Source organism: Rattus norvegicus, chromosome 7 (genome assembly GCF_021556685.1).
Source record: "Rattus norvegicus strain SHRSP/BbbUtx chromosome 7, alternate assembly SHRSP_T2T, whole genome shotgun sequence".
NCBI lineage: Eukaryota > Metazoa > Chordata > Mammalia > Rodentia > Muridae > Rattus > Rattus norvegicus.
The window spans coordinates 140,254,730-140,307,181 of NC_141540.1; the positions used below are offsets into that span (position 1 = coordinate 140,254,730).

Sequence of the window (52,452 nt, forward strand, 5' to 3'; positions counted from 1 at the left end):
TATCCAGCACACAATGGGAAATCTGTTGACATAATCATTAACTGGTTTGCCTTCTGATCCCACTCCATCAGTAATTGACCACTGAAAACTTTGGCTTCTAAGCTTCCTCCTATGTAAAAGAGTGGGGAGTAGATCCCTCCCCCTCTCCTCCTCCCTCCTCTCAAAGGGTGCTTTTGCCCGTGTGCTGTAAGTTCTGTGGCTCTGGGATGCAGGAGATGGCCCCTCAAAGCTCTAACTTTATAGGTTCAAAGCTGCTGCTTTGGGGTGTGTCCACCCTCTCCGCTTTAAGGAAACACTTTTGCTGAAAGTAAAGACTCTTCTAGCATTAGGGCCCGGAAAAGTGCAGGCTCCGATGGACCAACAAGTTTGGGTCAGTCTGCATGCAGATGGGGATTTCAAGTGGCTTCTGCAGGAAAGCCACCCCGTGGCTCAGTGACATTTCACGCACTCCACAGAGCCAGCTGAGGCCTCAAGCAAACAGTTTGTGTCTTAGTGATTGCTTTTATTTTTTTATTTTTTATTTTTTTTTTTTGGTTCTTTTTTTTCAGAGCTGGGGACCGAACCCAGGGCCTTGTGCTTCCTAGGCAAGCCCTCTACCACTGAGCTAAATCCCCAACCCTGATTGCTTTTATTCTTATTTCCGGTCAGTCACAGATCTTGGACAGGCAAAGCCAGAGATGGGCACTCGGGAGAGACTAACAGGGAACTCGAGGAGTTGCTGACAAAAGGGCAGCCCCATCTGAGTGTGTGGCAGGTGAGTCCTTTTGTGTCTCGTGCTAGATCCCCGCCCTGAGGCACTCAGGAAAAACTTAGGGCAGGGGACTGAGTAGAGATGGGTTTTGGCAGGCAGGTCAATTGTGTCTTGAGAGATGTGACAATCAATGCACAAAAAGATGTCTGTTGGGAAGACAGGTCTAAGAGAAGCAGAGTCCTGCCCCACGTCACTGTGCCCCCGGGGACGGGGACGGATTCTCCTCCTGCAAAACCAGACTCCGCTTTTCCTCTAATAGCCGAAAGGGGGCAGCAGAGTCCGTGTGTAAAATTCCCAACTTGCCCCCCCTCGGCCTTTTGGAATAAGGGTGCTTGAGGGATCCTGCAGGGCTCACACAGAAGAAAGGGCATGGAATGGAAGAACCACACCATACCCGAGGAAGTCTTGTGGTTTCCTCGGGCTATACCGAAAGAGCTGTGCACGGACCCAGGAATTGGTGTGGGGAGTGAGGGACTTAATGTCTCTACTTCGTCCTATCTTGAGCTTCGGAGGGGAACCTCCTGGTCTGTCACGATTCTTCAGAGGGCTTTTAGCCTCACATCACAGATTCTAGAGCTCCCTCAAGCCTTATGAAATCCAACCAACCCTGTCATAGGTCCGTTCCCACCCAAGCCAAAAATGCGAGGGACCGAAGGAGTCCTTCCTCCTTCACAGTTTGCCGCACCTGCCCAGCTTCGGTTTCTCATAATCCCGCATTCCCCATAATCCTCCATTCTTGTTTCCCCGCCCTTCCTCCTGCCAAGACCCACCCAGGTATGCCCGGGACTCCTTACTGCCCCACCAGGGGTCGACATCAAGGCTTTTTCCAACCCTGGAGTCCGTTTAGCGGTGGGCTAGGTAGCTGACAGGAGAAAACCCCGCTGGGCCTCTTCACCCTCACCAGCCATCTTTAAGATCACTGTGACTTGTGCCCCGGTCACATTATTTATGGCTGAGGGCTTGCCCCCCCCCCCCCCCCCCAGTTCTTTTGGAACTTAGCCTTGGAAAATTTTCTCAATCCTCCGTCTCTGCATAAATTGTCTCAGAAGAGGACTTGGACAAGTGGATTCTGGGAAACCGGCCAGAGTGAGGGCGACATGTCGGTGGGGGAGGGGCTTTAAACCTTTCTAGAACTGAAGCTAGAGATTAGGAGAGGCACTCAAAAGGGGAGCAACTAGATGAGGAAGTCAGCCAAGTGTCTTGGTGCCTCTCCCTGCCCCACACTGGCACTCGTTGGGGACTTCCAGCTTGCAGATAGGAAAACAGCCACAGACAGAAAGCTGCCCTCGCTTAGGAATTAAGTCTGTTGGCAGTGAGGCCAGAACTAGAAGCCAGGAATCCTGCCTCCCAGCTGACTTCCAGGGAGGGAAAACCTAAGAGTTTGGCGTCTCCGGATGCCAGGTTGGGTGATAGGGGCAGGTGGGGGTGTCACAAATCCCCAGAGATGTCAGTGCCTGTCCACCCACACATCTACGGGCTACACGGACGAGTCTCAGTGCAGCCCAGACTCAGACTGGAGGAAATAGCTGGCTGTCCTTCGGGTTTACTAGGGTTTGTCCAAGACTTTCTCAGCCACTCAGCTTTACCTCTGCCATGGGGATGTGTCGATAACCCTGGACTGCAGCAGTGGGTTCATTTACACCATCACCCACCCCAACCGCCCCTCCATACCACCCTCCCTCCTCAAATAGCCGAGATCGAACAAAACTTCAAATGCTTCTGTAATATTTCTTGAAGGCTAGAGAGTAGGCAGAGTGGGGAGAGGCAGGGGCTGGGGTGGGAATGGATAGGCTACCTAGTTCCCTTTCCTGGGGTAAACAGGGTCCTCTACATCCACTCAGAACCTTCTCGCCTTCACCCAGTAACTTTCCACTGGCCTAGAGCTGGCCGTGTGCATGTGCAGCCTGCATGCTGCCCCAGGTGTGGGTCCCTGGTCCCCACTGCAGCAGGCACTCAGCCAGGGCAGGATGGTTGACGCACAATTCTGCCTGAGATCCCAGCAGCCTGGAAGTTGATAAGGAAGGAGCTCTGGCCTCATCACCCGGGACAGGCTCAGGGGACTGGCCCTTGCTGTGACCATTAGCTGGACAGCTTCCAAATTACAGAGATGTGGAGATAAGGGGGCAAGGGCCCAGGAACTCTGGGCTGAGTGGCCAGGGAAGCTGGGGGAGGGATAAAGATGGATACCTCTGCTCTTAGGGCCGCAGGAGGCCTGCTGGAGATAAGACAGAATGCTGCAGAAGATAGGGGAAGACCTAGGAAATCGGTGTGGAGGGAACTGAAGGGCAGCCCCCGGTAAGGGCTAGTCCAGACGACAGAACTGCTTCCACCAGACCTCCTACCCCACTTTCCCCTCAGGCCTGTGGTAACAGCACAGAGTGGGGAAACAGAGATGGGCTTTAGTCCTGCAGTCATATGAGCCTTTCCAATGGATGGGATTTGATTGACAGCCCCAGTTCACCCTCCCAGCTTCTCCTTGCCTTCCCCTGCCTGGGAGCTCAGGACAGACTTAGCATATCCCCCTGTTCTATGACCCGGATGACCCAGAAGGGCAAACTGAGGCAAGTAATGAAAGCAGCAGCTTCCTTTTATATTGTTCAGATCCCTAGAACAAGCAACTGGCCTACAGCTGAGAGAGTGACAGCGGCGGGGAAAAGCTTTGCCCTGTACCACAGAGCCCATTCTCAAGTTCCAGCCATGTCCCCTCAGTCTTTTTTCTTTTTTTCTTACAAAGCTTGGTTCCTTGAACTGAAAGAGAAAATGGAGCCCTACAAGACTTGGTGGTGGGGAGTCACAGTCTCAGCCAGGCTTCCTGGGGGCTCCTTCCCACCTCTGGGCTCCTCCCACTCATTTCTGGGGTCTCTGCAAACCCAGAGATGCCCTCAGCCATGACTGTGCCACTTGGAAGATGCAATCGGGTGCTGGGGGCACCACAGGGGATGGTGTGGCCTCAGATCTGCGGGGCTCCAAGGATGGCATATGTACAAGCTGCAGAGGGCTCGAGGTGAGGGCTGGCTGCAGGAGGGAGCGGCTGCACACAAGCTGGCTGCAGCAAGTTTATGTCTGGTCTTGCAGGAGCTCTGAGAGGGTCACAGGACAGGGGAGGGGCATTCTCTGGAGGAGGGCGGGGGTGGGGGGAGGGCTCCTCATTCCCGGTTGGTGCCAAAAAGCTGCAGGAAGAAGGTGAAGATATAGATAATGTCTAGGTAGATGTTGAGGGCTCCAAAAATATACTCCTCAGGACTCAGCGAGTGTCGACGGTTACCCATCAGCAGCTGGGTATCAAATGCCAGGAACTAGAAGAGAGGGAAGGATAAGAGTCACATATTCAGTCTGCGACCCTGAGGGGCTGAGCTGCTGGCTTATTACCTGGGTGTTCAGTGACCCGGCTGCAACAGCCAGAACTTTCCCAACACCTTCCTCCCTGATTACGTCCACCCCCTGCCCCTGCCCCCGTTTACTGGGCACTTATTTTGTTCCAGGCAGAAATACAGCAAAGGGGTAGGATCTCTGCCCGCTGAGGGAATTCGGGGCAGGGGGGAGGAAGAGGTGTTAGTGAGAGGAGAGTGACCCCAGAGTATTACAAAGTGCTCCCCGCTACCCCTTGCAGTGCTGAGGGCTAAGAGGGAGCTGCCCTGTGTGGGTGTGGCTGCAGCTAGAGAGGGCTTCCTGAGGCAGGGGGCTTTCTCTGTCAAACAGACTTCGTGCTGGTTTTCTAGGCACTGCTACATATTTTTTTAGGGGGGGAGGAATGCACGTTCCCGGTAACCTGGGGTGTGAGTGGTTAATGTTATACACTTTCCAGACACAAGCTCCTTGGAATAGAATTGTCATTACTAGAGGAAACCGAGGCCAGAGATGTTAAATATTTATCTAAGTTCACCCATGTGGGGAAATGGCAAATCCAGGCTTTGAGCAGGCTAGCTGCAGCGTCTGCTCCACCCTGCCACCCTTTGTAGCACCCAGGGTCACCAGTGAGTTTTCTGCTCTCCCAGGGGAACCTTCCGGGCCTAACAGATTCCCTTAGCCACAGCTCCTCTCTGTCCCCAGCCCTTCCCTCTGACCACAGACACCCTCCCCCTCCCCATGGTTTTACTCTAGGTTCAGTCTTGGCTGCAGAAACCCCTTGCGTGCCACACATAAAATCAGGCAGGCAGGGACATCTTTCAGAGGACCGAGGCCCCAGAGTCTCCCGGGGTCTAAAAGGGGAAGCAGCATCAATCGGCACCGGTAAGATTTCTTTAGATTCACTCAGGTTCTGTGCCTAGCTCCTCCACCACACGTATTCGTATTCAGAAGGCCCACACAGTCACACAAATGCTGCCCGCCAGGAACTGAGTCGGAACCGACAGAGGACATGTCTGTGAGTTAGGCTAGGCCCACTGCCTAATGTTGGAAGGGAGAACTACGAGATGATTGTGTGGAACCCGGGTCTATGCTATAATTAGGGCTGTGGAGGGGGAGCTCTTGATCATTCAGGGGGAAGGTGTCCTAGAAGGGGTGACATTTCCCCTCAGCTGTAAAGGAGGCGTGGGCCTGGGATAGACCCCTGGAAAGCCCTGGGGACCTGCTGGACCATTGTGAACAGTGAAGAATTAAGTGCTTGGGAGGTAGGGAGCATTGTAGGTGACAAGGGGCTGTTACCAGACCTTGAAGCCTGTGTTTGGCTGGAGTGAGGCTGAAGGACGTCCTAAGCCCTTTCTCTCACTCCCTCCTTAACCCAGGACCTAGACTCCTTGGAGTTGTGTTATATGTAGCCCATAGAGCACCCCAGGGGGGGTCCCTGCTCTCTATGCCAACATCACAAAACACAGGGACCAGAGACTCCATCAAAGAGCGAGTCCAGCATGTGCTGTATGTGGAGGGTGATTCTGAGCTCAGACTGTGCCGCCTCACTTGGAGACTATGTCCTGCCGCCGCCACCCACCCAGCTGGGAGAATGAACAACCCTCAGACTCTCTTCTTGGCCTGTGACTCCCTAGCGCTGAACAGAGATGAGGGTGCTTGTCTCCCGAGGCTGTTCCGAGACCGTGATAACCATACTGTGCGCAGGACACCTGGCACACAGCCGACACCTAATGAATGGTGGCTGTTATTGGGGTTTTACTGAGGCATCTGTGGAAGCGGTACCCTCCCAGGAATAGGCAGATGCTGCTAATGAGACTCAGGTGGCTTCCACATCATGTCGGAGAGGCAGAGAGATTCTGAGGGGAATCTGCATGGCCTTAACAGGAGGAAAACGAGCTGTGGTAAGGGTTGAGGGGGCCTTGTTTGCATGGATTGGGCTTCTGAGCTCAGCAGCATTAAGGGCTGGACCCCCTTGGACACAGACTGAGTCTGGAAGGCTGAGGGTCCAGTCAACTTCATCATGTGACCTCAGAGCCCTCGCTTCACAGAGCAGGAGAGCAACGACGGTCACACAATCCCTGACTCTCATTACTTTAAACTATCATTTTACGCCACCGTTGGTCGCACTCAGCAAAGAGATCCGGCTTTTCTAAGTGAAATTTCCTCTGGAAAGAGAGCAAGCAGGCAGAGGGGCCAGCTCAAATGCTGCGAGCTATTTAACAGGCACAGCTGCCAAGCATAAGTTAATAAATTGCTGAGCTGGCTTATCAATCAGCAGCGCTTGGTTGCTTTCCCAGAGCCTGGTCACCCCTGGGTGAGCTCATGAAACCGAATCTTTCAACCTAGAAGGCTTGGACCTGATCAGGTCTGGGGGTGCCCCTCCAAGGAGCACCCACCCAGTGGCCTCCCAGAAGCTGGCTGCAAACAAAAGCGGACCCACTGCTGCCTGATCCCTTGGCTCCTGGCCCTGGATTCTCCTCCACATGACACTAGCTGGGGAGGCCCATCCCAAAGGGGCTACCACTCACACTGTGCCTCACTCCTGAGAGCCAACTGGGAGCTTTCTACTTATTTGCACACACTCATATTTAATGAGCACCTACTGTGTTCCAGGGAACTTGCCCTCACAGAACTGAGGACCTACTGTGTTCCAGGGAACTTGACTTTGAAGAAACAGTTTAATGAGGGCCACAAACATCATCAGATCCATCATAAGGTCCAGAGAGACAGCTCAGCAGATAAAGGTACTTGCCAGCAAGCCTGATGGCCTGAATCTGATCGCCAGAACCCACACGTTAGAGACAGCTGACTTCTAGAAGTTGCCCTCTGATCTCCACGCACACGCTGCGGCATGTGCACACACAAGCACACTACAGTTAAATGTAAAATAATTTTTAAAAAAAGTCCCACCGGGGCTGGGGATTTAGCTCAGTGGTAGAGCGCTTACCTAGGAAGCGCAAGGCCCGGGGTTCGGTCCCCAGCTCCGAAAAAAAAGAACCAAAAAAAAAAAAAAAAAAAAAGTCCCACCATAAGCACAAGGGAGAAATAACTGGCTAGCATCTCCCCAGGCAATGGGGAGTATTGTCAACATCCTGAGCTGACAGCAGGTTACCCCATTCACAGTTAACACACTAGCTGCAGACTATTTGACACCCGGAAGGGTGACCCTTGGTTGAGTTGGAGGCCAGCTGGACACAGGACTCTGCATGAGTGTGTGGGATGAGGAGGCAGTGCAGGACCAGGAGTAATATATGTCAAATGTATAAACAGTCCCTGTGTGCCCTGGTAGGTGGGCATGGCACTGTTTGGCCTATAATGTCAGGGGTCTTAGAGACGAAATGGCTGGCTGATAGTATCTTGTCTGGTGACGGAACCTGACCCTCACCCCTTCTCTGGTGGGACGGGAACAGAGTAGGCTTGCAAGGGGTCTAAGAGGGACCTTCACAGGGCAGAGGAGCTGAGGGTGTCTGTTTTAATCCACCACACAGTAGGACTGCACCTACACCAGTGCTTCTCAACCTTCCTGATGCTTCAACCCTTTAATACAGTTTCTCACGTTGTGGTGACCCCAACCACAAAATTTCGCTGTTACTTTGTAACTTTAATTTTGCTACTGTTATAAGCCATAATGTAAACAACTGGTATCTGATATGTGACCCCTGTGAAAAGGTCATTGGACAACCCCCACCCCCAACCCCAAACGAACCCGTCCGGAACCGAGTCCGTCCTACAGAACCCGAAACGCAGTGCAGTGCAGGAGCTGTGAGCCCTGGGCTGCTCTTACAGGGCAGGTTCTGACAGAGCTTTACTGGAAACTACCCAGCCTGTCAACAGGGGCCAGTTAATCAAACTGACGCAGAACGGAGTCGGAAAACCTCTCTGATATCTGCTACCACGAGAAGAAAGCGACCTGCGGAAACGACCTTATCACACAACTTTTGTAACCCAAAAGTACATTTATGACTCAGGAGCCTGCAGACAAACATGTCCATACAATAGTCGAGGAAGACAGCAGCTGCCCGTCATGGTCGCCACTCGGGAAGCCAAGGGGCACGCTCAAAATGTTAGCTTCATCCGCATTTAAGATTTTTAAAAGTGGAAACCCAGGAATAGATTATTCATATATTACAAAGTACAGTTTATAAACACAAGGGTTAAGATGACACCCAGCACAGTCTTGTGACTGTTTTTTTTTTAAATACCTGCTTAAGCCTCTGTGACAAATGTCACATTACTGTCCCCTATCATCTGTTGACATGACTGAGGCACAGACAGTCATGGGGGCACAGACTTGCCCCCATCGCATAGCCAAGAGGACAGCTGTCCCCAGATGCCGAGAGATGCAAGGTGGGGTGTGTGTGTGCTGTAAGGGTGAGGTAAGATGAGATGCATACACAGCACTTTGCTTAGAAAAACCCGGGCTTCCTAGTTGAAGGGTACCCAGGACTGGTCCCATCGGGTGCCCTGCTCCCCCTTGTACAACTGGAGGTTTGACTTTGGCCTTTGGGATGTCTCCGCCCACTTCGCCTTCTGTGGGTTAGTGACACAAAGAGACCCTTTCTCTGTGCTGCAGTCAGACAAAACAAGGGCACTCAGCGCAGCTGTGACCCGATCATTGCCCCGTCAACGATGCACGAGGAAGGGACAACAGGAAGTGTCTGATGAGGCCCTGGACCCTCCGTGGCACGTTCCCCATTCCCACCAGCCTGGGCTTTACAGACACCAAGACTATGCAGAACTTCTCTCCTAGAACCCTCAGATCTGATCCTGAGAGCTTCTTCCGTCCTTCAGGGTAGGGACACCCATCATGGAGGCCAAGGCTTCTGGGGGTTCTGGTCAGGCCTTGAGAGGCTGCCCCTCCTACATCTGTCTCTCCCACACTCAGCCTTGAGTTTGCAGCTTGACCCCTACCCCTTGCTGGATGCCAGGTCTGAATGCTAGCAGAAGAGGGTGAGTCAGCTCAAAGGTGTTGGCTCCGAGTGGCTCTCACATGCTCTCCCCACCAGTGCTCTCTCCTTGGGTGCTTTCTTGAGAGGTAAACTCATGGGCCAGGCTGTAGGGCTGGGCAGAAACTGTGCAGGGTGGGGCCAAAAGCCTGTCTCCCACTAGCAAAACCCGAGGCTTCAGGGATCCACTCTGCTTTAACCTGGTCGGACCTTCTTTGGGGTAAGCTGAAGACACAGGATTCTTACATGCTTGACAGCACGCAAGGGCATGTCTTCTCTTCTCTAAGCAGAAGGGCCCACCCATGGACTCTCTCAACTTATGTAACTTTTGAGACTGTCCGAACCGTCTTGCATTAATTGAATGAGACATTATGGGGGTCACTGGGCACCAAAATTCCTCCTCCTCCCTGTGACTCACGGGACACTGCTGGGCCATCCCAGCACCTCAGATCCCTGCCCCACTCGCTCCTTAGGCATCCGTTCACCCCACAAACACCTGGGGTCTGCTAGATTGTTCCGGGAGCTGGGGCTATACCCATGTACAGACAAGAGTGGCTGGAGAAAAGCAAACAGATCAGAAAAAGTCAGAATGTATCGTCCATCCCAGGAAGAGAAAGGGTCTCCAGGGCTAGGGCTCTGGGAGGAGGGAGCAGCCCTTGAGTGTGGAAGTGCTCAGTCGGAAAGGAAAGAAAGCAGTGAGAAGAAAGCAAGCTGGGAGGGTCTCAGGGGACAGAGGAGCAGATCGGTGTGGGATCCTGGGCGTGAAGCGAGCCTGCTCTGCCTAGGCAGCAAGGGACTCGGTAGAGCTGGAGAGTAGTTCTTCAAAGGGGGCCTGTGGGGTGGGAGGGGGGCAGCCATCTGCTGGATGTGAAGCAGGGGAATTCCCACCCCTGCCTGCCGCCTGGGCCAGAGACAGTGGGCACAGCAGGGGAGGCTGTAGGGGGATCACAACAAGCCTGGAAAAGAAGGGCCCCGAAGGTTGGCAGAGTGCTTAGCCTGCAGAATGGAGGTAGAGCCATGAGACCTGTAGCCAACTGAGTCTGATGTGTGGGGTGTCGGAAGGGAGAGAGCTGCCAAGGAATTTGCCTTGAGTGGGAACTCTGAGACAGGCCACAAAGGCAGAGGGACCCAGGCATGTTAGGGTCAAGGGTCAGTCAGATTTCAAATGGGCACCCTGACTACTCAACCGGACATTCTAGTCTGGAACTCAGACACCAGGGCTCGAGATGTCAACTCATAGTCATCAGAATGAAGCCTAAAATCCAAAGTACTGGGTCAGCCTGGGGTCCTGAGGGAAAACAATGGAAAGACTCAGGGACCCAGGGAAGGCCGTGATGGGGCCGCCTAATCAAAAACCAGGAGCCCAGAGGCCTGGAGGATGCTTCTGCTGAGTTACACTGAGGGGGGCTGAGACTGCCTGCTGGGCTTGTCCCCTTGGAGGTTGCTGGTGAGCTGGATAACAGTGCTCAGCGGACTGGGGAAGAAGCCTGGTGGAAGAGCTCACCCTCAGCGTGCAGTGCACAAACGCAGACTTCAGTCCCTGCCCTGGAAAAGGCACACAGGAGAGTGTGGGAGCAGACAACAGGGGGAAGGGGGAACTGGGGTGGGAGATGAACAGAGATTCCTAAGGAGGTTTTGCTCTATCTGAACAAGAGCTTCAGGGAGATGTGTGTTAGGAATATTTTGTGGGGTTTACGCTCCATGCTGACACAAGGGTCCAGCAGAGAAGTCAGCACATGATGATGAAGACGGTGGTGGTGGTGGTAGCGATGATGGTGGTGTTGACGAAGAGGACGGGAAAGGTATACCCTCTCCGCAGGCGGCCACAGAGGCACTGGACACCAGGTTCAGGACACCTTGGTCCTGGGACACCCGTGCCTGGACCTGTCCATTAGAGCAGTACGGGCCTTGCTTCCTTGTGGTAAGAAGACACAATGAAGCCGCGGGTGTGAAAGGGTCCTACAGAACGCTATGGGTGGGACAGACGGCTGGGATTATTTTCACTACTCTAATAACACGAGGGTTTATTAAACAGATTTAAAGGCTTACCATCCACCCAGCCCTACCTGCCTGCAGCCTCCACATGTGCTGTAACCTGTCCCTCCACAGGCTGTTTTCCAGCTCCACGGCCTCCCTCGCACTGGCATGACTTCGCCTGCCCCCAGCCAGGGCTGCTCCCTGAGGCCTCCTGATGCTACTGCCCCAGGGGGGTTGGTGGCCCTGACTTTTGCTCTCTTCCTTTGTCCCATCCTGATTCCCCTCCAATTCTCTGAGATTGATCTTTGCTTGAGAAAATATGACCTGGAAGGAGGGACACTGGTCCAGGAGCCAGGAGACGTGGGTATCCTGGGGTAACCAGCCATCTCATTTATTTAGGACTTAGGGTTCCCAAGAAGAGGGACCCCCCCACTGACACAGGGAATGTAGCACACAATCACAGTTCCCTATGTGATTGTGACCCCCAACCACAAAATTATTTTCATTGCCACTTCATAACTGGAACTTTGCTACTGTTAGAAATCGTAATGTAAGTATCTGATATGCATGAAATCTGATAGCTGACCCTTGTCCAACTCCCAAAGGGATCGTGACCCACAGGTCGTGAACCACTACCTTGGACTATTCACCTGGTTATCTAGAAGTCATTTTTCACACTCATAAGAGGAGGGCTCTGAGTGTCTAGCTCTTCTGGTCCTCATGTTCCTAGACTGGGTGGCCTTGGATCATTCACGATATTCACCCAGTGCTTCTGGTAACCATGGAGACACTCATAAGGAGTTCCCATAGACCTGATAGATTCACCCAAACATTGTGCTCCTCCTCTTGGGCAAGGCTTCTGGGCAGGTAGCACAGCACTTCACACACAGCACATGCTCAATAAAGATGCGGGACAGCATGAGCCCGTAAGCCCGGCAGAGCTCTGCCCTGCCTTGATTCTTGTCTGACCTCACCGTTCTGACCGTTCTGACCTGTCATGTTCCCCTCCATAGAAGACTGAGAGAGGGCTCTGTCCATCCTTTGCCCAAGTCCAGCCAGGAGAAGTTCCTCAGGGACTGGGAATGGCACAGAGTAGCCACAGTGCAAGGATTTGTGACAAACCTGGGGCTCTAGCCACTTAGGGTAACTGAGCAAACCAGAGAGAGAGAGAGAGAGAGAGAGAGAGAGAGAGAGAGAGAGAGAGAGAAGGTCCAGCCAGCCATTGATTCACCGTGAAGACATATCTCTTTGGATGGCTCCCCATGATGTCATGGGCACCTGCTTGACTCTTGGGTGATCCTGAGGCATGTATTGGGGTCCACCTGACTTGAGGATATGTTGGGCTGCCTTGGGTCCATCTTTGGCCATGTTGCCTGAGCATCTGCTTCTAGGCACTCCCCACCTGGCCTCTGGAATGAGAGATCCACATTCCCAGCTTGGTCCTACCATGTCCCAGGATGCCCGGGATGACCTCAGCATGCTATCTGACATCTCTGAACTTCCTCTTCACTGTAACCTGGGCAGAGATGGACCTATCTGCTAGGTGTGGTGTGAGAATTTGGAACGAGAGAGAGCCAGCGGCGGCGGAGGACGAATGAGTGCTGGATAAATATTAGCTGAGCCCCAGGTGTGGTGCGTGCCTATAATACCAGACCCTAGGATCTGAGGTGGGAGGATCGCAAGTTCAAGGCCAGTTCGTTTTTTCTTTTTTCTTTTTTCTTTTCTTTCTTTCTTTTCTTTTTCTTTCTTTTTTTTTTCCGGAGCTGGGGACCGAACCCAGGGCCTTGTGCTTGCTAGGCAGCACTCTACCACTGAGCTAAATCCCCAACCTCCGCCAGTTCGTTTTTTAAAAGACAAATAAGTATTGTGCACATGTAAGGAAATGAGTTTGCTTTCACTGTTCACTGAATTTGGTGAGGATAGAGAAAAATGAGCCCCCTTTTGCCAGGCACGTGACTCTTCCCACACTGTTCTAGGACTGACTAATTTGGTCCACACTGCAGGATATCCCTGTGCTATGCCCAAAGTCCTGGTCACCAAGTCCCCTCTGGCCACCAGCTTCTACCCTGACACTCTAACATTCCTGTACCGTGCTCAGAGAGTGTGCCTTGGACACGAGACAGAATTCCCGGAATGTAAAGTCACACCAGCCCTACCCTCAGATGCTGTAGAAAGGTTCCACACAGACTGTAAGGAAGACACACAGGGTGGAAGGGCTTGAAGAAAGAGAGTCACAAAGCTGAGAAGGTGGCCCCAGGAGCCCAGCCAGACTCACCAACGTGAACACACCCGCTCCTAGCACAGCATAGACGGCGTGGAGCCAGGGGACCTGTGGAGAGGAAAGACAGGCTTAGCATCTAAAGAGGGGGCTGGCAGAGGTGCCAGAAGTTGGGGGTAAGGCTCAGTCTGGAGGATGGAGGAATTGGGGTTACTCCTTTCTAAGAAGCCCCAGTCTGAGGGAAGCTTGTGATTCTTGGGGTGCTCACTGTGGATGGATGGAGAGACAGACTTGGCATGCCTTCCCTCAAAGCACAGCCAAGGCTCAGGCTGGCTCAGGGCGACTCCTCCTGTTTGCCAGTCTGGCTCTAGGCCCCTCCTGCTGTCCCTGCTCATCCCTGTTCTATCTGGGGTCTGCCTGTTCCTCCACAGAGCTATCTGTCTGTGCCTTGGAAACCGGGGCTCAGGGGGAAAAAGTCAGTCAGGGTGGGTATGGATGTGGAGACATCTGGGGTCTCTACCAGAGGGGCATGATGGTCCTGCCTTTGGAGGCCAGAGCAGTACTCTTTCCAGCCTGTGCTTACCCCGACTATGAACGCTAACGTCTCAACTGTAAGGTGCCATATTAGCACTACCCCTTGCGTATCCCTTCCAGAAAACTTTCTAGAAGGTTCCTGGAAGCAAAGGCATCCCCTCAGCTTAACATGGGTCAATAAAGGGTTCTTTGAAGTTCTGGGGCTCCTTCCTGTAGCCCTCTCCCCATCCTAGATACATAGAGGCCCCCAGGCCAGCTCCAGCCCTTCCCTTTGTCAACAGGATCCTGGGAAGAGCCAAGAAAATGCCAAAATCAATCTTGACAGCCTAGACTGGGTGCCAGCTGCCTGGAGGCGGGGACTGGACAGTATGGAAGTGTGTTAGAGGGGATAAGGAATGCCATCCCAGCCTGGCAGATAAGAGGCCATGGGAGAACAGGTACCGGATGTGGCCAGAGAGAACGTTGTTGATTCCCTAATAGATCCAGCACGTTCCTTCCTGTGTTCTTAGGATTTAAATCACCTGCCATTGTCTCCAATCTGTTCCCCAGCATTGGTTGCAACACAGTAGGCATTCTTTCGGGCAGGCAGGATGCCAATCGGAGTCCCCGGGAAGAGCCCTCTGGTGGGTGGGCATTTGCAAGATGGGGTTGGGAATCTACTAATTCCCCTCCTGCCTGGCTAGCCAGAGTCTGCCTCTTTGAACTTAGCTGGTTTCTCAGAAGGGCCCTTGAACCCGCTGGGCCCTGGAGCCCCATTGTATCTTTCTCAGCTACAGTCCTTCTCCCCCTGCCCCTTCCTCCACCTGCAGGAGAGGACCGTGAAAGTGAAGCCGGATGCGGCTCAGAGAGCTGGGCAGGTGCCCAGGCCTGCCAAGAAAAGCCTCCTTGTTTGCTTGCGTATGCTGCCAACATACCTGGGGGCAGGTGCCAGGAGGGTTGGACGGGGTGGCAGGCTGTGAGGCTTTGGCCCTGGGTTGCCCTGCAGGGGTAGGGGAGCGTGCACCCTGAGCATCGGGCCTTCTCCCCCCCCCCCCACTGGTCGGCTGAGACTCACATATTGGAAGGGCAGGAGGATGGCGAGGAGGAGTCCACTGAAGAAGAGAGTCATGAGCAGTACAAATAGCACACCGTGACAGGAGGTGAAGTCAAACTGCAGGACACAGGGAGGCCGTCAGCACCCGGCCTCGGCAGTGTGGCCTCGGCAGTGTGCGGGCCAGAGGCTGAGACCTGCAAATTCTGCACTCGCGCCCATAACCCGGTGCATCCCTCTTCCCAGCAGTATCCCCACACCCGACTCTGCCTCTCCTCAGCTCCACACAGACCCCTGGCCCACGTGCCCTCCCATGCCCACCAGCTCCAGGGCTGACCTTGGTCTGGAAACTGAAGATGGTGACTGAGAGGCAGACAAGAGCTGTGATGCCCAGGCACAGCAGGACAGACGTGGTGTTGTAGTAACTGAGGATGGGCAGGTGGGCGATCGGTCAGTAGGATCCCCATCCCCATCCCTCCTCTCCTAGGACCGACCTGTCCCACCAGAAGCTGACCTTATGACCTATGCTCCCAACCCATCCCGTTCCCAGGACTCACAGCTTTCTCAGGTTTCTCTGCCACTCACTATTAGGGAGAAGCTCTCGAATAGGCAGAGAGTGAGGCAAGTTTATGTTGGTGTCTGAGGGCAGTTTACGTCACCAGGAACGTGGGGCTTTAAAACCCCGTGGATGATATCATCTTCCTTGCCACCATCCCTAATCCCAACCCCACCAGCCTACTTGGGTCTTGGAGCCCCTGGCCCTGTAGTGCCTAAGGAGAAGTCATCTAAGCCAAGGCAGCCCATCTGCTTGGGTCCCTCCCCATCTAAGAGCTCCCTGGAAAGATGGGGTTTGTGAAGAGCTTCCCTCAGATGTGGCCAGACCCTGGCTGCATGACTACCTAGGCTGCTCCTGTCCTTTTTACCTGGACAGCATCCCAGTGAGGTAGGCCATGGACAGGGTCTGCAAGAAGAGCAGGGCAAAGGGATGTTACCTGGGGCCCCAGGCACCCTCAAGTTCTAGCCCAGGCTTCCACCCTATGCATAGAATCCTTGTGCTGAGCCTGCCTTGCTACATTTGGTTTTCTTGCACCATACGGGTTTCCGTTCAGGACGGAGGCCCAGTTAAACAGTGTTTCCCTGGCTAGCCTGCAGGCTTCTCGGCTAGCTGTCCCTTTATCTCCTAGGCAGCCTTGTTCTCCCAGGGAGCACCTTCATTCTTCATTATCCTGCTTTTGGCTGGAACTCCCACACAATCTCCCAAGGACAGGAGACTGGGAACACAGGGTGGCAAGGGAGAGGGAGGGGGATGTTCATCCTACTGAGAGGTACCAACGGGATGCTCTGGTAGTTGAAGGGTTCAACACCTGTTCCACAGGGGCCCTCACATCGGATGTCCCCTGTTCAGACTCTGGCCTTCGAAACCCGTGCTGCCTCTGTCCTGCCTCCTCTCCCACTCAGCATCTGTCATCCCGGTCACTTACAAAGATGGTCAGCAGAATCAGGTTCCAAGGGAAGTGTCTCCTGAAAGGCAAGCCATGGGCTTCAGAGGATACACACTCTGCACTCCGCAGAGCCTCTTCTGCCCTTGGAAACTGTCTCATGTTCCCATTGGCCCCATCTGCCTCAGAGGCGCAAAGTGAAGGGCAGAAGGGCTGGCCAGTTTGACTCCAGTTCAGAGAGGTATGAGGCCCTCTCAGGGCTGCACAGCACCCTGGTGGAGGGCAGTGCTCAGAGCAGATTTTCAAGATCCTACTAATAGTCCCACAGGCAGCCCCCTCCCTCACCGAGTCACGATCTTACCTGGGCCCAGAACAGCAAGCCAGAGTCAGGTATGTTGCAAAGAATACGGCACTGTGAGAGAGACAGGTGGGCAATCAGAGGGTCTCTCCTGAGGCCGTCCACCTAGCAGTTGATTCCATGCTGCCACCTCTACCCAAACTGCACCAGGCAGGATGGCAAGAGCAGAAGGAAGGGGATGGTCATCCTAGGACTCGGCAATGGGCAGGATGGTGGTTCAATTCCAAAAGGGGAAGGTAGAGTTGGGTGGTACAAGCCCACCTCATTAAATCTTAGGAACTACAGACTCTGTTGTTACCACGCAACCCAAGAGGCCTCAGAGACCTGTGGTGTTTGTGTGTTTCGTTTTGGAAACACAGTTTCACTATGTAGTCCAGGCTGGCCTCAAACTCTCAGTGAGCCTCCCTCTTTAGCCTCCTGTGTCCCGAGACTGCAGACTTCATCACCCTGCTCGGTCGGCTAAGAGACCTCAGTTAAAACGTTCAGTCACACACAGGGCCTGGGAGGGAGAAGCACGTAGCCAGCAAGCACGAGGGACCTGCCTTCAGTCCCCTGGGGTAGAAAGCTGGGCATGGCAGCACGTTCTTGGAGTCCCAGCTCTCAGAGAGTCAAAGACAGGAATGGGGCTTTCAGGGGCTCAGCTTGATGGCCGGCCATCTAGCCTCACTGGGGAGCCCCAGGCCAATGAGGCTTTCAAAGGAGGTGGATGGCTTTCGTGAGGAGACACGCCAAACTGGCTTCTGTCTTCCATATGCACATGTATACATGCACGCTCACACAGATCCACATGAATGCATGTGCACTCCCACACGTACACATGCATTACCAAAAAAAAAAAAAAAAAAAAAACCCAAAACAACAACAAAAAAACCTCGTGTTGGGCACCGTGGTGTGGTGACGCAATCTGGTGCACAGGAAGTACAGGTCAGAGAACCCAAGAATTCAGGGTCATCTCGATCTACTACAGAGTCCGAGGCTAGCCTACTTCGTGGGAGACTCTGCCTCAGAAATAATAGATAACTAAAAGGCAAATTAAAAGCTACTATAAAATATTACTGGGTAGATACTTATTTTTTTACTTATGTAGCTTTTGAGGCAAGATCTCCTCATGCACCTCTGGCTGGCCTGGAGCTATCCACGTGGGCCAGGGGAACTGGGTGGATGTTTGTTTTGGGTTGTGTTTAATAAATACTGACAAGATCCTCCCTTCTTCATGGACTTTGTTTACAGATGAGGTCGGGCGACTCGCTGTCATGAAGCTATCCTCTCTCGGAAGGGCTGAAACCAAGGTGCTCCGGTTGCAGGGGGCCGCCTTCCCTCCACCACGAGCTGCCTCTTGCACCCCTACCTGAGCCATCTCCTTAGCTGATTTTGTTATTCTTCTTCCCTACCAGGCTGCAGCAGCCGCATCGCCCAGTGGGAAGTGGCTAGCAGGTGGGTTGTTTGTTTGTTTGTTTGGAGAGTAAGGGTCAAAGATAAGGTGATGGAAGACGGGGGTTGAGCTCTCAAGACCGTTGACTACCAACACGTGGACTCTACCCTCGGCAGCCTCTCAGCGTGGCCTTGCAGTCTTTTCCCCTCGGAATCTCGCCTGCCCTCCGTGACGGCAATTCTTCCAAACCGCCTCCTCCTTCCCCAGATCTCCCAGGCTGCCTCACTCTCTGCTTTGTTCCAGAAGGATCTGAGATAACCAGGGAGGATCCTGCCGCTCCTGGACCACCATCTGCAAACCTCACGTAGCACTACCAGGCGTCCTGTCCTTCAACCCTTTCCCAGGCCAATGCCCAAGTCTGGGCTTTGGGTTCCAGGCCCTCAAAAGCCCAGTGGCAGCTTACTTAATGTTCCTAGGGTCACCTGGTCTCCCACGTTAACCTCCTTGACTACTCCCCATTCTTCATTCAGCATCTTCCCTGGTTCTAGCTCCAGCCAGGAGCTGCCTCTCTGAAGCTCTCCTGAGAGAGTTTACTCAGTGTCTCTTCATCTCTTCAACTGGCCTAACAACCTGGCCTCAGCCCCATGTAAGGAGAGCTGGCTTTGTCACATCAGGGTGACCCTGTTGAGTCCAGTTGTCACTTGGTCCTTGCGTTAACTGAGCTTGATGTCTGGTCCCATTGTTTCCTCAGTTCCACAATGACACACTTTTGGGGTTCCTCCTCCCTTCCTGGCCACTCCTTCTCAGTCTCCTTTAAGGCACCTCTAAAAGACCTGGGTTCTTCAAGGCAGACTCTTCCCCCGCCCCCCTCGCTTGCCCAAACGGATGAGGCCATACTTTAGATCTCCATTTTTTTCCCCTCTCAGCACTAGACTGGAACATCTACTTGGCTGCCCAGGGAACAGAACAGCTGTTCAGAAATGTATCGGATGTGGTGGGGCAGAGCTGAGCTCTGCACTCCCTCTGCCCCCGCCCCTCCCCCACAGCCCCCCACTGCGGAGGATGCCATCCAGCCATTCAGCCTCACAGCCAGAGGCCTCAGCATCAGCATCTTGGCACTCGCTCTCCCTCCACACCCAATTAATCACCTCTGTCTGCACAGCCTCCCACTCAGACTTCACTCTCCCCTCCGTCCTCGCCATCTCCCTTTAAAGTTGGGCCACCTCTTTTTTTCTCTCTGGCTGGGACTATAGCCCTCCTGCAGCCCAGCCTTCCCCCCCTCCACAATACACGTTTCCCCCAGTGACTTGGCGATGCCCTCGGTACAGTCCACCCACTGCTGGCTCCTCACCTCTACGGTCACCATACCTCATCCACCCTCCTGCTTCTCATCCCAACCTGTTCTGCACCCTCGAAACATGCCCATCACTCCACTGGCAAGACCGAGACTCCCTCTGACATGGCTTCCTCTGGAGCACAGGCGACTCAGCTCACGTGGCCCCTGCTCGCCTTGTAGCACCTAGAGGCCAGCTTGCGGCTTACTTCTTTTTTCCTGCCATCTAACCTAGAGCCTGGCATCAGGAAGTGCTCTTCAAATATTTCTGCATGAAATGAAAAGGCCAAACCAAAACAGTAACAAAGCAGGAATGCGAAGCTTGCGGGCCCCTGAGGTTCCACTGCCATCGGATGCCAGGTGCCAGAGCTGTGGCTGCCCTGCACATGGAGGACAACGGATCCCTCCTGACCCTAGAGGAAGTACTCAGGCACCTGCTCCATAGGGTCTCGGTTGGGTCACGGCTCAGTCACTGCAACAACTATGACAGTAACAGAACCCCTGGCTGTGTGTCTCCTGTCACTCTGGACAGCCCAGAAGCTTCCAGGGACCAAGGGCCTCCTGTTCTTTTCTCTCTGCTCTCTTAGTTCCTCAACCCTTAAGATGGGCATCAGAAGGAAGGCCAGAGACACTCAGGATTCCAAAGACTATGATACAGCTTTGGAGCCCGTGCCAGAAGTCCTGTCCCAGGCCTGCCCACAAGTTTGTGGCCATGGACAGGGATGCAACAGCCAGTCCCAGCCCCCTGTACTGCAGAACAGTAAGACCGCCTGCCAGCTCCGGGAGGCCTGGTGGGAAGTGCAGCTGCAGCACAGGCTTGGCACCGTGCTGGACTCGCCGAGCCACCCCAGCCCTGACCTCACGCTTCTCCTCCTCTGCCTGCTGCTCTCCGGTCTACCACAGACACCATGCTCAGTGGGAGCAATCAGACAGTTAGGAGAGAACCCAGTGGAGAGGGACCTTGAGGAAGCCAGGGTTGTTGGGGCCCAAAGAGAGGGGTTCTTGTGTGAGCAAGAACAGTTGGTTTCCTGTCGAGGCCTCAGCCCCAGGGGCCTGAGACAGTCTGCTCAGTGTCAGGACAGGGACTGAGACTCAGGCAAAAGACCAGGTACTAAACCCCATTGGCCTTTCCCAGTTGACTTGCCCTAGCGCCTGGGGCTCCAGCAGGCAGGTGACAGTAGGCCAGCATGTGGCTGTCAGGCAGTTCCTGCTTTCTACCCTGGCTCTGACGCTGGGGGGGGGGGCTTCTCTCTGCCTCAGTTTCCTCATCTGTGCAATGGAGATATCATGGCAGCACCTGCTTGGCAGGGTTGTTAACACTATACATGAAACACTTGGCATGGCGCCCCACGCATTAAAAAGAGCTGTTTTCTTCTCACTGTTGTGAATGCTGTCCCAACAGGAAGAGACAACAAAGGAGCACTCAGGGAGCATTTGATACACATGAGGTAAGGAGGCGAGACTCAGAGGCAGGATTGGGGAGACTAAAGGGGTGTGGAGAGCAGGGTAGACCCTCAGGTCTGCAGGGAGAGGTGGCAGATTGGTGGAAGAACTTTGTGGCTATCCCAGGAGAGCACAGGCCACACCCATTTCCCACCTCTCCCCACCTGCTCATCACAGCTTTCTCTTTGAATGTCACCATTCCAAGGCCAGATGCTCCCTCCCTCCCCATCCCTACCTCTCTGGCACAGTACAATGGACTCTGCCCACCTCCCTGAGCTGTCCCTGCCATCAGGAACTCGGGACATGGAATCCCACAGACTGTCACAGAAGAGGGGCCAAGACACCATTTCCAAGGTCTCAGGGGGACCTACATCTACCAGACGGTGCTGACGTGATAGGAACCATGCCAACCTGTTGTGTGGGCTGGCCGAGGTGGCCATCCCTGGGGCCTCATTAGATGTACGCACAGCACCTCCCAATTCCCAGGACTCAGTCACCCCTCCTGGGCTGCTGTCTGTCCCTCTGTCCTGGGCCCTAGGAAAGACTCTGTTCAGATGTCTTCACTCCTGGAATCCTGGGAAGTTTCCTCACTGCTAAGTCTCTGGCCCACTTGTGCTAACAATGAGCCTGCTCTGGGCTCTGGAGGCTCACGGGGGTTTGTTCCTATTGAAGAACAGGCTGGGCCAGTCAGTGTGCCGGCTCCTCTGCCATGCTGTCCTGGTGCTTAGTCCCGAGGGCCCTGCTGCTCTCTGACATGTCCTCCTGTCCGTCTGTCAGGCTAGCCCCTTGCATCGATGCTCCTGATCCTGTCCACCCTGTGAAGTCTTCATCGTCCATCCCTGCGCAAGCTCCTTTACATACACACCATCCACCACCTTCTCCTACATGCAGAGGCCTCCTGCCCAGTAGCCCCAGTGCAGGGCTGGCTCATACTGGACGCTAATGGGGATCACAAAGAGAAGCGTTTTCTGAGTCTAGTATGGTTCTGGCCTGGGAATACCCAAAATTATTCCTTAGTTACTAGGGAGGAGGGTCCGAGTCACTTACAGCCTCAAGATTTTTCTTGCAAATTGCCTTCCATGTTCCTTAAACAGTACAGGACTACTGTCAGCCAAGTGGCTGGAGGGCAGGAGGGACTGCCAGGCAGAGGGATTAAAAGTGCAAGTCTTAACTTGAACCCAACTCTGCCACAGACTAGCTGTGTGATCTTGGGCAAATTACCCAACCTCTCTGAGTCTTAAGGTCTTCTGAGGTAATCATACCTACTAGATTTAAGGATCAAATGCAATACTGTACACGGAGCACACAAAACAATGCCCAGCCCTTAATTAGGTGCTCGTTAAGAGGTGGCTCTTATGATTAATAATTTCATAAGTATTAATAACAATGTTAATAGGAGAGGCAACATTATCATTAGAGAAGGTCAAAGTATTCCAGCCCCTTCCCTCCTAGGGTCAAGGTACCAGTTCTCTTCATCTCAGGGTCCTAGCCCCAACCCTCGCCAACCTGTGTAGGGACTCCCACCTCCCCCACCCTACCCCCAGCTGTCACATCTGAACAATCCAAGAGTCGCTCCTGGCCATGCTAGGGGGTCTTTGAGGCCCTCCTCCCTCGGATGTGGGAATATCATGGCTTGGATCTTTCAACAAAGCACAGTGGGCATCTCTAGGAAGGAACCTGGGGTGGGGAATACTTACTAGGATGCCCAGTACCAGCCTGGGTTGGCCTGGACATAGTCCTTAACGACGTCACTGTAGAAAAAGATGGGCAGAGTCAGAGGCTACCCCAGGTCTGTTTCTGCTCAATGTCTGTACCTTCCCCACATGGACTCAGAGGAAGGAGGTGGGACTGGGCTCTAGATGGGCAGGCTGGGACCTAGGGGAGCCTGGGTGGGTGACTGGAACAAAATGAAGCATCACAGACACCCGCAGGACCCACCTCACACTGTCTGGGGAACTTCTCACGTGCTGCACACCCAACCTTCCCCAGCACGAGGATATCCACAGCCCCTCATCTCTCCAAATGGATAGCCCAGGGGAGGTTTGATGGAGTCCCCCTGCTCCAGGCCTAACACATGGCCCTCCCAGAAGGCATCTGTTTGCACTGCTAACTCACCAGAAGGTAAAGAGAGCCACCACAGCCAAGGTCACCAGCAGCTGAACCAACAGGATGGTATAGACCTAAGGGAGGCAATGACCCGTTTAGGGAGCCCTGAGCCCCAGCAAATCTCTGAGAGACCCCAGCTCCCAGGGATTCATTTGAATCCAGACCTCCCTACTGGATGTTTCCGCCCTTCTTTACAGGGTCGCTGGGCAGATTCAGACAAGTGGAGGGACAGGAAGGGTGCCAGACCCCAGAGGACAAAGAGCAGGGGCCTCGGGTGAGACCTCAGAAACACATGCCAGGAGGAGCCATGAGCTGGGATGGCGGGAGAGAGGGAAAACCCTCTGCGGGCAGAGGCGGGACCAAGGTCATTTTAGGGGTTCCCGCATAGGGTCCCAAACCCCTCGTTGCCCTCTCTCCAGCCCAGAGCCTGGGAGAAGTGGTCACCTTTCTGATGAAAAGCTGACGAACTTTCTGGTCATCCCAGCTGAAGGTGCTGAAAAGCTCATGGTGTCCTGCAGGGAAACCACCTTCATAGCCAGAGCTGCTGCCTGGGTAGGTGGGGAGAGGCTCTGAGAGTTCGCTGCCAACCCGGCCTTCATGCCGAGGTTGCAACGTAACGTGACAGTGTCAAAGGCTCTCTAGGCTTCTGAAATCTTTCTCCCCAGCCCCACTGTCAAATACCCCTTTGACCACCCCTGTCAACCACACATCGATCTGTCTTTCTGGTCACTTCTTACTCTCCCTGATTCCAGGAATGAGCTATCTCCCATCCTCTCCTTCCACAATGGTTGGGTCTCTGGGGACCAAGCTGTGTTATACAAATGTCCCCTCCCTCTTGTGTCCCCATCTCCCTCCCTGGATAGTCCGGCTGCTTCGAATCAGCAAGGAACAGCCAGTTCTCCTGGTCAGACAATGTGTCCTGGGACCAGACATCCTGCCTGACTCTGGCTGCTCTAAGGCCCATGGGTCGGGACTGAAGGCTAGGGTAGAAGGGCTGGGCTTGCCGATGCTCAACTGTAAACCAGGGGCTGCTGGGAAAAGAGGTCAAGAAAGAGCGAGAACACAATGGGTGGGGTCCAGGCCTGATCCCAAAGCTCTGGCTTTTGCAGGAGTAAAGACTCTACAGTCAAATGGACCCACAGGTGGATCTACCAACCTGTGGGACAAGCCGTGTGACCCTGTGCCTTCTGAGGCTCTTTTGGTTTGGGCAAGGGTCCCCTTCACAGAGATCAAGTTGGATAAAACAGAGACTCTGCATAATCTGTGCTTAGTGGAGGCTACACTGTCTTTGCCCTTGTGCCCCTCCTCAGGGCCATTCTCAAGCCCTGAAGGAATCCACTCTGGTCCCCTTCACTATGCCCATCAGGTCTGATTAATCTTCCCTTCTTTCCCGGCAACAGCCCCTGCCGTAGTCTCTCAGAGATGACTGTGGCACTGCACTGTTGGGACTCTTCAATGGCTCCTCTCCTGCTCGTCCCTCAAGTTCAAGTTCCTTGTTTCGTTTTCCGTGACGTGGTCTCAAGCAGACCAGGCTGGTCTTGAACTCACTATACGGCTGAGGATGACTTCGAATTTCTCCTGTGCTGGGTATAGACATATGCTACCACACCAGGCGAGTTTAAGTTCCTTTAAGGATGCCAGGGGGAGCAGAGTCTTCCAGCCACCCCTCATCCTGAGTGGTCCTCCATCCTGCGTTCTCAGACTTGACTACATTTGTTCAGCTACCTGACTACTTGCTCCTGAACCCTGCCCACCAGGTGCTTTCTGGGGGACATTCATCATCTCCTCCTCACACGCTAACTCGAGATGCTCTTCAGAGCTCCACATGGATACAGGAAATCTTCCCTGATTGGCTGGCCAGGTGTAAATCACCAACATCTTCACTAATAATGACAGTTCCAAGATCCCGGCAGTGGCACCTTGGCTGAGCAGACTACAGGACCATTGCCACTGGCTGAGAGAAGGGACCCCAAGTCCTCAGCTGCAGGCTGGTGAGATAGCTCAGCAGAGAGGACTGGGTGTCCCTTACTGATTCCTGGTCACAGGAGCTGGAGTGTCCGGGGAAGGCAATGGGGACACAAGAGGGAAGGGACATTTATATATCAGAACTTGGTTCTTGGAGCCCCAGTCATCATGGAGAGAGAGGCTGGGTGATAGTTTATTCTGGAATCAGAGTGGGGAGAGCAGTAAGTGACCAGGAAGACAGATGTGGTGTGGGCAGGAGGGCCTTAAAGGGGTATTTGACAGAGGGGCTGGAGAGAAAGACTTCAGAAGCCCAGAGAACCTGATAGGTAGGGCAGGGAGCTACCCGGCTCTCTGTTGTCATACCTGAGTCACTGAGGTAGACAAGCATGACAGTCAGCTCACGGGAGCAGAGTCACAGACAGGACTCTGCATCCTCAGGGATGAGCTCAGATGTGACACCTCCCACGGAGCGAATTCGTGTCACCTGCCGACTGCAGGGATCAGCCTCCCTGCCACCATAACAGCTTAGAGGGTAGTCCTTAAATAAAGCATCCACCCCAGCAACCAGAGCAGGAGAGACGGGAGGGCAAAGAGCTCCCCCACCTGCACGGGCCTTCCAGTAGGCCGCACTGGAGTAAGGCATCTGCGCTCTGGACCGAGGGGCATTTTTGGAAGAGACACGGACCATGGTGGTCGCTCACTCTTAACGAGCAGAGGCTCTGTGAGGGGTATTGTCCTCAGATCCCTTCTAGAACTTTACGGGCAGTGAGAGTCATAACGGGGGAGGGGCAGTGGAGGAGCAGCAGAGAAACCCCGAATGGTCTGAAAAATTAAATTAAAAAAAAAGTTATGTTATTGTTTATGCAAGTACATGAGTGACCATGTATGCACGTGTGTGTGTGTGTGTGTGTGTGTGTGTGTGTGTGTGTGTGTGTATGATTTGGGTGTATGCATGCTTTGAAGCACATGTGGAGGTAAAAGGCTAATTTTCAGGGGTCAGTTCTCTTCATTTGCCCTGGAACCTGAGGATAGAACTGGGGTCATCAGGCTTTGAGCGAGGTACATTTACTTGTGTAGCCATCTCACCAGCCTGCGGCTGAGGACTTAAGGATCCCTCCTCACAGCCAGTGGCAATGGTCTGGTAGACTTCTCAGCCAGACAGTCAAGGTGCCACTATTAGGATCCTGGAACTGTCACTATTGATAAAGGTGCTGGTGACTTACGTCTGGCCAGCCAGGTAGCTAGTTCCCACACACCTACCCCACCCTGGGCCTGCAAAACCCAGAGGAAAGATGGGAAATAATGAGAGAAACTGGGAAGGGAACCCCCTGTCCCTTATTCTCTGATAGCCCTAGGCTTTACAGGCTTGATCCCACCACAGTTTCAGAACAGCCAGTATATAAATGCTGTACCCCATGTAGAGGGCACCTGCACGGTCAAAATTATGTCTGTGGTGTGGACTTTCACTAACCCCTCCTGATTGCTCTGCTCTCTGCCAACCCCTGGTCTGTGTCCCTTCTATGAGGGCCATTTTAATCAATCAATCAATCAATCAATCAATCATCAATTTATATGGGGTTTCTCTGGGTAAACCTGGCTGTCCTGGACTCACTCTGTAGACCAGGCTGGCCTCAAACTCACAGAGGTCTGCCTACCTCTGCCTCCCAAATGCTGGAATTAAAGGCACGCACCACCACTGCCGGCTCTATGAGGGCCTTTTTAGACTAGACTAGAACTTGGCTTTTGTCCCTTATGGTCCTCTCCGATTGGCTGAGCTTCCGTGATTTGTAAAGAGTCTCCTCTTCTCTTGCTGAGAGCACCCTGCAGTGGATCTCTCCTCCCTCCTCCCTTTTAGCCGTCCTCAGAACAACCCCCCCTCCAAAGCCACTGTCTAATGTTCTGCACAACGACACCAAGTATGTGATCTCTGCAACTTCCTCTTACCCATCTGTGCCCACTGCTCCCTCTACCCCTTCAACCTTTAGAGACTTACTGGGGTCCACATAGGCCCAGCTTGGATGGAGTGGTACAGCTGTGGGACCCTGGGGGAAGGCCCCTGCCTTCAGCCCCTCTCCAGAGGTGGCCTCCTCGTAGGAGGGTGGTGCCGAGGGCACTGCTGGGGCATCCTTCTTCTCTCCATTTGCCTGCTGCTGCCCCTCAGTCCCAGGGGCCTTGTTAGCCACAGAGAGCTGTAGAGTAGAGGCAGAGAGAGAGAGAGAGAGAGAGACAGTTGCCAGGGGCAGAGACTCGCAAGTCCTCCCCACCAGCCCCTTGATTCCTGGAATCTACCTAGGTGCTCTTCCAACTTGTGATAGGGAGTGGGACGGACAAGACCCTCCCTTGGGTTCTGAGCCCGTGGAACTGATCTCAGAGGGGTGGGGCCAGCCAAGGAAAAGATAGGTAAGACAGTAAGCAGGAAACCCACCATCGTGCCTATGGAGGCCAAAGAGCCACCTGGGGAAGGGACTGGACCTCTGTGGTCCTGCAGTTGCCCTGCGCTCTGGTGGAGGGCCTGACCCATAGGAGACCCTGTAACTGAACAAAAGGGTCTCCTATCTCATCGTCTTTCCAACTCGCTCACTGTATTCAACCAATTTTATTTCACATGATCATTATTTTTTGGTTATTTGTTTGTTGTTTTTGAGATAGGGTTTCCCTATATAGCCCTGGCTGTCTTGGAACTTACTCTGTAGACCAGGCTGGCTTCAAACTCAAAGATGCACCTGTCTCAGTCTCCCAAGTGCTGGGATTAAAGCTGTGTCACCATGCCCAGCCGGTCTACCAATCTAGGAAACTCAGAATCACAGTGACGTCTAAAGTCCCAGGGCCACACGTGGTGCCCAGGGCTGCAGGGTTCAGGCTCAGTCCCTGGGGACTGGCTGCTTTCTGTCAGGTTGAAAATACAGGAGGGGAGTGGCATAGGGGTAGTGTGCCAGGAAGGAAAAGACCATGGTCCTTGCAGGCAGACAATTGAGGAGACCCCCCCCCCCCGACTTCACTCCCTCTACAGCTCAGAGACAATTGGATCTCAGGAGCCTTATAGCACCCCACCCCCTTAAAAACAAACAAACAAACAAACAAACAAACTGTGGGAGTCTGGGAGCAAGGGGCTGAAGAACTAAGGCGCCTTACCACCAGAACAGAAAGAGGAGCTAGTTCCTAACTGGTAGAGTGGGGTGGGTGTGCAAGGCGAGGCTCCACTTCCTGAGGCTCAGCTCTGTGTCTCCTGCCTCCAGGCTCCCTGACTCCCTTCCTTACCTAGACTGAAGGGATCATGTCTAAGGAAGCTGCCTTAGCCCCCCCCTTTCCACTCACCCCAACCCCAGAACATCTGGGACCCTACCACCCGTCACATAAGGCATTCCCAAGTGGCCAATGTTAGGAAGTACTATCACCCAATGACATCATTGTGAGGCCTTTGAGGAACTTGAACACAGAAGGGTCTGAGGGTCTGAGGAGGGATGCCATTAGTCCTGAGGCCGGTATCAAAGGAAAAAAAAAGTAAGGTGTCGGGAGGGCCTTCTTCTGTCTTCCCTGCTGAATCCTTAGCACCTCTAGTCAGAGGGCTAGGGGACCCTCCCCCTTCACCCCAGGCCCTGGCGGTTGTATAATTCCACAGGCTGTTTATGTTACATAAGCCATCTGCACCACCCAAGCCTGCCCAGGCCCTTCCCTGTAGCTCAGACCTAAAATTGGTGTATTGATGTGGGGAGGCAGGAGAATGTTTTTATTTCAGTCAGTCCCATGTCTGGCCAAAACAAAAATCAAAGCATCCTTCTGTGGGGTTGCCATAGTAACTCCCAGTCATAGGAGATGTATGCTGTTATCCAGAGTGGAATAATGAAAGAGTTGGGGTGGGGGGTGTCTGGAGGGAGAGAAAGATGACCCTAAAGTGGATGGGTCCGGCACTCAGTCATTGCCCCTCAAGGCTCACCCTGGCCCCCAAGAAGGGGGCTCACTCTCTCCTCCTCCTCCTCCTCCTCCTCCTCCTCCTCCTCCTCCTCCTCCTTTCCCTCCCTCCCTTTCTCCTCCTTCATTCCTTTTTTCACCCAGTCTGGCTCCTAACAGAGCCCAGGGTACTGAGTTCTGTGATGCTACAGCAAGGAGTGGGAGACAGAAGAGGGGAGGAGAGCCTTGGGGTTGGGAAAAGTCCTAAGCCTATTCCTTGAAACGGGCTGTTTGGTCCTCTTGACATCAGCAAAAGACCACAAGGACCTTTGCACCGGAGTCAGGAGAGGATGCTTAAAGTGATTCGGAAAGCTTTTCCAGAATAGCAGGGAAGTAGGGGTCCAGCGAGTGGAGGGTGGTGCAGGCGGCGGGGACACGCCCCTACCTTTCCCTGGGTCATGGTGTCGTCTCTCGAGGAAGGGGTCCCTGAAGCGGGGGGTGGCCGCTTGGGTCACCGCAGCCTGCCTGCGTCTCTTCTTTCCTCCGCGTGGATTCTAGCAACATCCACTGCAACCCGGCCAGGCTTAGCGGAGCGTACCATCCGCACACGGGGGAGGGGGAGGGCCTGAGAGGATGCTGCTGCGGACGGACGCAGGATGCTGCGGACCTGAGAGCGGGCAAGACATGCGCTTTGACCTCCTCTGCGTCTCCCACACACTTCAGCCACCCCAGGAGACCGGGGAGCATTGCACTGTGGAGCAGCAGGTGGATGGGTCCGCGGGGGTGGGAGGAGGCACCAGGACTCCCTGACACCCGACCAGCTGATTCTCTCTGCCAGTGTACAGAGCTTGTATAAGGGCTTCATTTCAGCGCAAGCAGCCACCAGCCTCGGCCTTGTTCTCCCTCCCTGCTCGGATGGCCTCAATTTGTCTCCGTCTCCACAACCCTTTCATCGTCTATTTCATCATTCGCCATTGACTGAGAAAGTTCTGGATGGATTATCTACTCTGCCTTCTATCAGGGTTCCCGGACCTTAGCCAGCCCTTCCCCCCATCTCCCCTTGCTCTGGTTTTCCCACTTGTAAAATGGAAGCAATAGAAGCCCCCCCCACCCCCACACACCTTGTCTCATGGTGTGTCTGGGAGAATGCAGTTTCTGTGTCTTTCAGCCTTGTTGAGACAGGTACTTCTGGAGACACCGCTAGTTCTTTCTCAAAGCCCGTCCTTGCTACCTGTGCCTTGAGGCCTCCATCATTTTAATCCCATCCTCTCTCCATCCCACAGTCCACCTTCCCCCTTCTTCAGCCTTGTCCTTGGGCCCAGTCAACACCAGTCCCCATTTTCTGCAGTTCCCACAGTGCCCCTGTGAGATTCAGCTCTCAAGATTCAGCTCAAGCCCTAGTTTAGTCAGCTCCTGGCTGTGTGACCTTGGCAAGGCTCTTAGCCTCTCTGAGCTGCAGCATCTCTCTATGAGAAGGAGGCTAAGAGCAGGGCAGTGTTCTCCATCGGTTGCGAAGCCCTATGGGTAGTGGTGGCAAGAGCACACTGAACACAAGTTCTGCCAGGATGAGGCTGTGAGAGGCTGAGGAAGCCGACTACACTGTCTCCTGTCTCCTGTCTCTCATAGGCCCAGGGCCGGCACTGAGAGCAGGACAGAGGGTCAAATCTCCTAGAAGGTGGGAAATAAATCCTGGAAAGGAGTGGCCAATAGCTTTCTACCCATCAGTCATATAGTTCTGAGCCCCTGCATGTCAAGCCCTCCTCTGCCAGGTTGTCCCCTGGTTCCTAGCACTGCTCCTCACGCTGAACCAATGTCCTTCCTCTCTACCTTTGCATCCTTTGCTCAGGAAGCTCCTGCAAGGGCTTTACTACTCTTGTTACATAGTTACATAGTTACGTAGTTACATAGAGCATCCCAATGCAGCTCTCTGCTCTGCAGGAGTCTTTGTCTCAGCCTTGATCTTACTGTAGCAGGTTTTTTCGGGTGCAGGTGTGTGAAAAGCACTCAGGTGGATTGTTACTAGTAACATTTCTCACACAGCTGGCATGGTGTGGAGCCTGAAGTCAGCGGTGCAGGCTGCGCTCTTCCTGGATAAGAGCAAACAGACTCAGCTCAGGCCTCTTACCCAGGGCACAGTGAGTCTTGATTCCTGGCTGGCTTCACAGCTGCTGAGATATGGCCTCAGTCAGGAGCTCTCTCTCTCCCCTCATTCTTTAGTCACAGGGCCCCACCAGGCACTTTGAACCCTCCTTTCAGTTCCCATCCACCATTACTGTTTCCAGTAGCAATGGTTACCTCAGATTCACATTGGTTTTGTTTAGTTCTCTCTCCCCATCTCCACCCACTAGGGTATCAGCGGAGTCATTTGGGGGAGTTTTACATTGCTATGTACCTGCAGGTTAAAAAAATGTATGGGGGCTGGGGATTTAGCTCAGGGGCTGGGGATTTAGCTCAGTGGTAGAGCGCTTACCTAGGAAGCGCAAGGCCCTGGGTTCGGTCCCCAGCTCCGAAAAAAAGAACCAAAAAAAAAAAAAAATGTATGGCACAGAAATAGTAAGTGAACATTTGGGGGCTAGAGGCAAGTGACCTGAGTGAGGAATGTTACGAATAGCCTCATGTTTTCAGATGTTTTGACATCACCAGTACAAGTGACCCTGTCATAGTGTGGACCCTGGAATCTGAAGGCAGTTAGGTGTGATGGTCAATGCATAAGCCAGAGCCACTGTACTTCAAAGCTGACAAACAAGGTACCCCCCCAAAGTCTCCATTTCCTCCATATTTAAGGCTTTTTTTTTTGTTGTTCTTTAGAGTTGATCTTGGGGGCCCACAGAGAGAGTCAATGTCTGTGAGTGGAAAGGGTTTAACACAGTGGTTCTCAATCTGTGGGTCTCGACCCCTTTGGGGGAGTCGAGCAACCCTTTCATAGGGTCCCCTAAGACCAGCGGAAAACACAGCTATTTACATTATGAATCATATGGTTGGGGGGGTCATGTTGGCACAACATAAGGAACTGTATTAAAGGGTTGAAGCATTAGGAAGGTTGAGAACCACTGGTTTAACCAAAAGAATATCCAGTATGCAATTAGCCTTTGGTGTTGGCTAACCCGAATTCCTTAATGGTGCTCAGTGAAATCTCTGGCTCCCACCCTCAGGTGGCTCAGCTACACCTTATGCACCGGACACTCGTTCCTCATGTTTCTGCCCTTCTTAGGGTGAACCACTCTGGGAGGATCCCCTTCAGCCTTTCTGCAAGGAGCCTTCCATCTCATTCAGGTGTCTACCCTCACTGAGCAAGAAGGAGGGAATGAATGCAGGACAGAACAGCTAAGAGGAACCAGTGCTGGAAAGAACATGGCCAGCAAGGGGACCCCAGCTGAGGAGGCCCTGGGGCCCCACCCTTGGGTCCTCAACCTGGCCAGTGATTGTTCTCACACTTGGGGGTGGAGAGGTAAGGGGAGTTGGGAGTTTTTTGATCGAGGTAATGACATGTTCAAAGACAGCTTTCACAAAGAAGAAACTGATATAGTGGTTTGGTTGTTAGAGCGTTGTCTTCTACAGGGAAGGGGGCAGGTTTGGTCTGAAGCAGTGTATGGTCGGAGTAAGAAGTCACTGGGTTAGATTTGCAATGTTGTAATGGAATTGGTGGCAGGCTCAGAGCCTAGGGACTGGAACAGCTTTCTGGGGCCCCGGGGCTGGCCCTGGACAAGACACACTTGCTTGATCTTTGTTTCCTCATGTACGCATGGAGGGTTGTGAGTAACAAGCTGGCTAGGATCGGCAAAGCACTTCAGGCAGAGCCATGCATCTAGCACATCTCTGTAAGGTGTGGGGACTGGAAATAAGTTTTCTAAGACTAGAAAAAGCCTGAATAGGGTTGTCAGGCCTTGGCGGACTCCGTACACAATAAAGAAAGAGGGAACATCAGAGGGATGTGGAACTGGAGGCTGGGTACTGAGCCATCGTTAACAGAGAGCCTCACAGAGGTGGGAGAGCGGTCCTGGCAGGTCCTCCTCCTGTGCAGCCTGGGAGACACCATACACTCTGTGTGCATGGAAGCCACTTGCTTCCTGCTCTAAAGCCCAGACACAGGACTCAGAAGAAGCATCAGGCAGCCAGTCTAGGATAGAAGTAAGGTTCTGGACTCTGGCTAAATAGTATGTAGACAGTAGCTGAATCTCAGAATACATGAGGACCTCCTAGGAGAGCATAAGCAGGCAGAGGCAGAGGCAGCGGCTGAGGCAGAAGAGTTCCCCTCCCCCATATCTCCAGCAGGCTAACTGGGTGAGAGAGGGCAGCTATCTTCTGGCTCCCGCTGGGGCAGGAGGTGTGAGTGAGCTTAGCCACTTCCTCTCTCTTCCTTTCAGTTCCACACCGTGGCAGCCCATCCCAGCTCCCTCGCCCTGCTTTCTGCTCAGGTTGCCAGCCAGGTTGTTTGAGGCCAGTGCCAGGGAGGGGAGGGGGATGAAGGTGTGGACAGAAGCCACTTCTCGTTTTACAGACTTGGAAGTTCCGGGCCAAGAGGTTGAGTGGCTAACCCAAAGTAACATGACTTGCTAGGGGCCAAGCCAGGGTGAGGAGAGTTCTCAGCCCGGTGACCCTCGACGCAAGGCAGTGGCAGGGGGATACACATAGTCAGGGGGACACACATAGTCAGGGGCAGGTAGAGAGAGGTAGGAAGGCTTCAGATATTTTGGGTGGCATAGCTATCCAGCACTACATGCTTGTCACACACTTCCTGCTCCCCCCACTATCCCCTGTGGGGGAGAGAGAGCTTGGGTCTTTTCTCTTTCTTGCTCTCCTCTTTCTCTTTCTTCTTCCCTTTGTCCTGTTTTCTGAGGCAGAGTCTCTACAAACCTCATTCCCACCCAGGCTTTTGAGGCACCGACGGGTAAGCAGGGGAGGAGCAGAACAGAGCAGGCCACAGACTGGGGTGGTCCAGGCAGTTCAGCCAGGATGTTGTACTGACAGCCCCCTACATCCATGGCTGCTCCCCACAAATGCCAAAGCCTGTTACTCCTCCATAGCTTCTGCCCAACATATGTACCTCACCCTGCATCCCTAATGAAGAACGGAGGCTTTCCTGTGCTCCGCCAGCCAGAGCTTCTCTTTGGGGAGTACAGCTCGGTGGTAAAACATGTGACTGCACAGCCCCTCTTTGCTAGGGTGTCCACTGATGTCTTCCCGTCCCTCACCTCATGACACGTGATACCAGATACAGTCTGTAAAACACGGAGCATAGAAAGCCTGGGCTTTAGCAAGCTGTAACCCCCTCAGTCCACTGCAGGAGTTGCCTGAAGGATGTGGGCCCACACTCCTGTCCCTCCCCACCTTTCTTTTGTTGTTGTTGTTGTTGTTTGAGACAGGGTTTCTATGTGTAGCCCTGGCTGTCTTGGAACTCACTCTGTAGACCAGGCTGGTCTTGAACTCACAGAGATCTGTTTGCCTCTGCCTCCTGAGTGCTGGGATTAAAGGATGCACCACTTCCCAGCGTCCCTGACCTTCTTTCTGCCCCTGTGCCTAGGCTCTACTGGGTTCTAGGCAGGAGGAAGTCAGCCAGCAGGTGGGACTGGAGCAGGTCCTTACTGCAGGCTCTGCCCAGGCAGCCTGGTGCCCATCTATTCTGCTCCACCCCCTCGTAGCCTGGTTAGGTCCTTTGCACAGTAGAATAATGGCACATCCAAGAGTTTCCAGGAGCCCACACGGTCCAGGCTTAGCCACTCACTTCTGAAAGCCCTGGCAAATCATCTCTTTCCTCTGGGTCTTGGTTCCAGTCCCGGCAGTTCCTGGAATAGTCATGAGTTCCCTTCCCATCATGCATCCTGCTCTGTGTACCTTTCTGCTTATCCACCAGACGGAATGTGCCTTAAAGGTACAGGCTGTGAGTCTCGGTCCTCCCATCCCTGCTCTGTCCCTGGCACCTGACAGAGCTCAGTAACGAAAAATATAGGTGTTGGAATCAGATCAACGTGGGTGTGGATTTTTGTTCCTCACTAACTCAGTGAATGACCTAAGGTGACCTTCGGACCTCTCTGAGCTTCCTTCCTCCTCCGTAAAGTAGATGTATAGCAAACATACCAATCCAATGACTTTATAAAGTGAGCGAAAATACTGGCAGCTTAGGCTAAGCTCAAACTCAAGGCAATCCTCTTGCCTCAGCCTCCCAAGTGCTGAGATTATAAGTAGGTACCACCACACCCAGCTTTCAGTAACTACTCATGGAGGTCCACTGCATGCCAAGAACCGAGGTGTATGCAGAGATCCCAGCATGTAAAGCTCCCTTGGTAAGACTGAGTGCTTGCCACGGGCATTGATTATGAAGACTAAGGAGGTCTATAGATAAGGCAACATGGTACAGTGCTTGCAACATGGTAAGCCCAACAAGCATTGATTCACAACCAGCCATCGAGGGCCCACAATGCTCTGGCACATTCCATGTTCCGAGGAGACTGAGGTGTGGCACACCCGTTACACCTTCAAGGGACCCACAGTCAAATGTCCCCACTACGTGTTGAGGGACCCCTCATCAGGGTTCAGAAGTTTAGCTCCAATACCAACTAGCACTTCATGCTACAAAGAACCATAAAAGTCTTTATGTCAGGTCTAGCAGAGATGTCTGTCGTCTTTATGTCAGGTCTAGCAGAGATGTCTGTCTGTGCGTGCTTGGCACCTGCCAGCACTGTGATGTCAGGCGATTTAGCAGAAAGAGCTGTTGTGACAGGGTGGAAGGTCAGAAAGACTCATAGACCATTATGAGTTGGTAAAACATTATTACTAAAGCACAACATACTGCTGGGGATCTGAGTTCGATCCCTAGAGTCTGCTGTTGGAGAACCAAGTCTCAAAAGTAAGTTGTCCTCGGGCTGTTCTCAGACAAGGAAAGGAGATCAAGATGAGCTCACTATGAATTAGAAGCCTTTATTTTTTTTTTAAAGATTTATTTATTTATTATGTATAAGTACACTGTAGCTGTCTTCAGACACACCAGAAGAGGGCATCCGAGCCCATTACAGATGGTTGTGAGCCACCATGTGGTTGCTGGGATTTGAACTCAAGACCTCTGGCAGAGCAGTCAGTGCTCTTAACTGCTGAGCCATCTCTCCAGCCCTGGAGGTTTTTTTTAACTGCACAGACCTAGGGCGCACACATCTGTGACGACAAGTCTAGAGGCCCTGAGCTGAGTGAGCGGCAGGTTAAAACCATGTTTGGTGATGGCTGTTAGCAAGCAGGAAAGGATATGAACTTTAATAAGAATAGGGCACAGTTGTGTTACCAAGATGTTTCTGTTTGACGGAGGAGCAGAAAGCCTTGTGGTTACTGAAGCAGAGCTATGAGGGGAAGTTTCTTAAGAACCGTGCATGAGGGTCAGGATGACCTTAGTTCTTTAGCCCGAGGTCAGGTCAGAATTTAGCAAATATGTTTTTCTTACTTTGTGACCTCCTCAGCCTGTACACACACACACACACACACACACACACACACACACACACACACACGAATAAGAACAAGAAATTCATTTCCTTGGGTAAACATTTAGACTCCAAGAGGCATCTAGAAGGAATTCCAGCTGCAGAGGAATAGGTAGAATGTTGGTTCTGATTCAAGAAGGCCGTGGCTGGGAAGAATGAAGATCCAGGCTAGGCCAGTAGGGCCAAGGCCTCCCCCTGTCAGATCTTGTGCATGACCTTGGCGGAAGAGCACCCGTAGCTGATGGAACGGTGAAGCCGGGAGGCTGACCTGGTCTCTGGGAAGAGATAGATCGGTGCTGGTGTGGTCTTCATGACCACACCCCCTTCAGCAAGCTCTCCCGTTCTTCCTGCTGGTCCCCTAAAAGGTGGGAGATGTTGGGACCTTTCTCAGCATCACTTGGCCTAGCAGCATTGTGGGTTGCCTGAGAACTTGGCCTAACTCATTCGACTTAGTATATCCAACCTGTGTGCCCTATGATATGTTGGGACAGCAGAAGTGAGGAAGACAGTGGGGGAGGGTAAAGGGGAAGGGGGCAGGAACAGTGGTCCCACACTGATGCAGACTCAGCCTGAAACCTCTGCCCAGAGAACAACAGTGGCATAGATGGTAGGGAGCAGCTTAGGGAAGCCTCCAGAGACCTGTGAGACAGACCAAGTGTCTCTAGGGCTGGAAGCCATGGGAGCCTCATAGCACAGAGGCTCTGGGACGAGCTGACCCCTCCTGGGTCTGTGGGCTGAAGAAGACTTTGGAAATTATAAGGAGGAGCTGAAAGGGTCCTCTCTGCTATGGGACAGAGATGATACTGAGCTTAAGGCTGATGCCTGCAGGGCAGGGCTGTCTGCAGCCTGCACCTATGGGGGACAGTAAAGACAACGGTGCACAGATTATTTTCCAAGGCGAGGACATGGTGAAGGAAGGAGCCACCCAGGCTTAAGCTCCAGAGAAACAGGAGGGAGACTAAGAAGTATGTCCTGTCCTGAAGTGCTTCCTATAGTGAGGGACACGGTGCCTTCCCAACCCCTTCACTACCCACCTGTATGATACAACTGGAGGTGCCAGTAGCCAACACATAAGCTGTGTTGTTGTTCCATATGAGCTAGGCTTTACATCTACTGAAGGATACTACGAATTTTCCCAGTCATCTCCCAGCGGTGGAAGGCCTCTGCTGATCTCCACCTTAGCCTTACAGAGGTGGGCTAAGGTGCCCAGGGCTTCTGCCTTCAGAGGGACTGGAGCTAGGCTGGCAGTCAGAGGTAAGGGCTCCGAGGGCCACCCGTTGTGCAGTCATACCTCAGTGTCTCCGGGTTCTTGAGGTTAAGTGGAACTAATGACAGCTCCTTCACTGAGCTAAGAGGCTCTCTGTGTGATGTGACAAGGCCGTAGGCACTGAGCGAGTACAGCATCTCCCCCTTTTTCCTGAGCGAAGAGCCAGCCATGAGCCTCATAAATATTTCAGCGGTGTCTCTGTAGTGTGACATTTGCTGGCAGTGTGGGACTATGAAGCAGGGAGAGAGCTCGGGGCCTGTCTCAGGTGTTCAATCAGCATGTTTAAAAAAAAGAAGAAGAAAAAAGAAGACCTCTGCAGCACAGCCGATAGTCACTGGCATGACACAGAGAGACAGAGTGACAGAATTTTCCTGTATGACTCAGCTCAGGGTCTCATTTTATGAATGAGGCCACAGCCAATGCCCTCCATCCCTGGTTTTCCCCACCTGTCAGCTCACACTCAAGCAATATGCCAAGCATGGCACTCTGTCATAGGAGACCCATGAAGACCGTGGTGTAGTGTGGTATGCTGAGAGCGAGAGAGACAGAGACAGAGACAGAGAGATACAGAGAGACAGAGAGACAGAGAGACAGAGACAGAGACACAGAGACAGAGACACAGAAAGACAGAGACAGAGAGACAGAGACACAGAGAGACACAGAGACACAAAGACACAGAGACAGAGAGACACAGAGAGACAGAGATAGAGAGAGACAGACAGAGAGACACAGAGAGAGACAAGAGAGAGACACAGAGAGAGACAGAGACAAATTGATAAATGAGGTAAAATGACCAGAGTGTGTGAGTCCAGCCTCCCTAAGGAGGACACTTGCCGATCCAGAGGCAAAGAGGTGTGCCAGGTGCACATGAAGGAAAGTGTGACCTCTCAAGGTGTCTGTCCTCCTATAAGAGACTCCGTGGTTTTGGATATTTCAGGAGGGGTGTGGAAAAATGTTTATATATCTGTTAGAATAAATAAAAGGGAGAGACTGAGGAAACAGTGTAGCAATTGAGAGCAGAAGGTCCTGAGATTGAACCCCTGGCATTTACATAAAAAGTCAGATGTTCCTGTTCATGCCCGTGACCTAGCGCTGAGGGGCAGAGACCAGAGGAGAGCTCACCAGCCAGCCAGCCTAGCCAAAAGAGTGCGCATCCATGAAAGACCCCATTTCTATGTAATAAGACAGAGAGTTCTATTTAGACTAAGATACGATAACCTGCTCCATTGGTGTATGTGTGTGTGTGTGTGCATGTGTGTGTGTGCATGTGTGTGTGTGCATGTGTGTGTGTATGTGGTATGTGTGTATGTGGTATGTGTGTGAATACCCATGCTATAGTACATGTTGAGGCTGGAGGACAATTTTTGGGGACTTAGTTGAGCTTTCACTTCCACATTGCTGTTCATCACCAAAGAAGTCAGGACTGGAACTCGCAGGTCAGGAAGCAGGAGCTGATGCAGAGGCCATGGAGGGATGTTACTTACTGGCTTGCTTCCCCTGGCTTGCTCAGCTTGCTCTCTTATAGAACCCAAGACCACCAGTCCAGGGATGGTACCACGAACAAGGAGACCTCCTCCCTTGATCACTAATTGAAAAAATGCCTTACAGCTGGATCTCATGGAGCCATTTCCTCAAGGGAGGCTCCTTTCTGTGATAACTCCAGCTTGTGTCAAGTTGACACACAAAACCAGCCAGTACATACACCATACACACATATACTCACAAACACTCATACACACCACACACACACACACACACACACACACACACACACACACACACACACACACACTCACTCAAACGACATTTAAAAAAAGAATCCCGGGGAGTAAGTAAATAGGTCAATTCAAACTCAGCCTGGGCAGTTCAGAGAGCCACAGCAGGACAGAGGACAGGGCACACAAGACCCTGGACATCCTCCAAACTGAGCACTTTTACGGTCTTCGAAGGCAAGGCAGAATTTAAAAACCAAATATGAATACAAATTACCTTTTCCAATTAATAAGTAATGAATACATGCTCATAATGTTAAGAAATTACTAAGTTATGTAGTTTAAGAGTTTTGAAGGGGCTGGCTCAAGCCCGAGGGGGTACATATTTTTAAAAAAAGAAAATGTAGAAAACTAAAAAGAAGAAAATAGTTATTCAGTTCTAAAACCCAGAGTGAAGTCCGTTAAAACCAAGACATGTTCTCTTCCGGTCTTTTCTCTGGACAGGAGTGCTTTCTTTGCTCACTGAGTTCTGAGTGGACGCATTTTATGGGGAAGAGACAGCAGAGAAGGGGGGGGTCTCAAGGCGCAGGATGCATTCACAGGGGAGCCCCAGGCAGAGCAACCCTTGAGCTCCCTCGGTTCCCAGCCTCTCAGCTCTCTGATTGGTTAATGGGTCACGCCTTTAGCGTTAAGAGCCTCTGGTTGGCTAAGCCTGTGTTCTGGCCTGGGATTCTGGGTAGGGATCATCAGAGGCTGTGTCACCCTCTTCTTCTTGCAAAGTCTCCCAAGGAGAGACGCTATTTCTTGCACAACAAAATTGAAGACTGAGAGACCACATGTGGATGTGGTTGCCCCGTATGACGTCCACCAGCCACGTGAGACGACTGAGCACTTCACCTGTGGCTAACACCAAGCGAGGTGAGCCACAGATGAGAAGTGTACGCCGAGATTTAAGGACGTTGAAAAACAAGCAGAAATCACTTTATTAGTAACTTCTCATATTGATTGCACGTTGGCAGGGTAATATTTCAGGTATATTGAGTTAAATAAAACACATTACCGAAATTGATTTTACCTTTTTAAAAAAAATTTTTTTTCAATGTAGTCGTAAAAGATGTTTAAATTGCGTGCGTGGGTCTGTGTCTCATATTGTATTTCTCTCCATTGAACACGACTGATCTAAATTGCACCCACCCCTTCCCTACTTCTCATTCATTTTAGGGTAAACTCATAAGGAGATGTGGAGAGATTCATAGCCTATCACACACTAGAATAAATCTGTCCAGACCAGGTCAGCATCCCGGGTATGAGACAGAAGCTAGGGCATAGTCAAGCCTGAGGAGGCACAGGAGGAAAATGGTGGGCAATGTGTCGGGTATGTTCTCTTCTGCCCTCATACTCTCTGTTCATGTGACTGCTTCTCCAAAGCTGTGAGGAACTTGGAGACCAATGCTTCATTCATCGTAGCATCTGCCGGGCCAAACATGGTTCCTGTCACAGGGCTTAGAAACACTTGTACACTCGACAATGAGGTGAAGGATGAGATGGAGAGAAAACATGGACAGCAAAGACTGAGAAGTTGCCAGGCTGTGGAGGCAGGGGTGGCTCTGTGGCTCCCAGTATTTGAAGATTTTGGGGTGGGTGGGCGGGGTTTCGAGACAGGGTTTCTCTGTGCTACAGTCCTGGCTGCCCTGGGACTCACTCGGTAGGCTAGTATAGCCTCTAGCTCACAGAGATCCACTTACCTCTACCTCTGCTGAGATTAAAGACATGTGCCACCACTGCTGGGTTTATTTGGGGATGTTAATCTATGAATTCTTTCAGTTACAATCATCCAGAAGCAAAGACACCTTACTCTGCACCCGCAAATACACCCCAGGGTAGCTGGGAGATGCTGAGGGTAGGAAACAAGGAGCCTTAAGCGCCTAGCATCCAGCCTTTCCTGTTCTCCTGTTATCTGAGGAGGACATCTGTATTCCCACAGATGGTCTTCAGCCACCAACTGGGCCTCTTGTGCCTGGGTCTTCCACAAATGCATTCACCTAGGAGACTGCACAGCAGATGAACAGGTCAGGGCGGTGAAGACTGTACTAGCAGCCAGGCAGGAGGAAAGTTCAGGAACCCCAGCCTGGCACACTCAGTGCTCTCTACAAGTCCGGGCCCCACCCTTGGCCAGTTCGTAGGTCAGCAACTCTCAGGGGCAGTGTCCTCGAGTGCTTTGACTCTCGAGGTGGGGTCCGACTGACAAGTTCCCATGGTCCCCACCCTCAGGAAGCCTCTTTTTGTCATCAGCAACAGAGAGACCATCCAACAGTCACCCACAGGTTGAGCAGTTACTTTCTATCTTAGGGACTTCCACTCAGTTAAGGCCAGACACTTGATTAGGCTGCAGAAGGAGTTTTGGGAGTTACATGGAACCAAAGGCGATGATTTACTAAGTATCTACAGGATTATAATTGAGGGTGGGAAAGAAGTGCTGATGTGGTAAAAACTCAAGGTTACAAACATTGTATCTGCCTGAAAGTGTATCCCAGCAAGGCTCTCCTTCTTCCTCCTGTCCTTTAGTCTCCTGTCCTTTCACTCCGCTTAGCCAGAACAGGAGTTGGCCAGATAGAGATGCAGAGGATCAGGAGAGCATGTGAGGAGGGTAGGCCACCAGAGCGGCTCCCAACGCGTGTAGGACAGTAGTCCAGGATGGACTGCCTGACTTCGCATCTCAGCCACTCCACTAGCCAGGCAACTTAGTTGTCCTCTTCAGACTTTAGTTTCCCTAATTTAAAAATGGACATAAGTCGGCTAGAGAGGTGGCTCAGCGGTTAAGAGCACTGACTGTTCTTCTAGAGGTCCTGAGTTCAATTCCCAGCAACCACATGGTGGCTCACAACCATCTGTAATGGGATCTGATGCCCTCTTCTGGTGTGTCTGAAGACAGTGACAGTGTACTTACATTTACAGTGTCCTCACAAACATAAAACAAATGAGTTTTTTAAAATAGGCACAAGTGGCTTGTGGGGTAAAAGTGCTTTCTCTCCAAGCCGGAAGCATCTCAAGTAAAAAAGAAGGATTCAGTGGCGCATGTCTGTAGTACCAGCACTCACACGGGATGTGAGACAGATAGGGGGATTGCCAGGGAAGCTTGGGGCCTAAAACACAGCAGAAACAAGAGGTCCTTCCTCAGTAAGGGGGAAGAGAGAACCAGCTCTCAAAAGTTGTCTTCTGACACACACATGCACATACATCACACACACCACACACACATACACATGCACACACACGAGCACACACACACATCCCTAAAATTACAAAGTAGGCACATAGCAACAGGTCGAGCCTTCCACCCAGGGTGGCTGTGTAAATCAATGACTGAAAACAAGTTACATTTTAAAAAGATGTATTTATTTATTATATATAAGTACACTGTAGCTGTCTGCAGACATATCAGAAGAGGGCATCAGATCCCATTACAGATGGTTGTGAGCCACCATGTAGTTGCTAGGAATTGAACTCTGGACCTCTGGGAGAGCAGTCAGTTCTCTTAACCACTAAGCCATCTCTCCAGCCCACAAGTTATATTTTTAATTAAAAAAAAATTGTAGTTTGCCAGGTGTGATGTATATCTTTAATCCCAGCACCTGGGAAGCAGAGGCAGGCAGATCTCTACAACTCACAGCCAGCCTGGGCTGCATAGGGAGAGAGTTCCAGGACAGCCGGGGCTACATCGAGCCACCTTGTCTCAAAATAAGTAAGTAAGTAAATAAATAAATAAATTATAAAATTATATATCTGTGTGTCTGTGTTTCTGTGTGCGTCTGTGTAAATGAAGGCGTGTGTGGAACTGCTCTCTGAAGCCAGAAGAGAGCGTCTGATCCCCTGAAGTTTGAGTTACAGCGAGTCCTGAACCACCTGATCTAAGTGCTGAACTGAACTCGGGTTCTCGAGAAGAGAAGCAGGCGCTCTCAGCTACTGGGCCATCTCTTCAGCTCCCTCAGGTTTAACTTCGTATGTTTGTGAGCACAGGCACATGGATTCCATGACGGTACATCAGAGGACAAGTTTCTGGAATTGATTCTCACCTTCCACCCACAGCCTCTCTTGCTTTTGCTGCTTCTGCTGTGCACCCCAGACTTGGCCTCTCACTCCCTGCTTCTGCCTATTCGGTCGATCCCCCGATATGGTGTCACAGACGCTGCAGGTGTGTCACCAAATTTACAGATTCTGGGGATCAAACTCACTGAGCTGTCCCCCAAGCCCAAATCTGTGATTTCCATTAGATAATTTTAATCCCTTCGCCTCTGGAGAACTGAGGCTGAACACTTCGGACACACTCATAATGAAGCAGGGTTTTATATTCGGGTTTACTTTTAGGTTTTATTGTTGTAATCTTCAAACAGGGGAGGGGATAATGTGATAATTGCAGGCGTCGCCCACCTCAGTGATGATCAGTCGCAGGTACCTGAATTTCAGTCGTACCTCCTTCACACCTCGGCCATGTGCCAGCCAACAGCGGTTGTAGGCTTTATCCCAGGTTGCAAGCTGGAGAGCGTAAAGCAGAGACTTGAGCCCAGATTGGCCTGACCCCAGAGCAGACACTAAGTAGTTCCTGTGAGCCTGAGGTAAGAGAGTAATGGTGGCCACGCATGTGCCATGTGGCACGCATGCGCCTGCTGTCTGCCTAGCGCCACGTCTGACTCCACAGCCCTCAGTCTGCCAGGACCCTGCAGACCCAGCTCTGTTCTGTTACTGGTGACCAAAGAAGGACGCACCATGGAAACCAGGGAGGAGCTCCTCAGAATGGTGCACGGGCAGACAGTACAAGGCAGGGGTTGACTGTACTCCTGCAGCCACAACTTCCCTCTCCCTCTCCTTCCCCAACTCCCCTTTCTAGCTCGATCCTCTATCTCTGGCCACCATCATTGCCTCAAAATGCTGTTTCTATTGAGATTCTCTGCCTCTACAGATATGATCGCATCCTATGGGCTAACACGGGAGTTGACTCTCAGAGGTATTGATGAGCCCCTCGGGCAGCCGCAGCTCTTCCGTACATCCGCATATCGCCACACCCGCTAGGAGACGGCTGGTTTTCTTTACTTCTCCATCTTGCTGACTAGGAAACCAAGGCAGAGAAACGTAAGCAACTTTGCCTGATGCCACTGAGCCGGGAGGTGGCGGCAGCAGGATCTAACCTGCTGTCCAACACCACATCAAGCACAGACAAGGAAGCAGGGTGATGCTGCAGTCTCAGGGCAGCAGGGAGGGGGACTCTCGGGGCCCTGGAACAGTCTGTGCAAAGGTGTGAGATGTGACAGGGTGTCAGGCTCAAGCTGGTGACTAACTCTGGCTAAGGGGAAGGGTGTGGGCAGAGGAGTGGCAGCAAGTACTGGAAGGGACTGGGGTCAGGAGGGAGGAGCTTGGGTTTCAGGCCGGAGCTTGGAGATGTCGGCGAAGTAGGAGGATGAGGTCGGTGCGATTTGGGTTTACACGGGACCTATTGTTGACAGGGAACTTTCAGAGCTGCATCTCTGGGAGGAATCCTCTGTCTTCCCAGCATTACACACAGGAAACAGATCACAAATGCTCACAATCCTGGCTCAGGTCAATAAACAATGTGGTAGCAACCTGGGGATATCACTCCAAAACTCCAGGCTTGGGGAAGGTTTGAGGGAGCCTTGATTTCTGGCTTTCCCAGGCTTGCTGAGAGATAGAGAATAACCCAAGCTTCTCTACTAACCGGGAGCAGGAGTCAGTGCCGGGACGTTCACGGAGCTAGGTACTAGGCACTAGGCTATGCTGATGTAGGGTCCTCCAGGCTGGACCACAGATTGCCCCTACATTTGCCCCAAAACCTAGAAAGGGCTGCACTTGCACTGAACTCTCAGGATACTGCCTTGGCTTCTAATTAAGACATTGCATAGGGGTTGGGGATTTAGCTCAGTGGTAGAGCGCTTGCCTAGCAAGCGCAAGGCCCTGGGTTAGGTCCCCAGCTCCGAAAAAAAAGAAAAAGAAAAAAAGAAAAAAGACATTGCATAGGACAGGCTTCAGGTGCTCAGTGAGGGGCCCGTACCAGAGTGTTCGAGAACCTGGAGAACGTCTTAAGTCAATTCTAGAGGGCTAGAATAGGGAATGTGGCCGGCGTGTCTTAATAGGCTCCGGAGGAAACCCTCGTGGGCACACTGCTTAGAAATAAGATTTGCAAGTTTCTTCCACATTTGGTTAAGGACCTGCAGTGTTTGTCAAGCACCTCCTTGGCCAGGCGCAGTTCGGCAGGCTCAGGGTATGGTCAGCAAACAGGTGGGAAGACAGACCAATGGAGTCTCTAGTGGTGAGAGGTACTGTGGAAAGAGGAAGACGCTGGGGCAAGGTGGTGAGGCGTGAAAGGCCAGTGCAGTAACAGGAACCGAGGCACTCCACTCTGGTGAGAAGGAGCACGAGGAGGAAGAGAGGAGATAACCGAATGGACACACTGGGGAAGAGTGCTTCAGGAGACCGAAGGCAATGACAAATGTCCTGACAGGGGAGTATGTATGCAAGGAGAGCTGATATGGCTAACGCCAAGTGGCCAGAGCTGGGGTGGGATGTGCGGAGAGACAAGCCTCAGATCAGGAGGCTTCTACCAGCTACAGCTGTTCCCAGACTGCCCTCAGGACCTTGACCCTGATCTTGACCCACCCACCCTGGCACAGACTCCTTTCTGGCCCCTCCCCCAACTCACCTTCAATTTTAGGGACCCGCCCATCACAGTAAATGTCAGAACAGTTCACGTCAAAACTATGTTATTTGTATAGGTTCAGATCTCACCTCCTTAATCCTCAGTGTCTTCAGCCTCTCTTTGGCTGTGGTCCCACCCAAGTATCTGCCTGCCCTTCCTGATTCCTTCCTTGGGCCCCAAGTATTTGTAACTTAGGGGAAGGGAAGCAGGGCACCTAGAGCGCATGTGACCAGCATCTGCCCTAGTGAGGGGACACGGGTAAGCAGCCTTCGACAAAATGGCTCCTCTTGAATTTCTTCCTGGGGATTCAAGGTGAACAAGACTGTCCTTGGCCTGGGAGGTTGTGGGAGAAGCAGAGCCCGGTAGGGGAGGGTGTAAACTCAGACAAATACATGGTCTTGTGTGAGATCTTCAGGCCCTGACTGGCACTGTGAAGGTCCACGTGTGCCCCTCCTCCTGTCGAGGTTGTGGAGTTGAACTGGCTGCTACAGGTGAGCTGGGGGGCTCAGGTCACCTTCACTGGAGCTTTGAAAAGTCCTGGTTAGATTCTCTGTTAGATGTGGATACACATGTTAATAACAATGACTGACCGAGGGGTCCCCAGAGGCAGACTCCGACCAGCTTCCAGCAACGATCCCCCCTACTCTGCTCCCAGGACTGTCCCACCCCCAGCAGCACCACACAGCTTCTGCTGTGCCAACTATGTCACCGGGACACACCCGTCAAAGGGAGCATCGTGATTTGGTGTTTCTGGTGTGACATCATCAGCAGAGGGCACCACACAGAGCTGATGTAATGGCCACTTAAAATGTTTCACAAACCGGCGTGTTGATTGCAACAGCGATCAAACCTCAGCAAACAAACACCCAGGGCTCAATTAAACTTGAATTTCAGACAAACAACAGTTTTGTTTTGATTTTTTTTGTTTTAAGTTTTAATTTACGTTCTAGGCAATATTCGGGATATACGTACACCACAAAAACACTCATCTGAGATTCAAACTTAACTGCCTGAAATTTTATCTGGTACTTATTGATGGCACTTATAGATTGGCTGGGGATGGCACAGCTGCAGGGCTGGAAACGGCCCCTCGAAGGCTGCTGTCTAGACTCTAATCGAATGAACCGAGAGTGAGTTGTGGCAAGATTCCCGCTGGGGCCGTGCGATCATTACCACATGTGTTAAGCTGGTGTATCCAGCAGATGTGAGCCTTCTTCCCCCAGGGCTTAACACGAGGCTCTGATGCATGCTACGGGGACTCGGTCTCCTGGAACACCACTCGTGTTCGGAGGACAGTGATTTCACAGCATCTTGTGGGCTGACTGCACAGGGGTCATGCTAAGTGCCCTGAGTGTAGGAATGGACATGGTTATATGGCTGGGATAGCAGCATGGGTAGCTTTCACACACACACACACACACACACACACACACACACACACACACACACACACCAAAATCTCTTCCCGTTGCATGCTGCCCTAGCTTATTTAAGCCAGCATCCAGGACAGTGAGTGTGAACATGGAGTGTCCCCAAATGGACTCCTATTATTCTACTCCCTGGCATGCTTTCATTTGTCATAAAAATCTTCCTAACATCACTCACCGGGAAACTCTGGAAGCCAAGTATCCTGGCAAAGTTGCTCAGGGTTAAACGGCAAGACAGAGATTTGAACCCAGGTCCAGCCACTTCAAAGCCTAATTTTGGCCTCCTTTGTGTATCCGCATGAGGCTGGGGTCACACAGGCCACAGCCCTCTCCTATCTATGGAGCAGGGCTGTTCAGTGCTCCCCAGACCTTGCTGTCCTGGGTTCAGGGCCCAGGAGTTAGTACTCAGACAGGGTGAACATTCTCAGGTGTGGAGCCGCCTGCCCACTGTGTCTCAAGCAGCTTCCCTTTGCCTTCCCTTTGGGGTGCAAGGGGATCTTGGGATGGCAGGCAGTTGGTCTGCAGACCCTTGGGTCTTATATAAGAAAGGGCGGCCATGGTTAGGGCTAGGGCAGGGCTGATAACTATCTTTGCTGACAGAGCCCTCCATCATATCCGTGCTCTGTAATTTCTAGGACCAAATTGTGTACAGCTAGAAGGGCCTAAGGTAGTAGCATCTACCCTTGTCTTCATTTGCACAGGAGAGACAAAGGCCCAGAAAGCAAAAATGGACCAGAAGGCTCACTCCCTGGGAGGTGGGACTTTCTCCATCTACAGCAACTGTCTTCCAGGGGATCAGCATCAAATCTCACACATCAGAGCACAAAGACGTGGAAAGAAAGTTATGTCATGGGCTGGGGACCTGAACAGAAAGATCCAAACCCATCCATTTAACTCAGTGAGCAAAGTGAGCGGTCGACAATCCCTGGAGCCAAAACAAATCCCATGTGGATCAAAGACTTAAGTGGAGTAAAACCACATACGTTCTAAAAGCAAGTATAGGCAAGGGGATTTATAATTCTGGTCTGGGAGGTTCTTCCAGCCAGGATGGAAAATGTCTTCTAGCTTCTGGGATCACAGTGCTTTGACACACTTTTTTTTTTTTTTTTTTTTTTTTTTTTTTGGGAGCTGGGGACCGAACTCAGGGCCTTGCGCTTGATAGGCAAGCGCTCTACCGCTGAGCTAAATCCCCAACCCCTCGACACACTTTTTGAAGATCATTTTGTGTAATTTCACAGTAAGGGGTCCAGGAGGTAAAGACTATTGTCCCATTTTACATATGAGGGTGCTGATAAAATAAATATTGATAGCCAATCTTTACACAGGAAGATGTTTCCTAAGAAAGGCAAAGTGACCTGAGGGTGGTGATGCATAACTGTGATCTCAGTCATTTGGAAGGTGGAGACAGAAGGATCATGAGTTCAAAACCAGTCTCGGCTACATAACTCAAGTCTAATTTAAGCTCCTTGACACCTTCTCTCTGTCTTTCTGCCTCTGCCTCTGCCTCTGCCTCTGCCTCTGCCTCTGCCTCTGCCTCTGCCTCTGCCTCTGTCTTTGCCTCTCTCTCTCTCTCTCTCTCTCTCTCTCTCTCTCTCTCTCTCTCTCATACACACACCTCTCCCCCAATATCCAGGACTAGTGTTGGGGTGAGGAAACAACCCACTAATACAATTGTTCCTGAGTTCTATCTTAGTATCAGTTCCTGGCACTAAACAAGCAGCTACATTAACTTTCTGATGCTGTGACAAAATGTCTGGGATAGATCAGCTTAAGAAGAAGAAAGGTTTGCTTTGGCCCATGGTTTCAGAGCTTTTAGTCTATGCTTGTGTGGTGTCACTGCTCTGAGCTGGCAGCACACCATGACTGAAGTGTTTGGCAGAGGAAGACTGCTCTCTCCACCGCTGCCAGGAAGTGAAGAAGAAGGTTCTCAATGCTGAAGAGTTCTTGCTGCCCTTGCAGGGAACCCAGCACCCACACAGTGCTTCATGATTTCCCTGTAACTCTATCTCCTGGCCACTGGACACTGTTGCTGACCTCTACAGGCACCCACACACACGTGTATTAAAAAAACTAATATTTTCAAAACTTCAATTAGAAGGAAAGAAAATGAAGAGCCAAGGTCTTAGCAAGCCTTCCAAGAACGTGGGTCAGATGACTTCACTGCCTTCCACCAGACACCCAGGCACGAATGCACTTGCTAAGTGACATTTAGTGTTATAGCCTTGGCGTATGTTGGCGGCTGGCAGGAGAAATAACCATAAACATGGTCAGGCGAACCGTGTCTACTTAGCAGCTCTGTTCAGTTTTTGTTTGTTTGTTTGTTTGTGACAGAACGTCTGAGATAGATCAACTTAAAAAGACAGAAGGTTTGCTTTAGCTTGAGATTTCAAAGGGTGTGTGTGTGTGTGTGTGTGTGTGTGTGTGTGTGTGTGTGTGTGTATACACACTCCCTGGAAAAAAGCTACCACTAAGGGCTAGAACATTCACTGCTCTTGCAGAGGACGGGGGTGGGGGTTGGTGTTCCATTACCAACACCCACATCTGGCAGCTCCCAATTGCCTGCAACTCCAGCTCCTGGGAATCTGACGCCCTCTTCTGGCCTCTGTGAGAACTACAGACAGCTTGGTGCATATTCCAACAAAAAAGGAAAACACCTGTGAGCATAAATAAAAAAGTATCTGTTTAGAAAATAAGAATGACCACACAGAGCATGATCTAACATGGTAATCTGTGCTATTTTTATGATTTTTATGAAAGAGAACCCCTGGATGTGGTAGCATGTGCCTGTAACCCCAAAGTTTAGGTGGGAAAGGCCAAAATACCAGAAATTCAAGGTCACCTTCAGCTACAGAGCTGCTTCAAGGTCACCCTGAGCTACTGGAGACCCTGTGCCAAAAAAAAAAATGGGACAAATTTTTCTCTGGAAGACCTGACATATTTCATGTTGTCTCATAATGGTAACTATATAAACACATCTGATTCCCTTTCTCCTTGGCCACCAGGAAGCTCAGAGTCACATTGGTAGCGACACCATCAGGATGGATGTTACGGTATCTGACTGGTCAACCCATGGTATCCTCAGCCCTCTTCTCCGTTCCCTCCTTCAGTTGATTTCTTTGTTTCTTTCTCCCTGCCCGCCCCCAACTCTACTTTAACAAAAATTGCTGTGTTTCATTTGATAATCATTTTTTAAAACAAGTTTTCTGGAAGTAGGAAGACATAAGTTATAAGTAGCCCATCAACCTTCACTTTATTGTTTGGGAAACTCAAGCCCTCAGGAAGTGAGAAGACTTGTGTCCATTGGTTAATTAGTACTTGATCAGCGTGTTCAAGTGATCCCCACTGTAGTGTACGCTCTGTAGAACCACGTATCCTACAAGCCCCTAGTAGCCAGCTCTGATTGGGCATGTGGTAGGTTCTTAATACAAGCACATTGTTTAGAACATTGTAACCTATGAGGTGAGGGTCACTTTAGCATGAAACAAGGTCTGGCAGGCAGCAGGACATGACCTTAGTCTCTCTGACCACACCCTGGTACCACCATTGCCCGGACTCTCAGGGCCAGGCCTGAAGAGTCACTCTGCCTTTGTCTCCACCCTTCCGAGTTGACCTTCTTACTTTGTCCAATCAGTTTCCAAGTGTTTTAGAGTTTCACCCAGGGTGGAGACCACACACTTGCTCTCCTGGCCCTGAGATGCCTGGGGGTAGGGAATGATGTCACCTTTTGACCCCTGAACATTACCCAAAATAAGGGTTGCTCATTAGTGGTAACCAATACAGGGTTGGACCTCGGCTGGGCTGTCTCCTCCTCTAACCCTTTGACTGAGAGTCCGTGTGCTCCTGACTGGGCAGGGACAGCAGAGGCTGAGAGATCCACCCTCTCTGACTCTCCTTCAACCTTCTGGCTTTTGAGATAGGGCCGTGCTATGTCGCTCAGGCTGGCCTTTCAGTCCTGACGGTCTCCATGCTAGGAGAGGAAAGAGCAAGGCAAAGCTAAAGTCAAGCTGGACACAGCAGAGGGGGCCTGGCTTCGTGCTTGTGCCTCTTTCTCTGTGGCATCCAACCACGAACTGCTTTCCACAGACTCTCACCCCTGCCCCCTGCACCCCAACTCTCCACCTTACCTCTTATCTGTGAAACCTCTAGGAGAGCTGACGTCCGGGCAAGGCCCTTCTGACCTGCATTTGATGGCCTTTTGGGCAACTGGGTTGAGTAACTGACTGGGCAAGCCAAGCTTCACGACCACACCTGCCAAACTAGGGGAACCACAGGCCTGGGGCTCTCCTGAGCTAGGGAGAGTCAAAATGGAGATCTTCTGAAAAGATGGGGTTAGCTGCCCCTCAGGACACTCCAGGGAGACTCTGAGCCCTTCCTCTAACAGGGTTTTCAGGTCCACTGGGCAGCCTCTGAGGAAATGCTGTGGTACAGTGGCAATGGTCCCATGCGGGCTCTGCCTCTGACCTCTGTGCACCGGAAGTGTCTGCCTTACACACTGTGAGGGCCACAGGGGTCCCACATGTCCACCACTTTCACCAAAGAGGCAAGAAATTGATGGGATTCAAGGGAGACGAGTCTCACATCATAGAACTCCTGGTGGCAGAACTTGGGTTAAAAGTGTGAGGTCTAAACGTTCTAGAAACTCATCCTGCTTGAGTGAGAAGTTGACTCTAGGGACAGTACCAGGCAAGCCCAGTGTTGACTACTGCAGAACCCGGACTCCGTCCCCTACTGAGTACTGGCAGTCACGCTAACAAAATATTTTCCTCCCCTACTTTCTTGAGATGGAGTCTCACTATGTATCTATCACCTGGCTATCCTGGAACTCACTCTGTAGACCAGGCTGGCCTCGAATTCCCAGAGATCCTCCTGCCTCTGCCTCCTCAGTGCTGGGATTAAAGGAACACAAAAGTGTGTGCCACCCCACCTTGCAGTACCTTTTTTTTCCTTTCTCTTTCTTTTTAAATTTATTTTTGGAGGTAGGGTCTCACTATGTAGCCCAGGTTATCCTCAGAGGTTCCTCCTGCTTCAGCCTCCAGGATTTCATTGAGCACCATCATGCTTGGCTCTTCCTTCCTCCCTCCCTCCCTCCCTCCCTCCCTCCCTCCCTTTCTTTTCTTTTCCTTTCCTTTCATTTCTTTCTTTCTTTCTTTTTTTTTTTTTTTTTTT

The 52,452-nt window shown here is 52.0% G+C and overlaps 1 protein-coding gene and 1 long non-coding RNA gene across 5 annotated transcripts; one reads left to right on the forward strand and one right to left on the reverse strand.

Moving 5' to 3' along the window:
• Positions 1 to 3,320: 3,320 nt before the first annotated feature.
• Faim2 (Fas apoptotic inhibitory molecule 2) lies at positions 3,321 to 29,263 on the reverse strand. Of its 2 annotated transcripts, none has more exons than XM_087555739.1 (12): positions 29,154 to 29,263; positions 26,814 to 27,009; positions 23,300 to 23,367; positions 22,865 to 22,929; positions 22,447 to 22,500; positions 16,605 to 16,655; positions 16,286 to 16,325; positions 15,728 to 15,765; positions 15,142 to 15,229; positions 14,829 to 14,924; positions 13,298 to 13,351; positions 3,321 to 4,047 (listed from the first exon to the last, which is right to left on the reverse strand). In XM_087555739.1, exons 1-12 carry the CDS (start codon positions 29,166 to 29,168, stop codon positions 3,898 to 3,900), a joined length of 915 nt encoding a protein of 304 aa, XP_087411865.1. In that variant the 5' UTR covers positions 29,169 to 29,263; the 3' UTR covers positions 3,321 to 3,897. The 2 variants fall into 2 exon arrangements, with proteins under 2 accessions (XP_087411865.1, NP_653357.1); NM_144756.2 differs by having other exon boundaries at positions 3,436 to 4,047; positions 23,300 to 23,403; positions 29,154 to 29,242.
• On the forward strand, positions 9,151 to 21,344 carry LOC134479571 (uncharacterized). Of its 3 annotated transcripts, XR_015626020.1 has the most exons (5): positions 9,151 to 9,265; positions 14,056 to 14,211; positions 17,832 to 17,890; positions 17,996 to 18,035; positions 18,277 to 20,685. It is a non-coding gene; the product is annotated as an uncharacterized LOC134479571 (long non-coding RNA). The 3 variants fall into 3 exon arrangements; XR_015626021.1 differs by lacking the exon at positions 14,056 to 14,211 and having other exon boundaries at positions 9,183 to 9,265; positions 18,277 to 20,683; XR_015626019.1 differs by lacking the exons at positions 14,056 to 14,211; positions 17,832 to 17,890 and having other exon boundaries at positions 19,542 to 21,344.
• Positions 29,264 to 52,452: the final 23,189 nt, after the last annotated feature.

Coding starts and splice junctions, on each gene's coding strand:
- Faim2 (NM_144756.2), bottom strand. Junction 22,501..22,864: donor GTGGCTCTCTTTACCTTCTG/GTGAGTTAGCAG, acceptor CTTTTTCTACAG/TGACGTCGTTAAGGACTATG. Junction 15,766..16,285: donor TGATTCTGCTGACCATCTTT/GTAAGTGACCGG, acceptor CTCTTCTTGCAG/ACCCTGTCCATGGCCTACCT.